This window comes from Serinus canaria, chromosome 2 (assembly GCF_022539315.1).
Source record: "Serinus canaria isolate serCan28SL12 chromosome 2, serCan2020, whole genome shotgun sequence".
Taxonomy (NCBI): Eukaryota; Metazoa; Chordata; class Aves; order Passeriformes; family Fringillidae; genus Serinus; species Serinus canaria.
Window position 1 is genome coordinate 39,410,599 of NC_066315.1, and position 71,857 is coordinate 39,482,455.

The following is a 71,857-nucleotide window of genomic DNA, read 5'->3' on the forward strand; positions in this document are numbered from 1 at the left end:
CGCAATAGGTGACCTGTTAATTCCATGTAATGCAAGACTTGAAATCAAAATGTCATGTGGTATTAACTGCCTTGCAGAAATTCAAGTACCTCTATCAATACAGCTGCTTTTCTCCTGCAGACCTATAATCTTTTATATAAATCTTCAAAATAACCAAAAATTCCACAAGTGTATGTGTTGAGAACTAACTGCCACTAACCTGTTTTGACCAGGATTAAATAGATTTATTCTTTTTCTAGTATTTAAGTATCCCAGAAACACATGTTATTTTGTGAGAAGACCATCAGTTTCAGCTAATGGATGGCAGGCACATAGCAGAAAAATATACTTCCCTACTTATATTGTTCTCTAAATCAGAGCTAGGTAGAGTATGAGCTGAAATAGTTGAGCTTATTTACAACCACTGTTTCTCTCTCAGAGTTAATGAATTACTGACAGTCTAAGGATCTTCTGTTATTTAAAACAGAAACTGTCTCCTAAAAGTCACTTCATCTCTTTTCTATGAAGGGACTAAGTAAAAGAACGACACAAGCTTTCAAATGATGGAATCTCCTAAACAGAGGAACAACAGAAACTACTGGTGCTTCTTGAAGGGAGTGTTTAATGCCCAGTCCTCAAAGCCTTGTGAGAGTAGCTCTGCTTAGATGGTCTGCACATTGCCAGCACAGAGCTTAAAAAGATTAAGAGACACAATGGATTTGTACTGGCCCTCTGTAAAGAGGCCTTTGATTCATTACTAATCTTCTCAGGGTAAAAGCTCATCACCTCTACAAGCAGTAGCAGCACCCATGGGCTGAGAGGAGAATGAGAACTGCTGGTACCATCAAGCCTAGAGGGAGAGCAGAAACAGGTATACAATTTAGGAATGCAGCTATAGTGTAAACATTGTGGTTTGTGGGTTTTTTCGTATTTCCAGGTTGCAAAATTTCATGCTTTTTGCTGTTCTCCTGGCTCAACATAGACTACTGCTCTAGGCCCTGCCTATGTCTTCCCTTGGAGCATGGAGTAGTCCCACAGGGAGAATGTGCCCCTGACATGTCTTTGCACTGCTCTCTACAAAAAAATCACCCCTGGACCATGAACAGAATATTCCCTCTAAACTCCTAAGCATGTGCTACTAGAGTTAAAAACATTGTGAGATTTAGCTCTTTAATGTACTGACATCCAGAATATTAATTTCATACTACTGTTGGCTATGAAAAGAATTGATCCTGTAATGAAAGGAATATTAGTCAAGGGATAAAGAGAAGGTCATTCAATTTATCTCAGCACTGGAAGCAGCGGTATTCTTCGCTGATTTTGTAAAAAGCTGTTAATATCTCAGAAAATAAAGGGAATAGATGGTACCAGATGATTCTTTAATTTAGCCATTGAAATATTTTGTTAATATTTATACATTTTTAAGGATCTAATCCTGTAAAGTCTTGTTTATATGAATAATCCCTACTCACAAACGGGCTTGCTGAATTATGCAGGGTTTTTTGCATTAGAAAAAAATAACTTGTGTAAAGATCAGTACTACCAGGCCCTTAAATATTTACAAACACTCATCAAAATTATTTTTTGAGGGAAACTGAAGAACCATCTGCTATCCCCTGTTATTTAATGCTCCCTGATTCTCCTAACTATGTGTAGAAGTCAGCAAATATTAACATTTTCTTTCTTATCTGAGGGCAGCCAAATTATCTTCTCCCTATCCTTTAAACCTACACGCCTTCCTAACAGAGGACTAATCCTTTCACTTCTACTTATGTAAAATGGACAGGCGATGCCTGTGAGCCAGTCAGCAAATCTGCTGTTGGGTTTGTTCAAGGAGCAAAGTTTCTTTCACTTAGAATGATAATACAGTCTTTCTTCTGCACACAACCACCATGACATCAGCAGTATTTCAGTCCTTAAAAATCTATGACATTTTTAACAGCAAGTAGCTGTGCATCCCTTTACAGTAATTTTCCCCAGAAAAAGTACTGTGTTCTTCTTTTCAGAGATTACTAAGCAGACACTTTTCAATTGAAGTTGTAGATGCTTAGCTGCTCTTAGGAGTGAGTCTTTGAATACAAACCTGCAAACCAGCTACACATGTGCAGTTGGTCAAAAAGCTTTATATTAGGTGCAATGTCAACAACAACAAAAGATTATTTCTATCTTTTTTTGTGAAGTTCTGTTTTCCTTGGCAATTGCACTTAAATCATTAGGATGAATGACATCATGGCTAATGCATTAAGTTATGCGTGCTAAGATCAGTCTTCTGTTATACTGTTGTGATATTTAACAATGCAAACAGTTCATTCCATAAAGTGCCACTAGAGGTTAAATTTTAATGGGAAATGACTGCATTTTTCTCTCTTTTTTTTTTTTTTTTTTTTTTGGGGGGGGGGGAATGTCCAGCCAAATGAAAAGATTTGCTAACTCTTTTTTTTTCATTACAAAATATTCAACAACAGCAAATCACTACAAGGAAGTTTGCAATGCTGGTAATGTGGTGTATTGCAACCAAGTGCATCCATTCTGGGTACTACACCCAGCTGCCATATATCTATATACCAAACAGTAAAAATATGAACAGAAGCTGTATTTGAAGGAAGGGATGCTGCATATTAGATTTTGGGTTTGGATTATCAACAATGATTAATATTTTTCTTCCTTAAAATGAATCTGAGTTGGTTTCAGCTAAAGGAATAAAACTCACAAAGCCTGAAAATTGTTTCCTATTGCAAACAATACAGGGCTGCTAATGCAGTCAGGGCTTCAGTCAGTTTCATCAGCTTTGTGACACAAACACACTACAAAAAGAAATGCATGCTCATGTACTAGGTTTTTATTTTTAACTGACTGTGTCTTCAAACCTGGGTTGTGTTGATCAGAGTGAGAGTTGTGCGAGGGACTAATGAAAGTGATTTTTATCAAGCTGCTTTTCGTATTTGTTATTTTCTCCTATACTAAGAATATAATAAGAATTTAAAATGATAGGCATACATATAAGTGTTCATGAACAAATTGGCAAATATTCCTAGGAGAAAAACCAGTGGGTTTTGCTATAGTACCAAGGCCTGGTCCTGCATTATCTTGCTAATATGATTCAGATAGATTACTCAGAGAGGTAAATATTTACTTGGATAAAAACTCACAGGACTGAGGTTTAATTATGAAAATTGACATTTGGCAATGCATTTCTTTTGTCCCCCCCTTCCCTCAAAAGACCACCTCTCTGTGGCCATAGTACTGGTCCTTCTGACCTAGAAGTTTCTTTGTAACAATGGCCGATATGGAGATAAAAGAGTTTTGTATAGTTAGAGGCAAAAAAAACCAGCCCAGAGGAAATCAATGCCAATTCATTTTCTGTTCCATGCAGCATAGGCAGCTTTCACCTTAAAGCAAACCAGCTAAGGTGGATCTTTCTAAAACCCAGCTGCTCAGGTGCTCTCAACTAGAGACAAGCAACAAAATTTTTGCTGCACAAAATGAATAGAAAGTTTACTTTGCAGAGCCAGAGTAGAAAAGTGCACAGCAGAGAAAGTATGTTCCAATGAGAGAGGCAACCAATTGGTGATGTTTCCTAAAGTCTGGGTTATGACAGGCGATGCAACTGCTGCAACACAGCATATTTCACAAAAGCACCTCTTGGAGAATAAAGTCTCCCTCGCAAGAACCGTGGTAAACCCGAAGCAGGATGTGAATAACTGGATCAGCACAAAAGGTTGGTGAGGCTGAGCATAGCATAAGTTCACCTATCGTAGCAAGTATTATACATTATACATTGGCAATGATAGCTACTCACTCAGATGAGCAAAACAATTAACCTTATTCGTATTTTGCTGGGGAACCTGGTGGGCACTGGGGGGAGCAGAAGCACCCTCTGAAAGCACCCCCCGGTGCTCCCGCCAGGCCAGGCTGTCTCTGTCTGCCCGGCGCAGGCGGCCCCGGCCCTGCCCCTAAAGCTGGAGAGTGAGAGGCACAGCCAGCCCCGGGCGGCAGACGGGCAGCATCACCCCTCGCGGGCAGCACCTCCCCGCTGTGCGGTGGGAGCGAGAGGGAGGTCTCCTCCTTCTCTCCCTCCCCGCCCCGCTCTCTCCTCCCTCCCTGCCCGCCTGCCTCCGTGCCTGCAGCCGCAGCGCAGGGCAGGGGAGCGGCGGCGCGGCAGGCACAGCCTCCCGGCGGGCGCCCGGCGGAGGCAGCAGGGCGGGCGGGCGTTGGCTGCGCCCGGCCCCGCCGCGCCGCCCGCAGGCTCCGCCCGGCGCTCCCATGGCGCGGCGGCCCCGCGCCAGGTGAGCAGCGCTGCCTGTTGCGCCGAGCGGAGCGAAACGGAGCCGCCGGGGCCACACGGCGAGAAGTTTTGCGGGAAGGCGCCGCGATGTGAGTTGCGGCGCCCCGCGGATGCGCTGGGTGGGGGGCGGCAGCTCCGGGAGCAAACTCGACGGGGAGGGAATGGGGGGAAGGCGGTCAGCGCTGCTGCCTGCAAGGGGCTACCGCCGTGCCGTGCCACCTTGCCCGGCAGCGATCGGCGAGGGCCACCGGCGATGCCCCCTCCCCCAGTCCGTGCTGGCGAACCTCCGGGGTCCGTGAGTCCTGGGGGCTGGCGGGGTCGGGATTCCACCGAGGCAGCGGGAGATGAGTAGGGAATCCAGAGGCGGAGGCTCTGGGAAGGGGGTTGACACCTTCTCGTTAGGGAGCAAACGAGGGATTTGAGACCCGCGGCCCCCGATCCCGTACCGGAGCAACATCAGAAAAAGGGGTGGAAAATAAAGCGCCCCTCCCATGCGTGTGTGCTCCCGGCGCGCCCGGCCGCTGTCCCTGCCCGGCCGGGTGCGGGCGGGCTACCGGAGGTCGGTCGCGCTGCTCAGCGTGCGGGCGGCGGCCGGGGCGCCGAGCGGGGCTGCCGGGGAAAGGGGGCGGCGGAGGCGGGGACGGGAGGGAAGACGCCGTGTGTGTTGCCGTAGGATTTTTCCACTTTGAGACCTATCAGGACCAGTTGCTACGGTTCGGGCGGCGGTGGCCGCGATGCGGCGGGAGGGGGGAAGAGGGCATCTCCCTCCAAAGCGAGCAACAAATGGCAGCGGTGGCGGCAGCCGGGCTGCAGGACAGTCGCGGTGCCCGCTGCGCTCAGGTGAGCTGCGACGCCCCCGCTGCCCGGGGACCGTAGCGGGTGGCGCTGGAGCTGCCCCGGGGGGGCTGTGACGGGGTGCGGGGTGCCCCCGGCCCGGGACAGCAACGGGGGTTCAGGGGTCCCGCGGACGTGGGGAGATCCGTGCGACCCAGCGCTCCGAGATAGGAACGGTCGCGACCTCTGAGCCCGCACAGAAATGTGGTGATCTCTCGCAGCAAGCGGGTACTGGGTACTGTGTGTCTGTGGGAACCGCGGGCTCTTCTCTCGCCTTTCTGGCAGGCTACATGTCCTGAATTTCCCTCGCCAAAAATTTGGAAAATGCCTCAGATGTGCCAGCGAGAATTCTTCTTTCCGTCTTAGCTTCTGCCTTCAAAAATTAGGAGATTTTACAGTATCGGTTAGGAAATGTGAAAGTGATTAAGGCTGCAGGTTATCATCCCGTCTTTCTGATTGTCCCTAGACAGCAGAAATAGTGAAATTACAGAATGAAAACAGCCAAACAACTTGAAAAGCATAAATAGACCAACGACCTAAAGAGTCAGAATGAGAACCAGGCAAACAACATTTAGTGCTCTCCTCAAAGAAGTAATTCTAGAGTCATTTACATAGATATGAAAATGACAGAATAAGCTAAAGCTTTTGAGATTATTGGAATGAATTAAAATATAGTAGTCATGAGAAAATGTTACTGATTTGGTTGGGAAAGGAGAACAAGCTTTCCTCAAGCTGAAAACTCTGTCTGGGGTAGCCTTTTCTGAATGTTGAAAAGACCTGTCAAAAATTTCTTCTTACGGTAACCTGTCTAATAATTTGTAGGTTTAAACTGGAAGGTGTGCGTCACACCCTACTGAAAGTGGTAGTTTGAAGGCTTTGATATAGAGCACCACAGTGTTCATATGGCTTACCTACTGATATTATTCTTAGTAATTTAATTTAAAAGTATAAGCTCCTAGTTTGGTTTAAAGGGAAGGAAAATAAGCTGTAGAATGAACTTAATTTGCAAAACCTTTGCTACGTTCAGAGTCTAATTTTCTAGTTTAGTTTCTAAATAGTAAAATTGCTCAGAATAATTATAACTGTGATTGCAGCAGCCCTTACTTGTGCAAGTTGCCTGGATTTCTGTGGGATCATTTCTACAGGTAATCTGATTGCTCAAGATAGCAGGATCAGGCCTGTGGTCAGAGAGTTCCAGCATGCAGCACCATGTAGGGTTGTGCCTATTGGCGCTAATGAGATGATTTGGACTTTGGCAAGAGGAATGTGAGGTTAAATCCAGATCTCTTGCATTTATTCAGCTATTGCTGGCTGGGTCAGTGAACCCTGATCTTGCCATTCCCTGAGGTTTGCTGTAAAATTTGCGCTGACTTCAGTCCAGCCGAAAGGAGCTCCTGTGTGATTGTAGTTTCCAGTTGCCTTAGGGCACGTCGAAGCTGCTGAGTGTCTTGGAGATCAGGGCCTGAGTGAATAAGGATTGTACCTGCAACTATCAAGAATCAATGTGCTTTGCCTCAAATGTGAGATTAATTGAAAGAGAAGTATCATTTAATAGGCATATATGTCTGTGCTCTGGATCCAGTCCTGAGCTAATAAAGTCCATGAGAGCTTTGCCATGTATAAATGGAATAGCAAGACTTAAGGGTATAGGTGTGATTTGTCTTTTCCATGTGCTTTATGGACCTGTATTTCAAATCTTTTGGGAGGTAGGAAATTCTTTCTGCTCACGCTGAAACAGCATTAGAGTAACTAGAGTAACAGAGCGAGTGCATGATATGTCAGCTCAAGAAATATCCTCCCAGCAGGAGAACTGGAATTTATAAAATTCAGCTGTATTCAGAAGTGCTAACTCAAGTGTCTAAAGCCAGAGAAAAAATGTATTGCTTCATTTCAAAAGCACCTTTAGATGTTCAGTTAAATAATAAGGTGCTTCTGAGTCTTGTTTTTAAGGATATTTCCTGTCACTTCACTAGGAATATTTATGTGAGTAGCACAAGGGATACATGGCTCACTGGCAGAAAGATTTTAAACTTTTTAATGAAGTGGATGATTTAAACAAGAAGGAATATGGGTAGAAATATTTCTTGTTGCCACTTCAGTTATTCAGAAGATGAACTAAGGAAGGTAGTTCCTCTCAAAGTGGAATACTGCATTTGTAATGACTTTCAGGATTTGCATGTAGCTACTGTCCTTGTTGTCATCTGCATGCCTGGTCCTTGGATCAGCGCTCATTAGAGAATACAAATTAAATTAGTGTTCTGTGGCTAGCAAAATAATGCCCCTGATTTTGCCTCATTCAGTAAGCTTTGTTCATAAGCTTAGAGAAAACTCTTGTGAAACAATTTAGAAACTTATAATAATAATGTTAAACAGAATCTTATTTCAAAATGATGGTATTTTGAGCCAAGAATAAATTATTTGAGTTCACAGAATATGTAGCATTTACCTTGGCTTGTTTGGCCACGCATTTTTAAGTTGATATTTTATTTACTAAAAGTAACCTCTAGAAAGTGCAATTTTGATAGGCACTTCAGTACTGGTATGGATCAAATGCCAGTATGTCTACTGAAAGTACAAGCAGAAAGGATTTAGGAATTTCTCAGCACCTTCAATAAGTATTTTTAAAGGGATTACAGCCTGTGAATACATGGATGAACAAGGTATATCTTTTGCTCTTAAATCCAATGTGCTGTGGGTGAAGTAGCATCAAATTTAGAGATGTTTTGGTGAATTTAATCCCTGCTTCTAGTTTCAGTCCAGCTCTTTTCATAAGTAGTTTCTGTGCTTCCGTCATTCTGGTGTGGTTTGTTAGTCTGGATGCACAGCAGACTTGTGGGTGCATCCCAGGGGGAAAAGGAGTGTGGTGTGGTATTGGTTTTACTCACCGCTTCATCAGAGCATCAGATAAACAGTTGCTGTAGAATTTGCTGTGGAGGAGGATGTCATTAGTTCCCAGTGCTTAAAGATGCATGATCCTGCTTCATGGAGATGTCTGTGGGTGACTGGTGCCTGTGTCTGTGCTTGCCTCTGATGACCTGAACTGCTTATCCCAACCAGCACCTGTATCCAGCGCTGGCTTTGCTTTACACACTTACTTTGAGCTTGGAAATGCAAACACAACGCTTACTGTTACCAAACAACAAAGCACCTTTTATTTCTCTCTCTGGGCTCCACTGAGTTCCTTCACCAAGCAGATCTTTTTTAAAAAGAGACATATTTCTGGCTGACTTCTGCAGTGGATGTGGGGAAGTCCTTTTCATAAGGATCATCCCTGCTCCCGAGTTCTGTTTTCCGTCAGCGAGGAAAAGGCAATGGTTGCTGAATTTAAATGGTGTTTCTTTCTCTGGAGAGTATGAAATTTTGTAATGATGAAAAAAAGAGAGGTAGACAAATGGGAATAGATGAAGAAGGCCTGATGCCCACAAAACAGGGGAGAAGTAGATGACAGAAGGGAGAAAGTAGTGGCTGATCTGAGTAGTTTGACTCTTGAAGTTGAGGTGATCTGGGCTGTTCCATGGCCCTCTGGCTCGGCTCCGTGCTGTGCCATGGATTTGTCATGGCCCTGCCATGGGCCTTCAGAAAAGATGTGTAGGTTGATTTCAGTGGGACTAGAAGCCTTGCTGAGGAATTGAATTTGGCTTTTTGTATCTCAGTTCCACTGACAGAAAGGAGATAAAGAATGCCTCTTGAGGAAATAGGACTGGTAAAAAGCCTTTTCAGAGATACATTGATCTGGATAATTGGACTTTTTACTTAAACAGAAATGAAAATTACCACTACAGATCTTGATGTACTTGATTAAGGTTTACCTCTGCTTTTCAGCTAGCAAGTGTGTGTTTTAAATTAATTTGGCACTTCATTAATAGCAGTTTCATAAAGCTGCTAACTTATCCTTTGAGAAGGAGGAAAAAAGTTAACCTCTGCTTGCCAAATAGTACTATAAAGATACACTAATAAGGAAAAATGAAAAGGGATAGACGTGAGTGACAATACATAAATGGGATGCTACTCTGGCCTGGAAGCAGGAAAGCAAATGGACACTATTTAATTATTTAAGGAACAATAAATGAGAAGTCGAGTTCTCAAGTGACAGTAAAAGGAGAGATGAACAGAATTTTAAAAGGTTAGGAATGGGAAACAATGCATAAAGAAAATAGAAGGTGGACAGGAAGAGACCAAAGGGTCAGGGGATGGACTTAAGATTTCTATGGAGTTTTCAGCTGGAAAATATTACCTCTATATTGTGGTGCTTGCATAACAGCCAGTATTTCACTCAAATTATGGAAGTTTAGTACACAGTGTCCTCCTGGGGGGGGGTCACTTCATGTTCCCACTTCATCCTCTGGATGCACAGCCTCAGTTAATAGGGCATGTGCTTTTAAAGATGGCATGTCTTAGGTGCCGGGCTCTCTTAAGAGGCTTACTTTGTGGATGTTGTTAGTTGTAATGGTGCTGTCATTTACTTCTGTCAAAGTTGCTTCCTCCACCAAACAATAGCATTGGTTTTAAGCAGAGTATTTTTTGCAGTTTACCAAAATTGGGTTACACGCTTTCGCAACTGTACTCACTGAAGATACATTGTATGTAGAGATCATAAGTATTCAGCATTTCCTTACAAATGTTTGCATTGGGAGTTAGTGGGACACATGAAAAGTATGTGAAGGCTTTATGCCTCATGTGGATTTCAAATGTGTATTGTTTTGGTGTGATTTGCTTCATGCAAAATATTCTTGTAATGCTTACAAAGTATACATTTTTGTGTGCTTGTGAATAATTTGCAGCAAAAGTGTGAAGCCTTTGGACGTGGAAATAAATCCATGGTGCTTGCCATTGTAAAGGCATTGCAGTTAAAAGAAAAGAAAAAGCACTGGGTCAACAGTGTTGAGTTCCTGCCAATATTCCCTCACCTTTAAAAGCAGAGACAAAGGCTTCTTCCTCTTTAAAAAAGGAGCTGCAAGAAAAATTTTGTATGAAGTTGCTTGTTAGGTCATATATGGTTAAGCAAGCGATGGTGGTTATGTATCTTAGAGATGAAACTTCATCTTATCAGCATTAAAACCAAAATAAATTTATGTTACTGGTGTTTTAATTCTTGACTTTTTAACCAGTTTCTGGTCTGTGTTTGGAAAAGAAAATGGGCACAATCTCTTTAGAGTTCCATTTCAATTATTTTTATTTTTAATTCTTCACATAGTAGTTTTTGTATATTGCTTTCCATACAATCTTTTATTTAAAAAAAGACAAAGAAAAGGCAAAAAAACCCAGAAAGCCTTTTCTTACACTTGTAAAAATACTTCTGTAAAGCTTTTTTTCATGCCAAAGATTTATTTGGAAATATTGATAGTCTGTTATAATTACCACCATCTATGAAAAAAAAAAAAAAGGCATTTTCCAGGAGCAAAAATTGTGGAATCAATAGGAGTTGCAGAAGAGGAAAGCAGGAGACTGTTTACAAAACTAGAAGTTGGTGAATCCAGGGGTCAGTCTTTATAGTAAATCTTGCTAGAGCTGGGTTTGGTTTTGTTGGTTTTTTCTCCTAGATATGCTGCAGATGGTCTTTAAAATTTATCTTGATTCTTACATTTTATTAAATGTAATTTTTGTTATAAATGTCAAAAGAGTGACCCTTAGTTCTTTTCTCCTAAAATGAAATTAACAGGCTAATTCTGCCATTGCAACCTTCAAATAGTATGATTGTGTTTCTGAACGTCCTTTTTGCCCTTGTTTTCAGCTTTGTTGACACCAAGTCATTGAGATGAGAATTGGTGACTTTTAAACAGTCTATTTTTAACAAAGTTTGTAATAGAGTATTACTGTTTATGAATGTGTGTCAGTCCCAGTTTGCACAAGCACTAAAAGGGAAGGCTGATATCAGAGCAGATCTGCTTCTAAGTACTCACTTTCAGCTTTGTTGTTCTCTGGCTGTTCCTGGTCCTGTTCTTCAGGTGGGAGTACCAATTTTTACTCTGCTGCTGCAAGGACATCTCCTCTTTTTCAAAGCTGAGATATTTCAAACTGAAACCTTTTGCAAAGGAATGGTCTATATCATGTTATAAATGAGATACAAGTGGGAAATTTTGGTTTCTAGGCTCTTCTAACTTAGAGTGAAATAACTCCTCAAAGTTCAGATTTCTTAGACCTTTAGTTGTCACTTCTAACACACTGCATATAACCAAAGCACACAATTCAAAAAAATAAGAACATCTCAGCTTTGACTGAGAAGCAGCACATGGATGACAGCATGCAATCCAGGTAGTCCTTTCTTTTCCTGTGTGTTTTGAGGCTGCAGAGCTGACATGTCATGTCCCTCTACACCAGATTTGTGATCCCTTCTTAGTTATGAGCAAGACTGTTGTCATTGAAAGGTTAACAATTTCTGTTCAGAAAAATATATTGGTCATTTTCTCTTTCCAGAGTCTTGCACAGGTTTTGCCCTTTGACAGAAAACATTTAATCTGTATTCTGCTCATCACTTTCATCAATTACTTGGTATACTTATTGGCATCTCTGATGCATAGTGGGTGTTAGGAATAATTTCTTGACAGAAAGGGTTATCAAGCATTGGAACAGGTGTTTGAGTCACCATCCTTGTAGGTGTTTGGAAGATGTATAGATAAGGCACTTAGGGACATGGTTTAGTGGTGGACTTGGCAGCGCTGAGTTAACAGTTGGACTCAAAGATCTTTTCTAACCTAAATGATTCCGTGATTCTATAAATACTTATTTTGCTAGAGTAGGACTTGACAGGATTTAGACATGCAAGAAACCTAAATCTTTGGCTCAGGAAACAATCGTGATGGATACAAATGGTATTTCAATAACTTTCGATCCAAAAATGTTTCTTGCAAAGCGACAGGACTGTTCTTCTTGCCAGTCATGGCAGGTGCTCCATCTGTACAAATACCACCTAATTTGAACAAGTCAAGCTTAACAGGTTTTTTTTTCCACTATCTGCCACATTTTCAACAATTTTTTCTCTATTCTTTAAACAAGTGTGAGGCGAGGCAGCAGTGTTGGAATGAAATGAACAGAGGCCAACCAATTACTTAATTGTAGTAGATTTTTTTCAACACATTGAAAAGCAACAGTCAGTGCAGTGTCAGTAGCATTGCAGCTTCCCTTGGTTATGGGCAAAAAAAGAAAAAAAAAAATTGCATGAATCTGTTAAAAATGGAAATGCATGCTGTTGTGTGGTGCCATCTCAGCCCTTCCCATTGTTATGCTATGTGAACAACTATGGACATATCAGCTGTGTGCTGTTTTTTTTCAGTCTGGTTTGTGCAGCAATAATTGATGTACCCTCTTGTATTCAGGCTTTGTTTTCTGAGAACAGCCCTTTCTCACAAGCTTGCCCTAAGGGATATTTGCTATTACACCTTTGTCAATGATTTCAGCTCATGGATGTGTATTTATTTTTGTAGAAAGCTGTCATGCTAGGGATCTTCCTTGAGGTAAAATCTGACCACAGGTCAGATGCAATAAAATATGTTTTACATTCCTTTCAGGATTAGTTTGTATAAAAGTACCATTCCAATCTGGACTTTCTGTGACTGTATCACCACAAACATACTTTTACAGACCCTGACTGTTCTCCCAAGAACTTCCCTTAGAGAAACAATCTCTATGCAGTGTCAGCTCCATGCACTGTCATCTTAGTGGTTTTTTTTTTTTCACTGTGCATGCATGACTTGGCAGGCAGTGCTTTGATGATAAGTAAATTGATTTTAAAAGTTTATGGACATTTGAATTAACTGGGAAATCATTAGAATAATGTAAAGCGAGTGAGGTTGCACAGGTCCTTTATTTTCCCCTTGCTGTGGGCTTGCAGAGCAGGTGTTCTGTGGGGTCCCAAAAGCAGTCTTGTTGACTGGAGTTAGTGTGTTGTTTCATTGCAGCAATATTCTATCAGTGAGCTGAGACTGCTAGTTTTAAATTCTGATTCTTGAAGCTGTGGAGTGCAGCTTTGAATACCGAGCAAGTGCTTGGGCATTTGCAAAGGGAGATTAAAAATATTATCAGGCTTGCAGAGCAGTTCTTCATTAATGGAAAGCATTGGTGGGCTAGGAGCTGATTCAGTGACCTCACGTGGTTTTCCATACACTTGGCTGCTCCAAGTAGCCTCCTCCATTTCCTATGCTTCCACAGTTTCCCCAAATTATTTTTAAAGGTTTTTTGTTGCCTTTCTTCTAAAAATATGTAAGGCTAGGGGTTTGACTGTTGAATTTATTGAATATCAGTATTGAAGTAAAATTGACATTTTTGTAAATGTAGATGTGATGTATGTATGAGGAGCTCATGTGACTTTAAAAGCATTTGGTCTCGGCCCTTGCCATCTTGTTTCTGCTTTTTGGACCAGCCACTTGCAGGTAAAGGACACTGACAGGGTAACATTTTAGTGACTTTTAAATACCACAGCTGACAGAGAAAGATTGAATTTTTAAGGATCAGCTATCGGGGAAGTGCACATCAGTATTCCCATCTAGGAAAAAAAAACAACCATGTTTGTTTTTAATTACAGATACTGAGCTTGTTGTGGTCAGTTGATGCAGAGGTAGCCTGACTGCAGAGGTGGAAAGTTTGTGGTCGTGAAGATTGGAGATTGGTGAGAGGTGAGCTTCTTGCTAACATTGATATTCCTCAGATTCACTGTTTTCACTCATACACCTGACTGTTCTTGGAATTACCTAGCAGCATTTGGCATGGAAGTGTTGCTCTTGGAAACAGTTTCAATCTGAGAAATTAGCCATAAACTTTGACCCTTTTCCGGTATAACTTAGACTAGATGGTTTTATTTGACAACTTAATAGTTGTACCTAAGCTGCCTCTAAAAATATTTTGCACTTGAACTTTATTAGTCTTGAATATATTACTTTTTCAAATGAATTTTTATAGTTCCCACTAAATAAAGGATGAACCTGGAAAAAGGAAATTAAAAGCAAGTGATCTGTGTCTTCACTTACAAAACAAATGCAATATAAATAATTACATTCTTCTCAACATTTTCACACCAGCATGGGAAAAAAGCAAAAGCCCATCTGTGTAAACCTTCTGAAACCTGCTTCCTGTGCCATTGCCTGTACTCCTTCAGGTTAGAGAAACTCCTTCAAGTTAGAGAATTCCTCAGATGCCATAAGGAGAACATCACTGTTCACAACAAGCAAAGAAAACACTGGGCTGTGCTGTAGCTCCCCATAATGCTGAAAACCTTTAATTTTTCATTAGGGGTTTGACCCTTGGTTCATTTGAAAGGTGAACTTGATTTCTTTGACCCTACAGAAAAAAAAAAAAAACCCAAACAGACTAAGCAAAAGAACTGGCTGCTGTCATTACTAATTCGTCAGGTGTGACGGGGTTGGTGTTCTTCAGCTTGGGTTTGCGTGTCAGGATTTAGGGAAAATGGAATGAGAGGGAAGTGATGTCTGTAAAGAGCTGGCAGGGATGTACCAGATAAAATACCCCTGTAAGAAGGCTCATCTGAAGAGATGAAAGGCAGAGTAATCAGCACCTGCAGAAACATTTCCTTTAAGGTTTGTACTTCAGGTGAGAGGTAAAAGATAAAACACGCCACTAATACTACAGCATGTCCTTGCTAAGCCTACAGCTGCTTTCTTGGCAGCCCCAATGGAGGCATCTTGCTGGGCCCTGAGAAGATGAGTGTTTTGGACAGGTCATGAGGATTTTTCAAGGCTAAGACATGAGCCCTGGTGCAAAGGCCAAGTCACGGAGCTCCTAAGGCATCCAGGGAGGAGGCATCCCAGACAGGAGCTCAGTCTCTGGCCTCACAGCTGTCAGCAGTAATGGGCATCCCTTAAAAGTTTGTTCAAGAGCTGAGCTTTTCTAGAAAAGTGGAGTTTCTGTATAGGATGGGTGGCTGGTCCAGGGTGAAAAAGGAATGATGGCAAGTTTTTCAGTTACGCTTACTGCACTCTAAAACACCAGTTTGACTGTTAACATGAGTATTATCAGTGTAAGCAGTGTTTTTAGTTGCTGTTGTTTACATGAGGCCTTCAAGGCTGTCATTGAGGGCTACAGGAAGGCTGTTCCAAAACCTTGCTGAGCAAAAGGGCTCATTTCATTTTCCCTAATGAGTGGCATGGTGTAGGGTGAAATGGATCGATGAGTTTTCAGTGTTCTCAGCACTGGGTGGAAGGGAGTCCCCGCGTGACTTTTGCAATATGGGTTTGTAATATTTTCTAACTTGCCAGGCATTTCTCCTTTGTTTTGTTTTGCTTCCCCAGTACTTTTAAAACTTTGTTCTACTTTTCCTCTGGACCAAAGTGATGTTTAAAGAACAAAGTCCAGGAAAGATGGTGGTACAACAAAGAAAAAAACTCCTAGAAGAGGCTTAGGAGGTCTGAAATGGGAGGTGAATAGTTCTTTTTCTTTCTCAGGGGAAATTGGTCCTTCTAAATAAGAAGGTAAAGTGTTCTGAGGTGGCAGAAGAGTCTTCAAAATGCTTAAACAAGTAAAAAAATCTCTGTGTTTCCCAATGAAGGGGGTGGGGGGGGGGAGATGTTTTTTTATAACATAGACCTGTAGTAAGTTAATAAAAAGTAAATTTTGTGTAATTTTCCTTGAAAGTATTTTGATACTAATGAGAATCTTTACAGTCCCTAAACCTTCTAGAGCTTTCTTTTTTATCCTGGTGTCTTCCCCTTTCACTGCTGCTGTTCTCAGAAAAAGCTGTTTACCCTCTCTTCAAGGTGTCAGCTACAGAGGACTCTTCCAAGGCACCAACTTGACCCTTTATGTGGGCTAAGGGTTGCATGAAACAGGGCAGCAAAAGTCTTTCAGTGCAGGTGCCTGGAGCTACCCTTCCTGTACCCTTGCTGGAGCTGGTGTCTGGACCTGCTGGGGAAGAAGCTGGATTTTTTGAGAAGAAGAAAGTACAGGAATGTGCCTAGGTTCAGACCTGAGACTGGGGTTGTACAGAGGTTGTGATTAAATTGGTATTTAGTTTGGAAGCATCAGTATTGTGGATTTATTTTTCTTTTTTTGCTTGAAAATCACTCATATTTAAAGATTTCAGGTAAAGCTGTGTCTGAGCTTGGTGGAATTGCTTTGATTTATGTGGGTGTAAGGCATAATAGATTTCTGTCCATAATGTGCATGCTGTCTCAATTTTTTACAGGCTTATGCAAAATCATAATGAAAACACCTTGAGGATGGATGTTATTTGTACTGATTTGAACAGAGGATATTTCCAGATGGGAAGTGAGGTATTGTTCCTAACTTGCAATATAAAAATACTTGAAATAACTGTTTCTGGGACTTTAGGATCATCTATTGAATTCATATCTACCCTTGTCATCTGACAGACTACTAAAACAAGATTCTGCTCAAAATGATAGAAGTGACAGTCCTACAATTCATTCCTGCTGAGCCCTGTAAGGTAGTTAGTCTGAGGAGATTTGGATCTCACTTCAGTCATTCAAGGGCAGTCCTTTGGAAGCAATTTGCAGAATATGTAATTGTGCCCATAAATCCCTTGCTCCCCCCTGCAAAAAGGGTAGATTTCTGTTGCCACCCTACTGTGTTGAGGAAACAGCATTTTTCGCCCCCCCTCCCCTCTCCTTTTTCAAAGCCCATTAGTTGTGGTCAATTCCCTCTGCCGCTGGCCATGCTTTCATTCCTCTGCAGTGTGGTTACACAGAACTGCTTCTGTGTTGTGTCAGTGTTTGATCCCTTCCAGCTGGCAGAGAATCGAAGAAGTCATATGTATGGACACCCAAAGTCTGCCCTTAGCTACACTTGTGAAAACCTGTGGCATTACACAGTTGGCTTGGAAAGGCTTAAGAAATCCCACGGGATCCGCTGCGCTGAAAGTCGCTCTGTAAATGTTAGACAGGGCTGTTGTTTTTGTTCTAGTACATTTTACTTTAAAGCTGCACCTGAGCTGCAATCGACGATGCTGTTTCATAACATTGAAAAAGAGGGACAGATTTGGAGTATGAGACGTGCGGTGCTGTCAGTGGGGTTTGTCACTGAAACTGTCATAGCTGGGTGCCTCGGCAGTGTCTGTGCTGTGAGAAAAACGTGCTCAGTGGGGTTCTGGTTTCTGGCAGCTTTCAAGCCACTGGTCACCATGCAACCATCCTCCTCAACAGCCTGATCTCCTTTGGGAAAGAGCCAGGGCCATCTGCTAGCAGGGGCGGCAGCAGTGGTGTCCAGCACCCTGGGGTATCTTGGTGGACCCTGATCTTGCACAAGAGCGAGTCCCAGGCAGCAGAGGATGTTTCTTCTGGGCCAGGAAAACTGTGTTCAGGTCTGACACGTTCCTGGCATCATCCAGTATGGAGGAAGCACAGGTCTGAGGAGCCCCTTTGGTCTTCTGGCTCTGGGGAAGCTCTGGCCTATGGTGGTGTAGCTGAGTGCCCTGTGACTGTGAAACACAGTGTAAAGGAGAAGTACCTTGGTGTATGGTGTATGGGTGGGCCCATATGATCCTTTTGCTTCATGTTTAGTGCAGAACTGCAGGAAATAATGTTCAGGCAGATACTGTACTGACCCAGCATCTTTGACTCATGCTGATCTTTGCCAGTGTGGAGGATACTTATGCAGCTGGTCCACAAATAACCAAAGAGCTTGAATAGTTATATAATACTTCTTTTTAAAAGTGTTGTAGTGACCTGAGCAGATTGAAGTTGCAGTCAAAAAAGTCCTGCCCTGAGTAATTTTCTTTAATTCTTGGTTTCTGTTTCTTGGGATCCTTGGGAGACAAGGAAACAAATTATGAGATGTGAGGAAGGTAAGCAGAAGATAGGATGAAAGGTATTATACACACCTCCAGGACTGTCATTGGGTATTTTTATCTACTTCTAAATTGTGGAAAAATTTCAGAAGAAGAGTTCTGCGTATTTTTTTTCCAGACTGAATGGAAATTTTGCCATTGGTTAATATAGAAAGGAAGTCGGAAATATCAGAATTACATGTGAATTATTTATGTATCCAATTTGCTGCTGTGAATGGAGGAACAAGGATCTTAAATGCTGTTAATTACTGTGGATTTTATTTCACTGCCTATGGTCGTAGCTGCAGGCCATGTAGCCTCTGGAGGTGACCTGGGTGCCAGGCAGTTTAAGGGCACTTCTGGAAGGGAGGAGGGAATGTACAAAGCATTCATTGCTGGAAGTCAGCTGACATCTGGAGGTTTTATCATGTTAGCAGAGAAAAGTGATGTTTTTCCTTCAAGTCCTGAAGGATTAACAGCATTATTTATGTTTCTTCTGGTATGTCCAGAACAGAAAAAATAATAGAAAAAAAGTTACATTTCTGTAGTACAGCATCTTCACATTTTTATTCTGTGCTTCCTATATTCAAGGGATTTCCTAGCAAGAATAGAAACATCTGCAATAGCAGCTTCTATTTATGTTAATCTTTTCCAATCAGCATGCAGCCTGAAATAATTACAATAAATGCACTGTCTGCTCCAAACACTCACAACTTCCATTTATTTCAGGCTTCTTTGCTTTGCAAGTCTGAGAACATAATCCTTCATTCTGCTCTGCTTCATCTCCTTTGCATGAATTTATCCAACAGTATCTTTTGTGAGCTTCATTAACAATGGTCATGCCATGATAAATTACATAAATTGAGAAGTTTTTAATTAACTAAGTTAACAAAACAGCCCCACAAAGCATAATAAATTTAATTAGGTAACGTTTTCCTGTAATAAGTTTGCACACGAGGTGTGTGATGAAGTAGGGCAGAGTAAAATCTGTAATCTGAAGGTTTTTAGATTTCATAGCTGCAGAAATAGTTTCTTTTTAAAAAAGGTATTTTTATAAGATCGTGTGCTAAACATACCTTGTTGTGCAAAGGATTATGCAAACTTGGCAGAAAAACAATAGTTACTGACAAAGACATGACTAAGGGTATGTTTAAACAGAAGAAGACAGATCTTCCAGTCTTTCCCCCTCTGCTTCTGCCAGAGCTGCTCCCCAAGCCAGGGTCATTTTCTCCAGCTTGGCAGTGGTGCTTTGGCTCTGGTTGGGTGGGTTTTTTTTGGTTCTGGGCAGAATTCTTGGGTGTTTTTGGTCCAATTGGCTAATAGATGTGTTATAAAGAGCACATTCAGAGCATAGTCTCCTTGCTGGTGCTGTGTGCTTTTAGCTGGGCTGCTTGCCCGGGTATGTGGGAAGGAAAAGTAAGATCAGCCTTGGCTCATGTGTGGAGTGCTGTGGAGTGACTTCTCAGGTGTCCTCTGCAGCTAACAGCATCTGTCTTTGCTTTTTCTTTCCTAAACTTGCATCCAAAAATATTAAGATTGTTATCCCCTGCCTCCTACCTTCTTACACAGCCCAGCCAGGCTGCTTTTGCTTGGGCAATGTTCCCACCTAAGGAATTTAGTTCAAAAATAAGAACTTTGCCTTTATGTGCAGAACAGCTTCGTGACAGTAAATGGTACTCTGATTTTGATGGTGATACAAAGAAGCAATTAAACAAAAAACAGTGGGATAGGACACAGAAAGGAACTCTTTAATTTATCAATATTGGTTTGCATTTCTCCCAGACTCTCTGTAGTCACAGAGTGCAGAGGGAGTATGTGGTACATCACATTTACTGTTTTGGTTTGGTGATGCATAAAGTCAGAGTAATTGTCTTTCACAAGTGCAAATGAGTGTGCATTGAAGGCTGTGAAAAATAGTTATCAGTATTTATTATCTCTGTGAAGTATCCTTTTTATATTTTAATTTAGGGCTGATTTGGAGAGACAAGTTTGATGTCAGCAACATCAGTTTACAGTTTGGGGTGGATCTCTGGTTTTTGCAGCCCACTCACATTGTTTGTCATCAAACTCTGAAACCAGGCAATGGGACTTTTGGACATTCTGTGAAAAAACACATAGCACTGCGACATCTGATTTGTGTGTGCATGTAATTATTCTGCTATCTGCAAGAGATATGTAGTATTTAACCAGGTGAGGTCTGTTGTGAAGATGGAATGGCAACTTACCTGAGCTGGTGAATAACTCCTAACCAGAAAGGTCACAAAATTGTGAGAGGTGGATCTCTTACAGTTTTCTGACTCACAGGCTACAGTTAATTGTCCATCAGAAGACATTATAAAGCATTTCAGCATGTGTATATATCCTGTCTCTCTCTGTTCCTGCCTTTCTACAATAAAGAGTAAAGCAGCTGTAATTCTAGAGATGGTAGGAGGGCATAAAGTTTATGTAGCAGAAGCACATCTATTTTACAGAAAATGTCCCACTTAAATTTTAGGGTTCTACCTGAACAGTTTGAACAGTTGCCAGACACACTCCCAAGCTTGTAGGGTATTGCACAGAAATCATGACTGTACTCCTTTGAAGAATTCGAGATAACCTGTAGCATGCATGGTAAGTCTGGTGGTAAGGAGGGGCACACAGATCTGGAGAGCAAAACAAAGTGAAACAGTTGGTAGGAACAAAGAGGAGGGGGAAAAATTAGTGCACAGAAGCAGAGGGGGGAAATTAGTGAAGGAAATACAGGAATTAAAATACAAAGTGTTGGGTGAGAAAAGCAGCTCACCAGCAGTCGCTTGCTAGGGTGAGAACATTTTATGTTCAAGAAGAGATTCAAGCAGACCTTCTCTGGAGATTTGTGAATTTTCCAGGTGAAGGACCTCGGGATGAACAAGAAGAGCCTTTGCCTCCTAAAGTGTTACATGTTAGGTAGCTGAGGCAGAGGAATTTTCTAATATTATCTGGGAAAGAAGATATTGGAAATTAAGGTCTTGATGACAGGAGTATGTCAAATTAATGCATGATGTATTTTTGGAATTATACAATGTGTCATAAGCCAATTTTGTTCCAGGGGAAATGTGACATCTTCTCCCTTGTGAGTGAGGTTTCCAAAGGGCTGAAAAGCAAGGAAAATGGAAAGCAAAAAGTGAAGTTGTCAGGTGGAGAAGAAAAGCATCGTCCATGGTATTTAAATTGTATAAATTTGTGTTGATGTATCCTTCTCCTCAACCCCTTCTGATAGCTCTGTGTGTTTCGACTGCTACACCTGTTTTCCATTTTCAGACTGTTCCAGGACAGTAAATTTTACCTTGACCTGTGAAGCCAGTCATATCCTTTTACATAGCAGTGACTTCCCAGGAAGCAGTAACATGAGTCTGTACTGTTGCCATGAAATTCATGCTGTGCCTCACAGCAGATCTGTTTCTTAACTCACAAAAATGTGTGCAGTAGGATTTTGCTGGGCTGCTGAAAACATTTGAGCTGCAGTTTTACATACTGTATTCTTGTTTCTTCTGCTTTCAGGATCTGGACTGTTTAGAAAAGAAATGTAGAGTTAACATCTGAAATCTGATGTGGTCTTCCTTTCCAGAAAAAAATACTGTTTCTGGCATTCATGTTGGGAGAGAGGAGCCATCCTTTCCAAGACTTTCAGTATAGGTATGAAAATGTTCAAAGAGCTGACAGTTAGTAATTATTATTCATTGGTGCTACTTTGCTTCTAGTACAGTGAACATATTTTTGAACTAGAATTAAATCCAAGTCTCTCCAGGGGCTGTTGGTATTTTGCTAATGCTAAATTAAAGCGTGCCATGTGCTGTGCACTAGAGGTGGTCAGTGGTGCCTTGACAGAACCTAATTGTGTGTGTGGCAGGGGTGCTCTGAGTCACTGCGTGGTAGGTGTGATGCAGCTGCAGTCTGGTGGGAAGTCACAGCCCCTTGTTTTCATGAACAGGAAGGAGACATTCCCAAGCTGCTTTCCATCCTGCCTGCAGGTTAGGCAGTCCAGCTCCTGGAGTGGTTATCCTGCACAGCCAATTTTTGTTCCTTCTGCTTGTCACATATCCCATTGCTTTTTCAACTCCCAAGCTGTAAATGCTTAAAATGAGAAATGAGCTAATTAGAAGCCATGGAATAGAGATGGAAGCTGAGCTTCCTTAAAATGTCAGTAAGTGAAGAAGCAGGTCAGGATTGGAGAAGAAGGGATGTAGTCTTTATAATCTTCAAAATTATCATCCTATTAAGCTGTTGAATCAATCATCATGTGTTTGGATTTATCAATATAAAAATTTAGTACAATTCCATCCTTGGGACGTTCTGGTACATGTCTGAAGTTTTTTAATGGCACTGCCCCGTTTTGAGCACTCATCCTCTTAATACAATTTTGGTACTGCTTTCCTTGATGAAGTCCTCACCCTTCTCAGCTGGACACTTGGAGCGTGTTCACTGTGCCCAGATGATACAGTCAGTGTGCAGGATGTTGCAGCATGGCTGGGCTGGAATGTTAGTGGGAAGAGAAGCACCACAGTTTATACTTGTGAATGGTACTTGAGCCAGCAGAGTCACTGTGTGGGGAAGTTTCCTGAAGAGCTGAGCTGAAGGCCTTATTCCCAGGCTCTTCTTCCCACTGTCTTTTCCTTCTCTCAGTGAGGGCTAAACTAGCTCAGGCAGTCATGTACTGGATGTGGATAAGGTTCCCTGGAGATGGTAGATATGATCTCTGTAGTATGCAGTAACTAAAGGGAAATTAATGGGATGCAAAGCTCATGTACAGGTGCAGGTGAAGGACTGGGGGGGAGAATCCCCCTGATGTGTATTGCACCCTCAGTGATCCTTGGAGCAGAAAAGGAGAAGGAGCTGTGGCTGCAGCTCACTGCTGTGGCTGGTTAAGTGGAGACACAACAGAAGACTTCAGGAGAGCAAAACATCTGAAGATTCACAGGGCTAGCGTGATATTTGGGAATTGCTGTGTGGAATCATGGCATTTTGTCAATTTATTTTGTAATCTGTGATGACAGTAAACTGAATATTGAACAGCTTAAATCTAAGCAACTGTCATTTCATGCTTTGGTGAAGAGGGAGTGGGTGAGTGAGATAGTAGGGGTAAATTGTTAATAGGACTGAAACCAATATGTGCAGCTTTCTCTGAACCTGCCCACCTCTTATTTTTTTTGTGTAATATTGAGCAGCTGGGGCTGTGCTATCTCAGCTTACCATCACTAATCAGACTATGGATCTCTGGGGATGTGCTTTGCTCTCAGTTGCTGTGGTAGAAGTCTAAGCTTATTACCTAGATTACTTGCATATAGACCAGCAAAATCACATAAACAGATTTTGAGCCTGTTTTGTCAGTGTGGTTCATGAGACATACTCTCATTTTTTGAGTGCTTTTTGTTTAGTCAAAGAAGAAGCCACTTGTACTCAAAATGAGAGAGCATTTGCAGTGTTGCCTTTTTTTTCTTCTTTGTGAAAAATTGTACTGCTTTTAGTATAACTAAAATTAATAGGGTTCACTGGAAATTAAATTATTTACTTTGTTTAAAAATGACATTTTCATAGTCCACAGTCTTCATGTCTGCCTGTAAAAACACAGGACACAAACTTAACCGACTTAGTTACAGAAGTGTTTGCCGCTGTAAGTGAATTTCTTCAGCTGTTTCAAGCATTTTTCAGGGTGATTCTCCCCCTTCCTTGAATTCCATGGAGTCTTTATCTGAAGTATCCCACTGGTGACCCTATATATACTTTTTAATGCTGTGTTAGGTAGGTCTATTTATGAGTTGCTGTTCTAGACTGCTCTCTCCAGAGATGTAATTTAGAACTGGTGTTCCATTCATTACTATGCTTACCTTGGTCTGAATCTACAATTTTGTCTGTTCCTTAACTTTCAGACCGATGACTCATTCCTTTGCTTCATGGGATTGCTGCATGTGATCTTATCCCACTCTGAGATGAGCTTTGGAAGTGAGCTAAAAAGAAATGTTTACAGCATTCAGCATAAATCACAATTCCAATGAGAAACTTAAGGGAAAAATAACGGAAAAAAAAGTTATAGGAAACTCAGAGATGAATCTATACCTAAGAGATTCCTTGTTTTCTCCCAGGTAGCAAGTGACAGGACCAGAGAAGATGGCCTTATTGCACCAGGGGAGGTTTAGACTGGATATTAGGAAAATGTTCTTCACTGAAGTGAAGGCATTGGAATGGGCTGCCCAGGAGGTGGTGGAATCACCATCTCTGGAAGCATTCAAAAGGTGTGTGCATGTGGCACTTGTGGACATGCTTTAGTGATGGATGTGGATGTGGCCAGGTTAATGGTTGGACTCAATGGTTTTAGAGGTCTTTTCCAATTTCAATGAGTCTGTGATTTTAAACCATTTTAATTATTTATCTGTTTTATTTAACTCCCTTGAGTCTTGGTGTATGCAGGAAGATGCTCTCCACCCCTTTCTAACCTTCATAAGAAGGTGTGCACAAGCAGAGTAGTGCTTCCATTCAGGAACAGAGTGTAGCAAAACCACCTGTGGGAATCCATGTGAAAGAAGAAATCTTAGTGGGATGTCCATTGTATTTGCAGGCATTTTCTTTAGAAGAGCAGTTCCCTGCATGCTGTGTCCCTGCATGACTTAGCAGCATCCTGTAGGTGTGAATGCCTGTCTCTGCAGAGCAGGATATGCAAAAGATGAGGGCATGGGTGGTGGAGGTAGACATAGTGACTAACTCTTTATTCCTGGAAGTGCACCCTCCGTGTGGAGGACGGCATTAAGTATGTCCCAGATAGGCTTCTCACACTGCGTCATTGCTGGGGATTAAACCATTTTCCCCAAGGATTCTGTGCTTGGCAGAAAGCTCTGCAGGAAGTGCTAGTGTTCCTCCAGATTTGAACGTATCAGCACTTGCATAATAGGTTTATTCTTTATTATCCACCTTTTTTTTTTGCTGTTCTGTGGCACGGGCTTCAGATACTGCACATGATGATTTTGCTCCTGCTGCCATGTGGTCCTACCACATGGTGAAGGAAGGATGTTTGGACATGAATTATTTCATCTCCCAGAATCTTGACAGTTTTACACTACTACTTCACTTTGTTTTCTTTCTAGTATCTCTTCTGGTATTTTTATTTTTATTTTTAAAAAATCAAACATTACGGACAGTGATTGTTACCACAAAACTGGTTGTTCTTGTTTCCAACTAAAAGATAATTAGTGAACTCCAACTGAAAGAATTATCAGGGTGTAATTTTGCCTTTTTTGAGGAGGTGGAAGGAATTCCCTTACATCAATCTTTCTGTTTTGCTAGGTTTGTGAAGACCACAACGCTTCAGTTCTCTAGGTGATTCTAACTTGCTCATGCTGATTTTAAATGATAAGGGGAAATTTGCAATAAAGACTTGTCATGAAATTTGAGGAGTGAGTGCTTTTATGGTCAAGGTAAATGAATAATCTCTTTCTGTTTTTAGGTACAAGACCCAGCCAGCCCTCTTGCTGATGGTATCCTTTAGAACTGATCTGGGTTATTGTATGTGCAGAGTGCAGACTGTGAAATGATACCAGGCAATGTTTTTGGGGTTATCTGTTTCTAAGGGGTGTCGTGGTAGCTAAAGGCAGTGTAGCATGTTCAGCATGTTCAACTTGTCTTCCAAATGCTGTGTCCATACCCCTTTGCTGCCAGCCACCTGGGACCTGTTTTCACCTGGTAAATGTTTCTTGTGGCCATTTGTAGGGTCTGCGTGACTACAGTCCACAAGATCTTTCTTCAGCCTGGCAAACCATGTTTGCACAAGTTAGTGGCTAGTGGTAAGGGTCAAAGCTGGGATTTCTCGAAAGTCTGTGAATTAGGTTCCTTCAGAGCACAGGAAAAATGTGACAGAGGAGCATGGACTAATTCTGTTTAACAGCTTGTGCAAAATATATGTAGGAGTGTAAAGAAGAAACTGTCACTACTGAATCTCAGAAGAAGTAAATGTAAGAAAAATGTTTAGAATTCAGGGAAGAAGGAAAAAATAATGTGCACAGATATTATGTGAACCATCAAGTTCTTGTTCAAAAAAGAAAAATATTCAAAAGCCATTTGGGAAATTTGGGTAGTTTTCAGTGGGCATATTCTAATGTATCTTGCTACCAGTTAACAAGTCTCTAAGTTTTGGTGTGTGTCATAGTTTTGGTGCATACCACTGCAGCTTGCTGACTAAGGCTAGTGAAATTTGTTTTTACTGAGGATGGGTGTCCTCATAGGACATGCATAAAGAGTTTGGCTGATTTATTCTTCACCTTTTGAGAGAGCTAAAATGTTCATTACAAACAGCTTGTAAAATAGCAAAGAGCATTTTGTTGTTAATGTTATGTGAACACAAATTTTCTGTGTGATTTTATATGAAGCAAACAGAAAAAAAGTACAGCAGTTTACCCCACATATTTGGCTTCTATCAATATAGAAAAATATTTGCTTAAATGAATGTGACTTCCGTTTGGTGTTATAAGGGAAAATATGTTTGTACTTCTCTTCTTCTCTTTGCCATACTGTTTAATCTTGCTTACTTTATGTAGGCATGCTCAAATATACCATATTATATAGTATTTTTATGAATTACATGGGCATTTGAATTTCCTCTGCATGGCTCTTTTCCGCCATGAGAAAAGCAGTGAGCAGGGGTTTTCAGTGCTCAAAATTAATGACTGTGGGCAAGTATGTGGTGGGCTCCCTTTTATTTGGCTTAGTACCTAAGGGAGCTTCTCTTCAGTGTAAAACTTGTTGTTTTGAAGTGTAAAACCAAATTGTTCAGGTTTAAGAGGAATTTGTCTGCTATCAGTGCTATTACTGCACGAATTTCAAAGGTATTTCTGTTACTGTGAATGCGAAAATTCAGGTGGTAGTTGGTGTTTTTTCCCAAGGCAGGAACTACATGATCCTGTAGGTCCTTTGCTTATGTGTGGAGGTTATCCTCATGGATGGCTCCCTCGGTGGCTTTGGAAAAAGTCTGGTCAAGCAGAGGTGCCCCCCTTCTCACCTCCAGATTACCTGGACCTGTAGAAGCGTTGGGCAGAGGTGGTATGCCTTGCTTCTGCAGTGTCTTCTGGTGCTTGAACTTTCCTCCAGAGCTTGGACTGCTGTGGGGGCTCTGGGATTTCTGGGTTAAGCAAATAGCCTGATAGAGTGTTTGAATGATGCCAGGAGATGAAAACAGCCATGCTGGATCTGCTGGAAGATAGCAAGAGAAAGCCACACAGAATCCCTGAGCGAATGCAGTGACAGATACCAAGCACACCCGAGGGCTCTTTGTTTGGCAAGCTGAGGACCAACATAAAAAAAGCCTTTTTTCCTTTTAAGGTTACAGATCCCAACAGGAAGCTTCAGGGAAAACCTTGGTGGCTTGCTCCTGCAGAGTTGGGTTTTTTTCTCTAGGCAAATGTCATCTCCCTGTAGAGGGTTGTGAATTGGCCTCAGATGTTCTAAGAGAGTATTGTAAATGAAGGATGGAAAAATGTATTTCCTATTACAATCCACTTGACTGACATCTTAAAATTAATAACAAAAGTTGGAATTTTAGAAAGCTTGTTCAGTGGGCTTGTTTAATTTTGAAGCTTTCTAGCTACACTTTGAGGATTATCTTCTGTAATTTTTGTACAGAAAACAGAATGAAAGTTTCCCCTTGTTTTCTTGCCAGCTTGAGTGTTATTTTGGTGGTCAAAAGCATTTTAAAAAAAGGCTCAAACTTCTTTTTTCTCTCTGTTTGGTTTCTTTAAGAGCAGTGTTTTTAAAACAGCTTGTATGAGAGGAGGCACCCAAGTTGATGTTTGATGCATTGAATTCAGTTAATCACTTAATTGGTCCATTAGGTTCTTAGGAATTTATTTACCTAAATAAATTGACTGCATGTAACTTGTTGTCATTTAAAAAACTTCTCCTTTCAAGAGTTTATAGATAAGTTTATGCATATTTACTGGGGATATTGTCATGCTATCAATTCAGTAATTCAATTTGTTGACTTCAGTTATAAAAATGAATAAACATTTGCAGTTTTGGTCCTTTGCTTTTGCATGCTGGCGTGAGTTAAAAAAGAAGAATACTATTTTGATTTAGAGTCACAGAGCAACCCAGTAATTGTGTCTCTTCAATGTTAGTTGGCTAATATAACCGTTTCTCAGGAAGCACTGTTCTTGAGGAAATGAACATCATTTCAATTAATGCTTTACACCATGTTCCTTTCAAATAGTATTTTTAAAAGAGAACATCTGTAATTGGATCTGCTTACTTACTGTAGTCATAGTGGAAACTATACTCAATGGTAAGATAGTTCATAAAATCTGAGTGATAGAAAACATCTACAGCCAAGTTCTGCTTTGGAGTATGTGTTTATAACTAACTCCGTGTTGCAGGTGAAGAACCCCATGAATTGTATCTCTTCTTTACAGACCACACAGGTTGTACAGTCATATGTAACATAAAGAGGAAATAAAAATGTGCATCTGTAGGATTTAAGCATTATGCTGCAAAGCCTAGAATTACCTCTGTCTTAAGTTCTGCTGCCTTTGAGTATTTTCTTCTTGAGCTGTAGTTCTTTCAGCTGTTCTGTTTAACTTGATTGGAAGTAATCATGGAATGGCTGAGGCTGGAAGGAATCTCTGGAGATTGCTTAGTCCACTGCCATGCTCAAGCATGTTGCTCAGAGCTATGTCCACCAGGCTTGGATGGAGATGCCACAACCTCTGTCAGTAATCTGTTCCAGGTGTGACCACCCTCACAGTAAGAAGAGGGAAAAAAAGAAAAATAAATTATTTTCTTACTTTCAGATGGAGTTCCCTGTACTTCAGTTTGTGCCCACTGACTCCTGTCTCTTTGCTGGACACAATTGGGAAGAGTCTGTCTTCATTATTGTCTCCCATCAGTTGTTTATACATACTGGTGAGACCTGCCCTGAGCCTTCTCCAAACTGAGCAGTCCTTGGAATCTCAGCCTCTCATACATCAGATCTTCCAGTTCTCTTATCACCTTTGTGGCCTTTGCTGACTTGTTTCAGTCCATGTTTTGCACATACCAGGAAGCCCAGGACTAACTCAGCTCTGTGCATTTGTCTCACTGGGGATGAGTGGAGGGGGAGGAGCATCCTTAACCTCTTGGTGCTGGCCTTTCTAAAGCAGCCCATGATGCTGTTACCCACCTTGCTGTGAGGGCACACACTTTGTGTCTGTCAGGGCCCTGATGTTGCTCTCTGCAAGCCTGCTTTCCAGCTGATCAGGCCCCGGCTCGTAGTGATGCATGGAGTTAACCATACCCAGGTGCAGAACTTGGAATTCACCTTTGTTGAGCTTCATGAGGTTCCTGCCAGCATGTTCTCCAGCCAGTCCAGGTCCTTCTGGATGGCAGCACACCCACCTGGTGCATCAACTGCTCCTCCCTGGTTTCTGTTATCAGCCAACTTGCTGGAGATTCTCTCCCACCCTCTGGGCTGGTTGTGAAAATGTTAAATGATGCTGGTCCCAGTACTGACCCCTGTAGTACTCCACTTGTGATGGGCCTCTTGCTGGATTTCTTGCTGCTGTGCACAGCCTTTTGAGCCAAGCAGTTCAGCCAGTGTTCTCTCCACCTCACCATTTCCTTATTTAGTCTGTACTTCATCAGTATGTCAATGAGGATGTTACTGGAGACAGCATCAAAAGCTCTGCTGAAGTCAAGATAAATAACATCCACTTCTCTCTCATCTCAGCAGGCATCTCATAGCAGAAAACTATTAGGTTGGTCAGATGTGATTTCTGACTTCATAAATCTATGCTGACTGTTCCCAGTCATTTAATTTTACTCCACATGTTAAGGTAATTGTTCCCAGATTTATTTGCTGATCGCCTCCCCAGGGCTGGAGGTGAAACTGACCTGCCTGTAGTTTATGGGATCCTCTTTCTTGAAAATAGGACTGGCTTTCATGCAGTCCTCAAGAAATTCCTCTGATCCCTATGATCTTTGAAGGATAGTTTAGAGTAGCCTCCTGTTAACTTCAGCACTCATGGATGCATCCCCGCTAGATCCTTGGCCTTGTGTGTGTCCAGTGTGGTTAAATGTCCCTTCACTGGATCCTCCTCTGCTGACAACAAGCCTTTATGGCCCCAGATTTTCTCACTGGTTGCAGAGCCCTTGGTTTTCTAAGCATAGAATATTGAAGGAAGAAGTACCCTTTAAATTGATGGCCTTTTTCCTAGTAGTCTGTCTTTCCAGAGACAGAGATTCACTTAATGTGCTTTAGACACAAACCAGTCCTGTGCAGAGTGCATGTATTAAAAAAAATAAGAGTCTGTTGATAGACCTGTATTTAAATTAAGCTGTTAATGTCTTTCCATGATTACACTAAAAAAGAATTCTGCCCAAAGCAGTATGAATCTACCAAAAAGGTGTGAGTTTTTACTGTGTGCTTCTTTCCTGTGTTGGCTTGGCTGAGTGCTGACTGTGCAGAGATGTGTAACAGGAGTGACTACAGACAGTGCAGTGATTTCAGAGATGGTTTTCATGTGTCAGAACAAGGGGAATTAGTCTGCAGTCACATTCGTGTTGCCATTGAGAGCTGTCGTCCGTGCCTGAGCACGGTTGTTTTAAGCTTGCAGGGGTGTAACAGTCCCAATCTACAAGTGTTTATGTGCAGTTGTCAAATGGGGAGAAAGAAGGAGGAAAAAAAAAAGCAAAGCTTTTATTTCCAGCTCAGCAGGAACCTGACAGCTCCTGAGCTCAGCAGGACCAGAAACTGCTGCTTCTTGGGTGAAGCCATCAGCCCGAGGCAGGATTTTGGCTCCAAGTCTGGCAGCAGTCTGGGTGCAAAGCACAGATCATCCCTTTGCTGCTGAGTATGTGCCACTGATGGGGAGCAGAGACTGGTCAGCCCTGCCCTCCAAAGAAACATGGGGCATCCACACTGAATGGAGTGAGAGCTGAGCAGCCACTCGTCCTCAGCAGTGTTCGTTTTCCTTTCCAGCATGGCTCCACCAGATTTAAGTTCATCATAACTTTTTAAAAGCCTTTCCCTTTCTTAAATTCCAGAAACAGCCAGTGACTCTTAGAGGATTGCATAGCACTTAGGACTCAGCCTAGCAGCACGTGGAGATCAGCCAGGCTTGCTCCTCCTCCTGCATGGAAGCAAGAATGGCTGTGCATGGGAACTGTGGCACTGCCTCAAAATTAGTGGGAGGCTGCAAATGTTGCAGTAATTATTCCCAAGAGTAGCTGTACCAACTTCTGGGCTGCTTTCTGCTGGCACTACTACACAAAAAAGGTTGTTTATTTTCCTCAGCATATCTGGTGCTGTCATCACATCTTGTGAAGAATTGCAGTGTGTGTGTCTGTTCGTGGTGGACCCTTCGTAACACAGCCCACATCAGGTGTCTCCTGTGAAAACACATGGCAGGACCTCACCACAACCATCTGAGCTTCTGCTTCAGATCATTGCTCAGCTCCTGAGTGTGAGCCCAGCCAAGCAGCATTCAGTGGGGCCGCCTTGTTCACCTGTTCCTAAAGAGCTGCAACCTTTAGTGTACCAAGGAAGCAGCGTCTCTTGTTTTGAAGAGAGCTGACTGAAAGCTCCAGAAGGAGGAACTGATAAAGAAAAAGTACCATATTTTTAGAAAGACAGAAAAAATGCCAGTGTGGCTAAAATTTTGTATTTTGGTTGAAGTTTTTCATGTTGTATAATGTTTTTAATTTTTCCAAAAATTTTAAAATTCATATTTAATAAAACACGTATGTTCCAGTAGCACTAAATATCCATAAAAATTTTAGTAGCTGTATTGATTGATATTGGTGCTATGAAAAATGCAGCAAAATTAACAAAACTATTTAACTGAAAGAATGCCACTGTATAGGAAACGATACTAAATTTTTTTTTTCCTCTTCATTAAACTTCAGGCCATGTCCTGTTTTAATGAGTAAAGGCAGGGTGTAGCATTTTGCCTGGGAAATACTTGGGTAACTTTAAATAAAATATGTACTCCCATGTTATAAATAGAGTCTTTTTTCCTCTCATTTTACTACTAAAATTTATTCTAAGAGAAGCCTAGGTATTTATTTTGTTATTAATAAATAATTGCCTTACTAAGGCAGATGTTAAAGTCATTGATGGAGAACTAATAATTCATTCTTAATGGAGCTTTTTGTACAGCCATGAAAATAACTTTATAATATGAAATGATGATGTGGTGGGTTAGTATTGTAGATGAACTTGTAAGACACTTCCTGGATTGATGGTTGACTTGCCCACTCCACCCTGTTTGCAGAGGTCTTTGCCAAAGTGCATTTTTGTGTGCAACTTTGAAGAATTCTAGAGGGGTTATTTGCAAAATGACAGCTTTTTGGTGAAAGGAAAGAGGTTGAATATCTTAATCAAAAGGAAAGCAGACCCATCATAGTAGCTTTTCAAGGCTGTTGAGACTTGTACCCCACGGAGCCAGGGGCTTGCCAGCCTGCTGTGTCCTTGCTTGCCATGGTGCAGCCGTGTGGTGGCTGGTAGCACACTCTGATGCTGTAGCTGTGGGTGTCTCCCTTTCATGTTCTGGGGATACTTTTGAGTGCAGAGCACTGTGAGAGCCCTGGTGGTGCAATAATATGTGGCTGTTGCCACTTTGGACACCCTACTGTTGCTCACATACCATGGATCGGTGTGAAGATGGGTCAACAGCACTATGTTGACTGAGGTTTAACACTGCTCCTCAGGTTAGCAACAGTTTTAAATGTAGGATTGTAAGCATGGGCTCTCCTTGCAGCTGAAGAGATGGAAGATTTGTCATTTTCAGAAAGCGTCCTTTTGGGGTGCATGCAAACTGTCCTTGAACCAGAACAAGTCTGAAAACACTTCATTACAGAAGCTTAATCTGTTCTGTTGTGCTTGAGCTAGTCTGTTATCCTCACTGTCCAGTGAGGAAGGGCAGGATGGAACTGGAGGATACCTTTGCCAGACTGAAAGCAGGAGGGGAAGCAGTCAGGAGTGCAGGAGTGCTCAGCTCTGAACCAGCTTTTGAAGATGGCTGCGTGTTGCTGCAGCACTGTGGCACTGCATCTATGGCAACTAAGGAAAGAAGAATGAGTAAGATAATGTTTCCCGTGATGGGAAGCACAGGAAAAAAGATTTGAAAATGCTGCTCTCAAGTGATACAGTTTGGTTTACTTGTTATTGTGGTGTTCTTCATGGTACGTAACCTGGGACTCGATATCAATGTTGTTTAGGCCATTTGAACTTTTTGTATGTCCTGGACTCCTGACTTGTATTCAGATGGGGAAATTGAATGCATAAGAGGTAAAAGTGCCTTCAAAAAAAGAAGGACAGTTAATAGGGTGCTTTTCATTATTGACTCTCAGTGTGAAGATGTGTAAATATGGGGAAAACTATGGTTTTTTCACCATACCAGTGCATATCTCCCTATTATGTTAGTCAGTAGAATGCTGCTGCTGCTGAGCTGTTTCATGGTTTGTCATGTAGCTCCCAGAAACATGGTATATTTTATAGAACTTGTTAAGGCTTGGCAGTTTTGCTGGGCTCCAGGCTGTAAGGAGTTCACCCATGGGCTTGTGAGCCAATGTGGTCTCTCATGTGAAACTCCCACATCTGGCTTCCTCCCTTCATGGTGGCTGCACAGGCCTGAGATTAACTTCTGGTTCTCTTTATTCTTTGCTATTCCTACAATTCCACAGGGTTGTCTGACAGCCTTAAACTTTCCTGTAGGTACCACTATTCTTCTAGCCTCTATCTTTTTTGTCCTTGAATTAGTAGTCCTCTCAGTGAGACAAAGACTTTTCTTTGTAGCTGGGCCATCTCTGTAAGAATCCCTGAATTGTAATATTTGCTTCTCACAGAGGAAAAAAAGTGGGTGAGTTGCTTTGAACTCACATGCTTTTATTTGGGCCAAACAAAAGAGCAAACCAAAGAAACAAACAAAAAAGAGGCAGCTGACAAATAAACAGATAAAAATGTCTTAATTTCAAAAGAATATCCATCATTTATTTGCTTTGCCATTACATTTCATTATTTCTCCATTACTTTTTTTTTTTTTTAAGAAATTGTTTCAGGAGAGGAAATAGAAGTCTCATTTCACCAACCAGTGCCCAGACTGTTTTGGGAAAGTGTGACACAAGGAGCGCTTACTGGCAGATAATGCCACCATCATAGTTGTGCTGAGCACACCTCACTGAGAGTAGCTGTTGCTTCAGGAACTCAAGGACAAGCAGGCAAGAAGGAGGGTGTGCCATGTGCCAGGCACAGATTCCCCTTGCTTTGATTTGACTTTTATACATCTTACTAGAAATGAGTGGGTTAGTGACTGGGCAGGGATCGCAGGTGACACACTGGGGCTTGGCATACCAAGGAAAACCTGAGGCCACTTGGACTCCTGTACTGAGTGAAGAAATTCAGCTTTATGGCTCTCCTGGAGTTCTGACTGAAATAAGACTGGTAGTAAACAACTTATGTGCTAATAGCAGGGTGCCTTATCGTGCAGGTGGTTTGGAACAGAAGTGAGTGCCTTTAAGCATTGTTTTATGGTGTTGTGCGTTTCAGGCTGAAAAATGGCCACAAGCTCTATTACTTCAATGTTAACACTTTTTCATTACTCTGTCCCTCCCCCCTCCTGCAAACTGCTGCATTCATCCATTATAGTGACTTGTTTCCCCTTCACCTGGCGTTTTTCACAGCGTGGGGGACGTGGGTGGCAGGAGGGACAGCTGAGGACATAATGGACCTCATCTGTTGCCTAGTGAAGCCAAAGCCCAGGCAGCCACCGGATTACCTGTTGAGGTACCTTGTAGAGCCTTCAATGATGATAGCATCCCTCCTGCCATTTCTGCTGGTTTCCAGTGACCTACAAGGGGACTGCACCTCTTATGAGACCTTTTCCCATTAGGTTTTTCCATCCTCCCTCCTGCTCCTTGATGGCCGGGGCTTTGCAGTGCAAATGTTGTTATCCATCCTTTCCCAACCCTTGCAATCAGCTGTTTTCAATGCACTTGCCACTGAGGGCTGTGTGCCAGGAGGTTTTAAAATTGGGAAATAAGCAGTCATGATTCACAGGATTGAATTTGCCCTGCTTTCTCCTGCAATGTGGAGAAATGGTGTTAAAAAGTTTTTTTTAAAAGTCCTATTCTTATATTCTCTTTCCTATTCCAAGTGTGTCAAGTCAAGTTTATCTCAGTGCCAGTACCAACAGTAACCAGAGTTAAATTAGCCTTCCTGTTTGCTCTGCTTGGGTTTCACTTTTCAACAAGCCTTAGTAAAATAAATGGTGCCCCACATGTCTTTAAATTTCATTATCATGACCTAACTTAATTTGCTATAAATTATTTCTACCTGAGCTTCTTCAGCTGTGAACTTGCAGCCTCGAGTGTCTTGCTTATTGGATCATTGCCCAGCTAATCAAGATTTTTTTTTTCCTTCACAACTCCTGCTTTTTGTATCACTTAGGTCTGCCAAAGTCAACTTGGCTGTATAACCTCAGAGGGGACACACACACAGCTGATACATTCTTGTCTTTAAAATAAGGGTTTTATTGAACCAAGTTCCAGTCTGTTCCTGTTGTGCTCTAGTGCTACTGATAAAGACCTCTTTTCCTTTAGTGAAAATGTGACCTCAAGGGTTTGTTCTCTTCTTGGAGATAGCCATTGCAACACTTCATTTTGGCTCTTCCTTCCTTTTGTTTTCTCCTTGGGAAAAGTGACTGACAGGAAGATCTGTGCACACTCAATGTCGAGCAGCTGTGCCTTGCTTTTGTTTTTTGCACAGCTAGGTTCCATGTCTGATAAAGGCTGGTGCTTATTTCCACTGAGAAAAGCAGTTTTATTTTTTTTAGAGCTGTTCCTTTCATTTAGCAGTTGGTGATAACTTTTATTTCAGTGCTGTGAATGCGCAAGGCTCGCTTGCCTCTCACCAAGGTGATGAGCTGCAAACAGGCTAAAGGTTTTTGCTGAGTAAGGGTCAGAGAACCCTTTAAGGATTTCAGCCTGCAACCTCAAGTTGTAATAACTACTTGCTATCATCATATGTCCTCAGAAAAGAAACTTAATACAGCAAGTTTATTATGACTTTGGAAAAGTACTACTACATGGTTAAAAAAAAAAAAAAATTACCTGACTTCCTGGGAAGCCTTGGGGATGCTCCAGAGCACTTACTTCAAAATGAAAACATGCTGATTGTTCCTTAGATGTAACACATGTAATTTGAACAGTTCTTTAATGGCAGCTGAGGGCCTGATGTAACTCACCAGCAGATTAAAAAATAGCCAGTTTGTTTAACTTTCATTTGGAGAAAGTGGTAACATGCAGCTCTTGATGATGATCAGTGGAACATTATCTTTCAGTATAGCCTTTCTTTTGAAAACAGACACTCTTGCTTGGTGTCTGGATCCTGGTGGAGCAGATATGTCTGCTAGGGTAGTTTAGCTCCTATGGTGATTGTTCATACAGGGTGCTGCAAGCGCAGTGGGCACAAAAGGTATCGCCCTGGGCACACAGAAGTCTTCTCAGTTCAGACATAAGCTTCAGTCTGACCTAAATTTTTGGGCTCAATATGAGGTTTACTGGTAAAATGACACGTCATGTGGTAGGCAGGGGGTCAGATTAGATGATCTAATGGCTCCATCTGGCCTTAAATTCTTAATTAGGGAAGTGCTGCCAGCACAAGATGGCATTGAATCTTTACACTGCTAGATTTTGCTGTCTTGGGAGATCCTCACCTGAAGCAGGGCTGCAGAAGTTGTACTTGGACTAGATTTTTCCACAGACTCTAATGGCAGTAGCAGCCAGCAGAGCTGAAAGTGTGTCCTGATGGGAACCTGGTAATCATGTTTCCATGAAAGTTCAAAATCCCTGTGTTTGACTATTCCAGATTACCACATGTTGAGCTTTTAGAGTTATAATGATACCTAAATATAGAAGGAAAATATATTATTAGAACTGAAAAAAAAAAGAGGTAAGTTTCTCTGGCAAGCTAATGAAAGAGAAATTACAGTTATTTAAAGCTGTTCATGTATTAAAATATCAGAGGTGGGGATGCGGTTTTTTGGGTGGTTTGATACAGTTGGTTATGATACCTTTGCTTGACACCTTTGGTGCAGAAATGGAAGTGTGGTGTTGTAGATGTGCTCTTGGCGCTCTCAGCTATGCAAATGGCAGTGTGCAGATGTAATACAGCAAAACCAGCATCACTGATCAGCCAATTTCTTTGGCAAGGTCAAAAGGCTTGCAGCTAACTCAGTGTGTCACTTGATTGTAGAAGGTCACTTGAGTGTCTTTTAAAGTTGCTTAATTGCTTATTGATCTCATAATTATTCCATACTTGCTGTCTCTTTTGCTATTTTCTGAATTATATTATAAGTCACAATTTTAATTTCATTAGGAGAAGCTTGTGGTTTTGTGGTGTTAAGCATTCACTTTTAGGTTTAGAGCTTTTAATTGGAACTTTCAAACTTGATTGGTTTCTTTTATATGCTGGTACACATTTTATTTTTCTTGCATTTTTCTAAATGAGTTACTCTACTTCTGCAAGCTTCTTTAAGGTCCTGTTAATATACAGGTAGCATATTTCAAAGCACAAGGAGCTGAATTAATAACTGCTGAGGTACTATATTTTAACTGCTGTCCCTTTTTGCTAATTTGTCTTGTGGGGTTTTTCTCCCCTTTAAGATTTTTTCAAAGTAATTGCTCTGGAAGTATGTTCTTTTTCTTGCTAGTCTCATCTTGTGTATTATTATTATTCAGGTTGCTTCATTTTAGTAATAGCTTCTGCTGGCTTCTTTCCTTTCAAATTCTTTGTGCCATGAATTATTGCTCTGTGTTTGTGTCACTGGGAAGTTGTGCAGGAAGAGAAGCAGCCTTGATTTCCTGGGTTTTAATGCTGCAGGATAATCTAGACCCAGTAAAAGCAAGAATTTTTGAAAATGGGTGCTGAACTGTCACTGTGGCACTTCCTCTGCTCACATCTGTATTCCTGTTGGGCTGTCTAACCCAAAAAATGGTTTCAACTGTGGTGACCCATTGTAGTTCCTGGGACAGAGGGTCAGCTGGGAAAAGCAGCGTTCAGCCATTCTCTGCTTTGTTCTCCTTCTCCCTGTCGTGCTTCGGAGCCCGCAGCACCTCTTGCAGCATTCCCTGGTGCCCAGGTGTCTGCTGCCAGCAGCTGTCCTGCTGCTGCCTTGGGCAACTGATGGCAGCTTTGCAGAGCCACCAGCGTGTCCCTTGCTGAACCATACCCTCAGGTCAGCATGCTCATTTCTGCCTTGCTGACTTTATTATCAGCACAGCCTCCCCAGCCTAATTACAAGCCCTGTCTTCTAGTAAGTTGCAGGAGCATTTGGATGAACCTCAAATGAGCCTAAAGTACACAGAACCAAATAAACACCCTTAAAAGTGGAAGAAGGGTCTCTAGGTGGTCTGAATCTTGCTTATCTTTGCAATAGCCTTAGTTCCTTTAAGGCCTGTCACGGTTTTGTTAGCGGGGGTTAGATTTGCGCTTTGCAAAAGTAGAATGAGGTCTTCAACTGGGCAAGGACACCATCTGCAGTCACCAGATGCAGTTATCAAGATTAAATTGCAAGACTTGCCACTGATTATGCTGGTAATCATTGAGGTAATCAGTGTAATTATCTTGAGATCAAGACAAGATTTTCTCTGATCTGATGGATTCTGCCTAATTAAGTTGAAGGAGCATCCATCATTAGCTACTGGTAAGAATATGGCTCCAACTGGGCACTTGTCTCTTTCACTTTGATCATGTTATTTTATAATTTGGGAGAAAATTAAGTCAGCAAATATTGTGAAATTGACATCTTATGATGAAAGCATTTTCCATTGGGTTGTATCAGATTTCTTGAAAACCTACAGCATTCCTTATTCATGAAAGGCTCCTAGGTATTCTCCTCATAACCAGACTTCAGAAAAGACTTTAGTCTGGATCTCTTTACCCAAGGAAGATGAAGCATTTCCACTTCAGGTTATTTTAAGCTTTCAGAGTATTTATTTTTTTTTACTATAGATCATGTGGAGGATTGACTCAGCTGCAACCGGAAAGGATTTTCTTGCCAAATAGAATGGTTGTTGATGTTTTCTCAGAAAATGTGACTGACGCTTGGTAGAATATAATCCCAAACTCTGATGCACACTAATAATCTAGAAAAAAGTGAGGAGGCTTTGGAGAGCTCTTCACAAGTAGTCATTTGTGTGTGTTGGAGCATTTTCCTTTAGCATCTGTAATGTGGTTCTTCATGTTCTTACATAGTGGTAAAAAAATCTTCCAGATGTGTTTGCTGAGCAGTAACTGGCATATCTTGAGCCTTTGTTCATTTCTTCTATAGGTTGTCAAGACAATTTCTTCTGAATATAGTGATAAAAGATGTTAAAGATTATCATGTATCTTACATCTTGTGCCTTTAATTTTTTCTTGCTTTATGTTGCAACTACATATGCGCTGTAAGTGTATGCAGCATTTTGCTTTCTTTTTCAAATGGCATAGGTGTGCACACAAAATGCTGTTTATATTTCCCATCAGGGTATGTTGCTCAGGGAAGGGAAAGGAGCCGTCTGCAGTCTACATCAGATGAAGAAGATGCTGGACATAACAAAGAGAAGTAGGCAGCACTGAATACCTTCTAAAAAGCAGGTGATTCAATCTTTGTTAAGGCTCAAAAGAATGAGGTCTAACAGCATCCCCAGCAGCTGTTTCTTTAATTTCCAGCAAGTTACCAAATTTCATTCCAAGAATTGTGTTGCCACAGAAGACTTCCAAGAGCAAAGCATCATAGGGGATGATTGGTAATATTTTTTCTGTCATCAATCTGTTATTATATCTGCTAAGTTTCACACAATTATTTATCAGCTGAGAGCTGCAAAATAATTCCTGACTTGATGTGAAAAGGGAAAAAAGTCAAATACATTTTTTAACAGGAACCCAACCCATCAGTCTTAAAGTGCTGATTCATTTGCCCACACAGTATAATTAAGATGTTAATCTGTAATAAGGAGTGATACATTCAGTGATTTCACAATCAGAAAGTAATTATAGCTTAAAATGTTCATTTGGCTCTCCTCAACCATCTTATTACTCTGTGACAGGTAAGGGAGGGCACTCATAGCTTAGGATCTATAAACCTTTACCTACACACTTTGCTTCTACAACTGGAAAAGGTTTGCAGTTATATATAGATGCCTATACTGGATAGTTTTTGGGAACAAAATGTCGATTGGCATTCTGAGTCCTGTCCTAGGGGAGAATATTTCAGTTTGAGTACATTTGGTGTTTCATTAGATAATGAATCCATTATGTAGTTTAAGTTCAGGCTCACACTGATTAATCATGACATTTCAATTATTCATAGAATCAGTGATCTTTTGCACCCCTTTTTTCCCACCTCATTTGCCATTGGCTCCTATTAATTTCTCTTTTTACTGCTTCAGGATTTTTCATCTTGCCAAATTCTGAAATCCCGAAACTCTTCCACTGCTGGAGACTTTAATCTGGGAATTTAAATGACCTGGCACCTTGCAAGCAGGTCGTGGCACCTCTCTGGTTTGGTGCTTCATGGCATCTTAACTGCCTACCTTCAGGGTGGCTGAGCTGTGAAGCAGCCAGGCCTCCGTGTTTGAGGGGTGACAGGGAGAGATGTGTGAAAGACACAGGTTGTCCTGGCAATCCAAATCAGGTTCTTGTTTCATCTGCTAAATGGAATTTCCTCATGTTGTCCTGGAGCCATGGAGAGGGTTGAGTTGCCTGACTCGCAGTCCGTCTGTGCCCTTGGCCGTAGTGTGCTAACTGCACATAGGTGGCATTGTTTTAAAGAACTGTACTGTTTGTTTGGAGGAATTCTCTTGGTACCCATGCAGTTTGATGTTCTATGGTGCACAGACAGTGCAGGGGTCAGAAGTGGCTGCTGCATTCCCCTTTGGGTCCTACTGCTCCTGTCCAGCTCCAGCTCTCAAGTATGCTCACTTTTCAGCTCAGTGCCCACTCAGTCAGTCACATTGCCATGGTGTAGTTTTATCATATATCCATAGGTGTGCAAAAAAAAAAAAAAACCCTCAAGTTCTTATTTTTACATCAGTATTGTTTTTTTTAAATGTGTGGGCTGATTCAGCCTGCAGATGTTGGTGGAGCCAGGCAGGATTTGATGGAGGTTTTTCCCCAATGTGCACAGTCTGCTGGCCTCCAGAGGCTCAGATCTCTCAAACCTGTGCACAGGACAGCCCAGTGTGCAGCTTACTGGGAGGTCTGTATTTACCATTAGTGTAAGATTGATTAAGGGTAGGAGGTATATAAATAGTTCTTTCTCCAAATATCTTCTCTGTTTTAAATCTTCCTAAATATGCCATTAGGTGTTAGTGGTTTGGGAGTAGTGGTGGCAAATCTCTTTCTTTGGGTTCAGATAAAATTGTCCTGTCCTCTAACAAACTGAACTTTTCAGACTGGATAATCACTTTTCAGGCTGTTAATTTTAGCCTGTAATCTCCATCTTACGTCTGTCTTGTCAGTACTTATTGTGAGGTAATATTTTTAGAGATAAAGTAGTATATGGCTTTTTATGACAGTGGGGAAAAAAAAAAGTGTACAAAGTCATCAACCACAGCTCTATGGATGGGGGATAGCAGGGTGGGGGGGTGTGTGTTTTATAAGCAACAGACTGGCATTACAGGAAGTAGAACTCATGGGAAACAATGTTTTGTTGAAAGGGACATATTTTCTATTTCAATAGTTAATTTGCTAAACCCAATGTAACCCAAAAATATTCAATATGGCAGAGTTAAGACCTGTTTTAATAGGAAATAGAAAACTAGATTTATCAATGAGGATCGTTTCTATAAACCAACGTAGTCAATGTCTTAAAGGAGGGAAAAAAGTTATAATAATGTCAGATCTTTCAAAACTATAAAGCATCTCATTAATTTTTTGGAAGTTAAAATAATGATCTTTTTCAGTGCTCCGTTTATTGGATTTTTAGTTATAAAATTTTAATATTTATTCAAAGTGCAAGTTTGCTTTAAAGATGTCTAAAAAAGGAGCCCTGTAGGAGTCTAATTTCCTGGACTTTTCTAATTCTGTATCAAAATTCCGATGCTGGCACAGAAGAAAGTTGTTCGTTTGCAGGGTAGGACTTCACTTAGACCAGGCTTGAAAAGTTGAGCTCTTTTTCAGAGATCTCCTGAGGGCTTATTGGGAGATGAGAGCTTCCTTTGAAGGAAGTAGAGCTGCCCACAGAAATAGAAGCTGTCTCTAGATTCATATATGAGTTGTATGGGCTGTATGAGAGGACGATGGGAGGCACCCTGATAGGTGCAGTGCACCTCTGATGTGGGGGGCCTGCAGTTGTTTGTGGGGATACCTTCAGTATTAACTGAGAACTCAGTTATGTTTGTTGTGAGCTCTGAGATCCCAGGGATTGTGGAGCTCTGCAGTGCCATTTGGGATCCATTTTCAAATGAGGGCTTCTCTGGGTACTGTGCCTAAAGTTAGTAGCAAAGTCACTTAAGCTTTACAGCTGTATGTCCTTGGAAGCATGGTAAGCCTAGGCAGGTGAATTGTGCATCAGTCCCTATGATCCACATTCTTAGGAATCTGGATTGTACATAATTTTTTCCATTTTTTCTGGTGGTTGAAAAGTGACAGACCAGACAGTTTGAGTTGCAGTCATGATGCAGCCAACAGCTCACCCTCTGTGGTTGAGCCATTGGCTTCTTCCTTTTCCCTGTTCTGATCCTGCCTGCTCATTTGAGCACATCAGCTACAGTAAAAAGAAATTCCTTTCTAATCATGGAGCCTTCAGTAACCTTAAGTACAAACTGTGTGTGCAGTTGCTGAGCATTAGTATTTGGCTGTGACCCCTTTGACATTGCTGGAGTAGTAGATGCAATCTTTTTCATCAGTGGGTCCAGCTTTGAAAAGAGAGCAGGGAGCTGCTGCTCATTCTTCCCATCAGTGTTTGACAAGCAGGCAAAACAAGTGAGGATGCTGTGTGTGAGTCTGGAGGCTCTTATATTGGCATGTACCTGTGTGATCCTGTCCTACAGACTTAATTTGTGGCCCTCATTCTGTGATTTACAACAGGAATCTTCCCATAAAAACATTTATGTTACATACATTAGGTCATGGTTTTGTCTTTATGTGTGACATTTTGCTTGGTGAAGAGCTGTCAGGAAAAGGGTAATGGTCTTGATTTTTCTCAAAAAAATGTTTGGGAGTTCACCTGACACAGTGAGAATTCAGGTGAAATTCCAAGTAGAAGTGTTGTCCTACTAGAACAACTTGAACAAAGATATTTTACTGTCACAGGTTATTTTTGTAGTGCTAGGAAGTAATCTTTGAAGGATCCTACTAAAATATAGATACACAATGCATGGAGAGGCCATCTGCTGAACAAGGAGGAGTAAATCCCTCTCTTGCATCTGAAAGATACAAATTTGCAGGAAGAGTGTCATCAACAAGTGTCTCCACTGATTTCACCTGAGGGTTTAGGGGGTTGTGTGTGTGGGTGTGTTCAACCTACTGTAGGCAGAATACCTCTCAAGGTTGGTTGTAGTCTATGCTTTAGAGTCCTCTGAGAGCAGTGGCTGGCTTTCAAGTGCAAGGATTTGGTGTCTGTTCCATTCTCTTTTATGGAGGCAGTGGATGTGTGAGTACTTGGGTGATGACCAAAGCTGCCGTGTAGACTCTGAAAGTCCCAACACTGCAGTAGAAACCCCTTCCCCTTGTCAGACAGTTTTAACTAAACATATATGTCTTTTTATGCATCTTTTGTTGTCTTAGTATTGCCCTAAACATCAAAACATCTCAGCCTGTGTCACTTTTTGGCTGTTCTGTGTGATGGTTGTAGGATTTCCTATCCTTCTATACCTTTCTTTGAAGACAAAACAGGATAAATTAATATTGCAGGCCATCTTGTCCTGGACTTTCTGTGTGACTTGCTTGAGTCTGTGGACCCTTTTTCCATGTTGGTAGTTGGAGGCATCAATGCTTCCTCACATCACTAGTTTCTTGTGGGGAGAAATTATTATTCAATTGGATAATTTAGTAGTGTTGCATTCAGGAGCTAAGATACATCCTCTGCACCTTGTTTGCAGTAAAGACAAACACTTGCAAGTGCCTGACACCTGAAACTCAGTAGAAATCTTACTATGTATTGAAAGCAGTGTGCTTTCCCTGAGGATTTCAGGATTTGTACATTTTCCTACATTGTTGGAAGTAGGCGCTGAGTGAATGGTCTTGGGGGAACTTGAGAAGAGGAAGCCTTGGAAACCTGTTTAAATTGCAAGACTGTAAAGAGCTCTTCTGTGCAATCTTTTGTTTGTAGTATTATTCCCCTGCAATATTGACTTGGTGTTAGGTATTCTATGTTTGTACTGGTATTTTAGAAATGTGCACAAAAAGCCTTTTTATACCACGGTGCTGCAAGTGCTCCTGGTATTGCTGTAATTTCCCTGTGCCTTCGTTCACTTCAATTTCTTTTTTTTCTTTTTGCTTTATTTGCAGATTTATAATTAATTCACATATTTATTTTAATTCTTTGTCTTTCATCCCTTTGTCTGTAGTCATTACTGTTTCTTCTGGTATATCTCTACTGTGTTTGTTCCAGCTTTGACACCTTCTTTATTTATTGTGTTCCAAGCAAGAGGAAATTAGATATAGCTCAAGAAGCCACAGATCTTCCTACTGGCATTAGAAATGTGTGAATCCTAGTTTTCTTTTATTTTCTTGCAGTCACTAGAAGTAAAGTTCTTGCTCTAAGTTTATTGTTGAAACCTAAACCTCAGAAATCCCTTCAATCATATATTCTGAAGCAAACAAAGCTCTGTTTACCCTGACTGATGCTCAGTCCCATTGTGTTTCTGTGGTTAATTTACTGGGAATTTGCTGAGCTTTGTTCTTATTCAGACAAGTTTTGTTGAGTGGGTTGTTAATTGCAGGTTTAAACTTGTATTTGCTCTATCTAGCAACTTAAAACATTGCGAGTTCTTTCCTCTCTATATTAATTTACTTAGTTAGGCCTTTAGAAGAGGCACTGCTTCATTAAACACTATCCTGTTTAGTCTGTAATGACTCTACTTCTTCCACTCCAAACACATTAATGCATTAAATAGTTTCATTTGTCTTCAGTGGGATGAGGATGTTCTGCAAAGGGGCTTGGGGCCTCTTTGATACGTGCTTTTTGGTGGTGTAACAGTGCTGTGGAGGACTTAGCAGAGTCTACTCTGTATTTCCAGGTTGACTGGGATTTTTAACCAGTGAAGCAAATTTGTTATTCATTTGTCACACAGTGATGAGAACAGGATCATTTTTTGTGCTTCTATAAAATGAAGCACCTGAGACTACTTCAGGTCTTTGCTCTTTCCCCCCAGTCCCTTCCTGCAGCAGAGCTCCAGTGCCAGTGGTGGGAAGCCACTGTGTACAAGTAGTAGGTGATGAGATGATGCCACTGTGTACAAGTAGTAGGTGATGAGATGATGCTCCTTCTGTGGTGATGAGCTGCACCACTCATCTACTCTTCTGGTGCAGCAGCACAGTAGTGAGACACATGAACATGAAGGGAAAAGGAAATAGGTGGCTGTTTTTCCAGGGGACAGGCTGTCCTGCCACAGCACCCAGGGCTGCTGGGGGGAGCAGCAGATTGCCAGCTCCGAGTGCCAGGGGGAGCAGCTGCCAGCTCCAGCTTGGCCTCCGAATGGGCCGCACATTTTAGCAAGTACTTAACGCTTTTGGGCAGGCTGGGAAAAAACAACTTCTGGAGCTTATCCCCTCCTGTGGCAGATTTCTGTCTGGTCTGAAGAGCAGGCACTCCAGTGACCAAAGAGCCAAAGGGAGAAGTGGGAAGGATGCACCCACCACAACAGGGATCTTTCATGTAAACCCTGTTTTTTCCACAGAGGTGATGAAGGATTTAATTGACTCGGGAGCTGCTACCTCACCTCTCTTTCCTCAAAGGGAGCTTTTCATGCTCTGCTTAGTTTCCTTCTAAGCAGTTCCACATTTCCAGGGTTAACTTCACAATTTCTCATTTCCAGCAATTACATTTCCTTTTAATTTTAGAGTAGGAGTTTTATGGAATCCAAGTGTAAGCTTTCTGTTTAGGTTCTTGGGCAATCACTGATTTGAACAGTAGATAAGTTGAAGATTAGAGGTGACACACTACTCTCTCCAGTAGTTGCAGTGAGTATGCTGAGCTTGTGTGAGCATTCCCAAGCCATGGAGTAGTCACAAGTAATGTACATGCTGTTAAGATTGGTTTGGGTTGTTTTATTTTTCTTTTCCTGTGGGGTTACTGACATACTGAGCCTCAGCAGAAAGGGTTAAATAGAACTTGAGCTATGAGTTTGAAATTATGCTTGACACATGCAATCCATATTACTGCAGTGTGTCAACAACTGCAGTTGGTATGTCAGTTGTGCAAGTAAAAAAGTGACTGCAGTGCAATTTCTCCTTTTTCATGTAAAATCACACATATCCTCCGTGCAAGGATTTTCTTGCTCAGTGGGCTACTGTGTGGATTTAGAAAAAAACATAATTCATTTATATGTAAATACAACCTGAAGGCTACACATATCTGAGCTTCTACAAAGACAGAGAGCATGAGCATGAAAACAAATGGACCTGTTGTTGTTTTAAATTCATAGTTTACCATAATAGGGGTGGTGGTAGTGGGGAGGAAGGGTTGTCATTGAAACCATATAGGTCAGCACTTCAGACTTCTGTATTTGTATTCCAGTTAAAGGAGAAAATGGAAAAGCTTCTGGATGTTTGCTATTTTAAAGCCAGCTTGAGGGGGAAGAAGGAGAAACAGTGTTTTTCATATGTCCTATTAGCAAATTGCATGCCATGAACAAGATATTGTAGTGTTTGGCTCGTATATAGGTTTTGGGAGTTTTATTTGTTTTGGAGGGTGGGGTATGTGAGTTTTTGGCAATTGTTCAATTTCTTTTTGTTACATGAAAAGAAAATTTTCAAAAAAACTGAAGGTAGAAATTATGTCTGTGGCTCTCACCAAATGCTGGGAGGTACAAGAAATCCAGCATTCTAAAGCAAAGGAGAAGGAGGGGGAGACAAACAAGGAGGTGGTGTGTGATTGTGGTGTCTTGTAGCAGCATTTGCTTTACCTGATTTTTGTTCCTTGATATGGTAAAAATATTTCTTTGCTGAAGTAGTTTAACTTATCTCAAAATAATGTATGCTATTTTAAGCATACATTATTTTGAGATAAGTTCACATTAAACACCACAGATTCCTCCCTTAACCTATCACTGTTGCTGGAGATGTGAGCCTTAGCTTCTATCGATGCATCTTCTACTTCAGCAAGGTAAAATGCAATTTAGTTTTATAGCTGTTTTAGAAGAGTCTGTGATAAAAGCAAACCAGTGCCTTCTCTAATAAGTATTAAAGACCAAACCTGTGCAATTTGTAGTAAGTGTACTCTATCCTCTTAAAAATGTTCTGGGGATTTATGCACTAAACTCAGATTAATGCTAATAGGAGTTACTTAAGATAATAAATCATTCCTTTATTGTGGCATTTCCCTTTAATATCTTTTTATTTCCATTTTTTTTTAATGAAAACAAAGGTAGAATTTGAGTTTGTGGTATAAAGAACCTTTTTTCCTTCTTCTCTGTAGGCATGCTTCTAAGAAGCGTATTGACCATAAGGAGGCCCACGTGCTAGTAACCAGTTTTTACTAATCCCGCCAAAGAAGATGAAGCCACGTTTCAGCCTTGCCCATCCTTTTCCCACCCTGTCGGCTGAATGAGAAATGGTCGTGTGATTATGCTGACAGCCCAGCATGCATTTGGTAGACCTGTGGTTAACTCGTTCCCTCTCCATGTGTCTGCTCTTACAAAGTTTTGTCCTCATGATACTGTGCTTTCATTCTGCCAGTATGTGCCCAAAAGGCTGCCTCTGTTCCCACTCTGGAGGTCTGAACGTCAGCTGTAGCAATGCAAACCTCAAGGAGATACCCAGAGATCTTCCTCCAGAAACAGTCTTACTTTATTTGGACTCCAATCAGATAACATCTATCCCCAACGAAATTTTTAAGGACTTACACCAACTGAGAGTCCTCAATTTATCAAAAAATGGGATTGAGTTTATCGACGAACATGCCTTTAAAGGGGTGGCAGAAACCTTGCAGACTCTGGATTTGTCCGACAACCGGATTAAAAGCGTGCACAAAAACGCTTTCAACAACCTGAAGGCCAGGGCCAGAATTGCCAACAACCCCTGGCACTGTGACTGCACGCTGCAGCAGGTGCTGCGGAGCATGGCCTCCAACCACGAGACGGCCAACAACGTCATCTGCAAGACCTCCGTGCTGGACGAGCACGCGGGGAGACCCTTCCTCAACGCTGCCAACGACGCCGACCTCTGCAACCTCCCTAAAAAGACTACTGACTACGCCATGCTGGTCACCATGTTTGGCTGGTTCACCATGGTGATCTCCTACGTGGTTTATTACGTCCGACAGAACCAGGAGGATGCAAGGAGGCACCTTGAGTACTTGAAATCCCTGCCAAGCAGGCAAAAGAAACCAGATGAAGCTGATGACATTAGCACTGTGGTATAGTATTCTGAATACAATGACTGCCTTTGTGATGGAAGCTGGAGTTGGATGACGCTAAAACCAGAGGTTTACTTCTAACGTTCATTGTAAACATTAAGACTTTTGGGGCTTTTTTTTCCTGTTTAACTGAATTACGCCACTGTTGAGCTTTCTAACAGAAAGTTTTGTCCGGGTGGTAAACTTCAATTATTTCTCTGGTGGTATCCTAAAGCAAGTGAATTAATATGTAAACATTAGTTTAGACCCATTCCACTATTTAATAACGAAATTTATTTTTTTAATTTAAAAACCAAATAAAAGCTTAAATTTGAACCATGTAAAGCAGAGTAATTTATTGAGCAGAAACCTGTCCAGTGCCAGAGCACTCTTGGCTTGTTCAGTGCCCTTGAGGTAGAAGAGAGGAGCGATGATGAAGTGGGCTGTGAGAGGTCCAGGACTGGAGAGTGCCCAAAGGGCACATCTCACCCATGGGTGCAAGGTGAGCAGCTGGTCAATGGTGCCCCATTTTGTGGGCTGCCTGCCACGGTGGGAAAGGGGGACAGTGTGGGCAGAGCAGAGTGCCCTGACTCTGAGTGTAAGGGACTGATGCTTGCTTAACCTCTCAGAGGGCATTTTGGCAGTGCTGGGAGGAGGCAACCTGGAGGAGCTGCACCTCAGGACGTCGAAGAGAGGTAAGCCAGGGGCATGTGGTGGTTTTCATCTTACACCCACTCACTGCCTTGCATGAGCTTCAGGTAGGTGACCTCAGCACTGGGGGGTACAGCAAGAAGACAGCAGCAAGCTTAATATGCTGGTCAAACTAGAGTAAATAGAGTATCACTAGTGATAATTTTGAAAAAAAGTCTGGTGGGTTTAAGCTGTATATTATTTCATAAGTAAATATGACTTCTATTTTTTAGGGAGCAGCCTTTTAAAAAATTTTAAGGTAATAAATTAATATATAGGCTAGGCATATTCTATTGTGTGTTAGGATATATGTACTTTTTTTATGATTTTGTGGCTAAATGTTTGGGAAAATAGAAGGTCCACATGAAGTTACACTCAGCCTTGCATATGACACGGATATTTTATATTTCTGCTGTCTTTAAAAACACGGTGGTTTTCTCTTTTTATAGATAAAATTTTCAAAGGGAACAAATCCACAAAAACGCATTCCTCTTGTCCTTTTTTTACCATAATAAAATGATGCTTGTCTCTGGGTCCCTATAGATCCAGTCAAACTGACATTGGAATATGTATGACAGAAGGGTGCATTAAAAAATGTATAAAACACTGCTTTGCAAGAGAAAGTGTTAAAGGTCAGCCTTAAAAAAATTTTAAAACCCTCCAGAGTAATCTCTCTGATTAGTTTATCTATTATTTCTGTCACGGTTCTGTTACAAGGGCAGAAGCTTGTTTATCTTTTTTTTTTTTTCCAAAACACTGTTAAAATAATATCTAAAACTTGTTCCAAACCAAGTAACAGAAGAGGAAAAAAAAATTAATTACCATAGTGTGAATGTAATGTCATTTTTTATGTCATCTTTGCAATTTTTGTCATCTTCATAGGGTGAGTCCTTGTGGCTGACTTAGCTGTTTGCATACCTCCATGATCAGTTTTTGGCAAATTAAGACAATGTTAATGTTTGTAAAGGGCACAGTCTGTCCATAAAATATCCACTGTCTGATATTTCTGTCCCTGCCACCAACTCTCTTAATTAAAAATGTTACTTTCTAAGGAGAGGCTCTTGTTGATGACACATCCTCCCTAGTTAGCATTTTATGTTTTCCTGGCTCCAAGCTCTATCTGACTGTCTACCCAAGCCCCCCAAACTCTGTGTGGCCTCCTGCAGGACCCAAAAGCAGTAGGGTTAAATACACATGTGAGTCTGAAGAGAACAGATAAAATGTTACACTGTAGTGGCAATATAACAATCTCTACTGAACAGGACATGGAGAGTCTCTGTGTAGGCTGAGCAAAATTACTTCCTGATGTAATTCCCCTAATTTCTCTAAAATTTCCTTCAGAGTAAAATTGTTCTCATTTCTGTCACTGTGTTCCCCAAGCAATATTTAAGATCCCAGATAATACGCTACTGTGGGAAAAAGCAGGGGGGGAGATTAGCTAAAAGATGACTCTGAGCTGGAGGTACTAACAATCAAGAATTTGGTGTTCTTTATTCACAGCTGAATGAAGGAATTTCTCCACAAAATTTGGACAGAATTATTTAAACAACATTTAAGAAATCCTGGTCAGTCTTAAAACACTTTAAAAACACTTGGAAGGTTTTAAACATTTAATTTCAAGCAACATATTCAAAAAGAACCTCTCTTCCCAAAACTGACTAAGAAAAATATAAACAAGTTATCTTTAGGTTTTCTGATTTTTTTCTTTATTGCTTGGTCCATGAGATAGGATCTGGTATAGTTTTACCCCAGCTGAACTTCTGGCTTTCCAGCTTTAAATTCTGACCCAAACAAATGTAAACAAAGTTAAGCATTACTCTGTAGAACTGCTTTGGAGGGATGGTTCCAAGAAGATAAGAAGATGCTTCTTTTTACTGTGTTTACTTCACACCTTTTTTTGCAAAACTACTGTGTCTAGAAAAGCCTAGGTGTTGCCCTTAGAAGTCAATGGCACAAACTTTCAGACTTTTATCAAAGTTAAACCTTTCAAGGAGTTATTTCATTTACAAAACAAATTTTGCTGAGAAATTAGTAATTTTATATATTTTTATCTATAATACCTTAGCATGTAAATACAGATGAGAGGAAATGGATGTTTCCTTATTCACAGGAGATAGCATATGATAAAAAATAAGAAGGGATATACATAACACAGTGATTTTATTTTTCTATTAAGATGCTTCAGGAAAAGTAGAGCTGGGACTTAATAGCTTAAATGTGATAAATTTCTCTACCCTGATTTTCTTACAGAAAACATCCATATTTTTGTTTCTAAATTGTAAAAGATAACTGTCAACATTAGTTTTTTCTTAAAACTAATGGTGATTTTTCTCTGCTAATTTTCTAGAGTTATGCTCTATGGGTGAGATCTGTGGTAGTGCATTTGGTCTGTGTAGTAAGGCTCAGGCTTTATGTGTTTATTTTGTTCTTAATTTGGCACGCTGTTAGATGCAGATCTCTTCACTGTTAATGTACATTATATTCTTAAGTCTTTGGTGGCGAGATTTTGCACTGCAATTGCCATGAATTTCCAGGGTTGAGTATGAACAGAAAATGTGGTGATCCACGTTCTGGTCTTGCCAGGAAAAAAAAAAGAGAAAATAATTTTTTTTAACCAAATAGATGCCATGCAGAAAATCTACCACAATTGCTTTTCAGCTTAAAAGGGGAAAATCAGAAGCATTAGAAAGCAAAAAAAAAAAAGGGAACTAAAAGGAGCAGCTGTAGGCTTAAACACTTGAAGGTGTCATGGAGTCTTGCAACGTGTTTAAATATGCAGTGGGGTCTCGGAGTGAATCTAAATCAATTTTAAAAAGGATGTCGCTCTACTTCCACACCTGGAAAAAGCGCTAAACAAGAGTAAATGAGATCTCTTTTAAAAAAAAAATTTAAACTTTAGGAGGGAAATCTAAAGAAGGAAAATATAGGAGAATATAAATTCTGAGGTTGCATGTAAAGCCATAGTATGGGCAAAATAAATGGGAACATTTTTTCCTAAGCAAGTGAGAAACAGGAGTCCAACTAAAGCAAGAGCAAGAGTTCATCAGGTATCAAGGGAGCACTGTGAATAGGTAGGGCAAATGTTTTGAAAGAAACTATGCTAACATTTAGTGAAGGGGAAAAAGTCACCTATCAATTAGTTACTGCTTAAAAGATAAGAAAGAAAAGTAAGATGTAATCATCTGTTGACTTGAAGGAGAATGGTTACTGAAATTTCTGAGGTGTCCCATGGAAATCAGAATGGGTGCAATGTTGTACAGTGTATTCCTGGAGAAGGAAGTTGATAATGAGCTGATAACATTTGTGGGTTATAAACAGTTACGGAGGGCAGTCCAGCCTACAGCCAACTGTGAAGAAATACAGAAGGTTCTCACATTTCTAAGTTGGCAGATGATGATGTAAAGAAGATTGGATTTTGTGTGAATAATTACAAAGTACTGCAGATGGCACATCTGAACATGAGGATATTCTCTAAATTCGCTGTAATCAAATGGAAAAAACATCTTGGAGGCACAGTGGGAAGCTCTTCAATGACAAACACCAGAAATTATTAGAAGGGAAATAATCAAACAGCATGGTGGAACGGCGTGATAAAGCACTGAATAAAATCTGTGATGAATACACATCTGGAGCATTGCATTTCAGTTTTCCTTGTCTTCAAGGAAAATGAACTTTCTTCTGAAGTACTGGATATGTAGAGAGAGATAATTGGATAATCAAGGGTATGAAGTTGTTTCCATAGGAGAAGACATCTAACATCCCCAGTCATGGAGGTGAGATGAAATTAGAACTCACTGTAATAAGTGGAGTAGTAAACAAAAGGGAAATTAAGAAGCTCTGATCTCTTGTTTCTTGCAACAAAAACCAGCAATTTGGTTAGACCATATCAAGCAATGGATGCTAGGGGGTTTTTGAACATTTTTGTAGAAAGCATGCATTTAAATGAAGTGCAGGTTACTGTAGAGAAGAAAACATTCAAAGGCAGGACTCCACAAATTCCTGGAAGTCAAGGTAGTTAGCAGTTAACAATGCTACCATTATATAGGTACAGTTCTCAACAAGGAAAGTCTCTGTTCATTCTAGGAAGCAGGGATGGTTTCCTTAGGAAATGGCTTGTGCTTCTCTTACTCTCTGAGACGCTGTTGTGGGTGTTTGTTGAGGAGAAAGGAAGATGGGCTTGATTTGTATGGCACCGATGCTCTCAAATGTCCAGCGGGACACAAATCAAGCTGCCTTCTTGAGAGGCTGGTATTTGTAGCACAGACAAGGAGATTTTCTGTGCATGGGCTGGGAATGAAGTCTAAGAAAAGAAAAATCCCATGTAAGTGTTAGTGTCTTCTCACTGTGAATTGCAGCGCTAACTGCTGGACAAGGATTGAGCACTCCGTGCCCAGTTGTGCCAAGACTGTGTTAACTGAAGGAGTGACAGCTTTCCACTGGGGATCTGTGGAAAAATTAATTCAAACCTTGCTTGACATATCAAGGCAAATTGTTACTATTCTTACAGCTCACCTGGTGGTCCATGTAGAAACGATGGGAATTTCTCTGCAGGTTCTTCATTAAAACAAGGTTGAGGACTTGATTTTCACAAAGAAATCCCTTCATTGTTGTTTCTTCAAGTGAAAACTGGTGTGATGAATTCTTGAATGTAGAAGTACTTCACCAGTGCCACTTATGACAGGGAAATGCCTGGAAGCTTTGGTTTTGTTTTGCTGCAGTCAACCTGAGGAGCAAAAGTCACCAACAAGCATCAGACAGAGGTGTATACATGCCATGCATTAGCAATATGTGAAGGAGGTGTTTTTTGCATGCCAGTGCATCCATGAATATGTACATGTGCAGATGTATGGATATACATCTCTCAAGTTCAGTCATATTTCCCTGTGGTTAGTCATGTTCAGGTAGCTGTACATACACACACATGCAGATAAAGCAGTGTCTCCTTTGGATGCTTTCATTTGCCCTATTTAATCATGAAAAAATTTGCTTTGTTGCTTCAAAGCCATGATTCATACTGCATTTAAGCCAAGTACACCTCTATCCTCAGCCTTTCACAAAGCTCCCTGATCCCAGTTCCAGCCACACAGAATGTGGAAGAAAATGAGGCAACACTGGTACAGCTCATCCTCTTTCTGAGATCCTTAGGTGCATCCATTGGCTACCATATCGAGCTGTTTGAGACCTTTGTGAACAACCTTTTGTTTTCCAGCTGGCTCAGAGAACAATACAACTTCCAAGAAACCAAGATATTTAGGTGGACGATGTAATGCCTTCAAGCTCATAAGGAACTGCCCCATTTGTGAAAACCGAGAAGTGCAACTACAGCTCATGTTCAAGAATCACTTCTCCTCTTCTGCACTTGTAAATGAGTAGGTTCTTGGCATTACAAGTGTGTTTGGCTGTGTTTTTCTCCTAGGAGATAGTTATAACCCTTGGAGGAAATTCCTTGAGATGGCTGTGGGTCTGAATACAGCTGCTAATTCCAAAAGAATTGCCAGAATGAAAAATGAGATGGTTTTAAGATTTCCCTACTGCAAGGAAACTTGAGAAGCTGTTAAGTTTATGGGAAATCAAACATCTGTATTATTCTTAATGCTGTTTTGAGGTTTTAAAAGCACATTGTGGGCATCCTGCTGCTTTGGTGGGGCAGTCTGCAAGCAGATTTCATAACAAAGCAGCAATCTCCGTAGCCTGTTAGGGGCAGATTAAACTGGACATTGAGGAGAAAAAATGCCAAAACCAAACCAACATGACAAAACCACTAACAATAACAACCAAACCCAGATAAGCAAAAAAACCAACCAAACAAAAACCCATGTTAAGCTGTCTGTTTAGTTACCTTCATCCTTCACAATCAGTAGTCACTGCCTTATAATGAAAGAGTTTGTGATCTCTTGAATTCTTCATAGCTCCATTTTAATTTGGAAAAAAATAGGTCTGTTTAATACATCTGCCCTAACACTGGTAGTGTGTGAGCTGACACTACTCTTATTTAAATGGAGATTGAAGTTGAACATGTTAGCTAAACCTTGTCTGCACTGAGGTCTGCTTCTATGCCTGTCTGCACATCTGTAAAAAACCCTTTAGGTATATGTTAGAAAAATACACATTTTCTGTATATAGGTGTAGTTATAAAATCACGCTCTTTCAAATATGCTTTGAAAGTTTTAATATATAAAAACAAGGGAAAAATTGGGAAGGAAGAACAGACCCCAGAACTTTCAGGTTGCCTTCAGACATCAAAGCGGGACAAAAAGGAGGGGGAAAAAAGCCCTATCAAAACCTATTCTCTTTTTCTTCCTTTGAGGATTAGCTTTGTGCTCAATGCTGCATTTCATGGTTTACCAATTTTTTATTTCTGTACCTAAGCCAGATTAGCATTCACTTTCAGCAAAGTCTCTTATAAATGGGGTTCTTAGCCACAGAGAATACTGAAACATATCATGTTGTCTGAAAAAAAAAACCTGTGACTGCAACAAATAAGCCCTCTAGATAGTATCTCTATACACTGTTAATTAAATTTAGTGGCAAAGTTGTTGAATTAAGGTAATACTAGAGAGATTTCAGGTGCTTGAGTAGATGCTGGCTTTTATGTTCTTAATGTGACTGTGTGGGCAACCAACACACATTTTCACTATTCTATTTCAGGAGCTCTGGGTCTGGTGGATGTTACAGGACACAAAATCCACTGTCCCTTTCTTCGTGTAGTCCTTAAGGACAAAGGCTTTGGGGAATGCCATGTCTGGGAAATGTCACCCTCACTGAGAGCAGATTGTTCAGAGTCTTACCCCAGCACTGCCCGCTGTGTTGGCTTAGGCCACTTGTAAAAGGAGGGAAATTGCTGTTTGGATGAGATCTGTGAAGCCTCTCACTCTTGAAGGGACTTGCTTACCACTAGTAGCAGATACATCACAGGTCAGGATCCCAGAGACTTCATCCTTTAAAACCATAGGGAGCTTGCTTTCCTTCAGAATGATTCAAGTTATTTTTGGTACATCAAACTTTCCAGTGAAAAACACCAGCACAGCATGTTTGATTTTCAAGACAAGGGTGTCTAACCACACTGCAGCTGTACTCAAACTAGAATATTTTCCCTTGTCTTTAGTAATTTGTTGTTTAGTTTTACATTTGTGGTTGAAAAAACTTCATGGCTCTTCAAATTAAATCTTCAAGCAAGCTTATTTTCACTTATCAGAAAAGATTTCCAATTGCTATTAATGGTAAACCTCGCTGGGAAATATATTCATGGGTCAGCAGAGATTTGTTATTTTCTCTTGTTTGTTTGTAAAATTCATGAACTGATTAATTTATTAGGGATTTTTACAGAGCAAATGATGTATGTTCGCACATGCTTTTTTTAAAAACAGGGCTAATCAAGAAATAAACGAAGTGAAATTTGATGATTCTATTCTGAAGTTCTGAAGTAAAAAAGGATGATCTGTCTAGGAGAGCTGGGTGAGGTATAAAGGTATTCCTTCAAACCACAAGCTCTGAAGTACATGGAAACATCTTTTTGTTTTCAAAATGAGTTTCAGGGTTGTGGCAACCCTGTAACTATAGTTGCAGGATAGTAGATGTAAATTGCAATGCTGAAAATAATAGTAATAATTAATTGATCTTTAATTGATAATTAAAGAAAATCCATCTCTCCATTTGGTTCTCACCCTGTGTAACGTACCAAAATTCCTGACTGAACTTGAAATTGTGCTTTCTTAGTTAGCAAGCTTTCTTCCCAAGTTCAAGAATGCACTTTGGACTGTATGTGAGACAGAATTTTGAGATTGCCTTCAGTGAGATCAGCATTTCTTTAATAAATGTATGATTATTCAGGGTGAACTGAGCCACCATACTGGCAATTGCTTTTGTACTTTTGAAAGGGTTGATTTGGGTTTAACATCTAAATAATGACATCACACAGCTCTGCAGTGTTGCACCCTCAGACTTCTAGTGTGGCAATGAGGAACTATCCTCTCCTTATCCTGGTGGCAGATAGCCATGACAATTACCTTAATTTTTTATTGTTTATATGACAAAAGACATGTAGTGTCTTTTTTTGTATTTGGCTCTACATAGACCTCTGGAATCTCTTAAGTATGTGTGTATGAGGACAAGCTTTTAGAGTGAAGAAAAAGAGGAATTTAAGAGGGTTGACTGCATGTAATTAGCTCCCAGTAATGGATCACAGTTCAGGCAGCCAACACCCACAAAGTTACTGTATAGCAAAATCGCTGGAGTCAGCAGGCTTCTGGAAAATACCCACCACTATTGTTTAAATGCTTGTGTTCCAGTATTTTTCCACAATTATTTTTGCTTCTGCAGCCTTGTGTTCGCTCTGTGAGCACCACTGTGGAGGTGATTGTTTTGGGAGGAACGAGCTCTGAACATCCAAGCTGTCCTGAGGGTGTGGAAAAAAGGTCTTTCATGGAAACTACCCCAATTAAAAATATGACAGTACATAATCATGGACCTGAGGAGACCTGACACACATTTCACGCCTGGCCCCTGACTGCCTGAGTAAATAGATGCCATACTTAGCACAGAGAACAAATGGTTTGGGCTGAGAAGGGTGAGTCATTCAAAGCCAAGTTGCTTTTCCTGAAAGCACACAGAAACGCAATGATTAAATAGGCTTTGCATTTGGAAAATCCTGCAGGCAAGTCTTTAATCAGTCTTGAAAAGCTTTCCCATGTGCTGCCAGTGGATTTGTTTTGACACAGCGTGGTGATGGCTCTGGGTACGGCAGTCAGTTTTAGCTGTAGAGGCGGCTGGGTGACGACTGCTCACGTTACGTGAGCTCCGTGTTGGGTGTCTGACGAGCCTGCTCCTTCTGCTGCAGGTGCTGCATTGAGCTCAAGGGAGAACCAGCTTTTCCACACAAACCGAGGAGATGCCTGAGCTGCGTGGGCCGCCTGAATTCAGGGAGAGGGAGCAGATGGCACCCCTCGCTGCAGGCCTGATGCTGCTGCTCCTGATGAACTTGGTTTGAAACACTAGTTCTCATCCCTTGTGGAAAACCACAGTGGTTCGTGACACAGGGACCTCAGCTGTTCCAGCTTCCACACACGTGTGTGTGTGTATGTGTGTGTGTAGTGTGTGTGCAGCAACATTGGACTCAGCTAGGTCTTGCTGGTGGGAGAGCAGAATTTCCGTGCTGGACGTTGTGAGTTACTGTGTGTACAGATGATAATGTTGGATGGCAACAATATCCCTGGGAAGCTCTCTGTGCCCTTGTTGGAGAGTGGGTGGGAGAAGGTCAGAGGGTGCTTGCCATAATCATGTGCTATTGAAGGATTCATATAAGTGGTTCGTGTTTATTCTGTTTTCTGTTTTCTTACTGGTTTAATACTGGAGCCTCTTCTGTAAAAATGAAAGAGTAATTAAATCATTACTTATCAGTAATGCCATAATGTTTCTGCTGTAATGAAGAAGTGCTTAATTACTGTATGTTACATGTCACATCAGAGCCTATCACGTCGCTTTTCTCTGGGAGATTCCCCAGGGAAGGAGTCAGCAAAGTTCTTGGTACATTCCTGCCTGACTGTAGGGCACACAGCTGAGAAAAACACACCTTGTTCACCTGGCAGCTGCACTCAGGGGGGTTCTCTGTGTCTGTCAGAATCAGACTATCCACTCATCTCTCAAACATTGTGCATTTCCACATGTAAGCTTCTTGTTGGAGGAAAGATATTATTCAGGGGGGATGGGTGGAAGATGATGAGAATCTGCGAGTTATGCTCCCAGGGAGAAAAGAGGGGTTGGGGTGGATGAAGCAGAACTTCATTTGAGACAAGGGGTTACAGGAGTAGCTAGAAAAGTCAATAAAGCCCAGAAATTTGGTGATCTGTATATGGGAGAAGCCCTGAACTCTCTGCAGAGAGTGGAGGAATAGGAGGCAGAAGCTGAGGTAAGATGCCTGCCTGGAGAGGATGCTCTGCATGGAGATATGCATTCATTCAGGCAGGTGCTGGGGAGGGAGGGGGAGATGCAGGGAATTCCCCTGTTCAGTTGCCCCAACCCTTGCTGACACCATGCCTTGTTTTCCACCTCCCAAAACACCATTGATCCTTTCTCTGCTCCAGAAAGGCTGTCTGAACTAGGAGATGGATTAGGAGGTTTATGCTTCGGATGGTCAGTTAGCCAGTCCCACCTGGCCTGGCCAGAGTGTTTCTACCTGGACAGCTGGAGCTCCGGAATCCTGGGCTGGTGGAAGGCATCCCAGCACTGGCACTGCTCCTGCTGCGAGGCTGTTTCCCACTGAGTGGAGTGGGGGAGAAAAGGTTCCAGCCTCTCTGGTGGCTGCTGGCTTGGTCTGCCTCTGCCATATTGCTACACCCCACAGCTTTGCTCTTCAGGCTGATACTTGGCTCGTCCCTTCATCAAGGGTTGTTGAGGAGGAAAGATATTTTTCTTTCTAGGAGGTGAATCATAAATAATGTCCATGCTCTGCTTTCCCACTGAAAGGTTTTTAAACCAGCTGCAAGAGCCCTTTGAAACACAAGGAAAATATAGTGTTTGTAATTAAGTCATCCCTTGTACGCTTCTATCTGCTTTGTATGTATTTTTAAAAATTTCTAAGCTGGGACACCACCTACCCTGCTGTAATGTCTGCCTGGGTGAATCCAAAAGTGTAGAGGGTCAGATCCTTACCTGCAGTAGTTTAATGTAATCCCATTAAAATCAAAGGAGCAGTTCTCATTTATCACAGTAAAGGTCCTCTTGCAGAAAGTATTTTTAACTGCCAGCATCCTCCCTGAGCATGAGGGAAAAAAATCCATGGTAATTTGGGGGGACTATTTAGCCAGTCTGCTTAAAAGGTTCTCCTGTTTCAGTTGTGCCTAGGGATTCCTATCAGAGAAAAAGATGCTGATAAAGGAGATGGTTTAGCACAAGTTTAATTCAACATTGACTTAAGCTGTCAGGGCTAAGTAGATCAAGAAGAATAGCACTCAAATTATGACAGCTTCAAGGCTTTGTAGATAAGAGAATCTAATTTTAATTAGGATCTTCACTGGATTTTGGAAAGTTTACATTGTTTCATCAGTGCATAGAAGGACAAGAAGCAACATCATCTCCTCCATCTTAATAGTAAGAGCAAACCTGTCTTTTGTTTTAGCCCAAAGCCCGGGAAGGCCAATATAACTCCTGTTCTTTTTCCTGGAATTATGTGGTTCAATATTATTGTTTCAAAGCTATACTGAAAATGATGCTGCTATACTGCAAGTACAGTAAAACAGACTTTACTAAAAGCAAAATTTTTCTTCAGCTGACTGAAGACATACCTCCCTCCCAGTTTAGAGGTGTCTCCCTCACCCAAGAAGATTTTTAAAAAATTAAGTTAGTTTTAAAATATCAGTCTCAGGCTTTAAGTTAAAAACTTTTAAACCAGAGTTTTATTAAGGTTAGTGTTTATAATGCTAAGATTATGTCACTTGCTCCTATGAGGAATTTATAGGTAATTAGTTTATAAGCAGGCATACTGCACTTAAAAACCCTTGTTTTGCAGGTTTATGTAACTAATTTTCAATACAGTGGCTGTCTCTACCTAAGATCCTTTTCATTGTCAAGGAAATGAGAATTTCTCAGGTCTACTATCACTCTTAATGCTATTAAATGTACTCAAGCACCATGAATGTAAACCTTTGTTGTCTGTTGCCAGCCTCTTCTAGGACCTCATCACTCTTAGATGGGAACAGATAGGAGGCTGGCCTGCTGGGATGCTTGATATCAAAAAAGACTGAGAAACTGCTGTTGAAGTAGAGGAAAATTGTTCAATTTTTAAACAAATATACCTGGGCGAAGCTCACTTTTGAAGGAGAGAATCTGTGGAGCATGATTTGAAAGGTGTTCAGAAAATAGATGGTTCAATTTTATTGTTTCTCTCTTTCTTCTTTTTCACTTTTGCAAATGAAGTCCTGCAAAATTTTACAGCGATTGGAGAAATAGAAAGGTAGTGAATTGCCACAGCCAAATGAGAGGATGCTTAATAAGAGAAAGGAAAGGGGATTTTTTAAGTCAGATTGCTTTAGACTCTGCTAATTTATTTTTGGTGTCTAATTAACTTCAGATAAAAGAGATTGTAAAGTCTTTAATATCAATTTCAGTTCTTCATGAAGATGCAAGGACTTGAACATCCTTGATGCACCCTTTATTAAGCCATGGAAAGTGTGAAAGTCTAAACTCTTGATCTTTCAAATTGATCTAAAGGAGACGAAAACCAAGAAGGTTTTAGCTTTATCCTCTTCATCTGTCCTTGACCCAGCAGCTGTAATTTAGCCACCAAATTGATGGGGAAGAGAAGCTTCATACAAAATATATATCTTCTCTCATGTCAGCTACAATGGAAGGAATATTTGTTGTAGTGGTTTTAATTTCTTTTTATTTCCCAAAGTTTCAAACTGACCTGTGCAGCTCTAAGTATACAGAAACTTAAAAGCAAAATTGCAAAACCTCAAGCAAAAGTCTGATTGAGTTTATAAATCTGGCCTTGATGAGGAGAATTAAGGCTGGATTATTCAGATTGTTTTGGAAGTCAAGGTGATTAAAAATTTCTCTTAAATAAGGAGGCATCCTTTAGCATGTTCTTGAGGAAGATGGAGACTGGAAATGCCTGTTTAGGACGATAGTAAAAGCCAGAAATCAAAGCATCTTTCTTTCATAAAAATAATTTTTCATTTCAGAAGTGCAGAGCAGCCTGGGAGAATGAAGACAAGACCAGGAGCCCTTCTTTTTCTTTTTGTGCTGAGCTTTGGTGCTCACAGATGCTGAGTTGGGGTCTGTGGGGATATTGCTATGGGTGGGGTGAGGATCAAGCAGGTGGGAGCTGCTGTTTCTGGCTCTGTCTGGGGAGAGGGCAAGGTGTGGCTTCGCCAGTTTGGTGGGTTGTCAGCCTGGTCATCAGCAAGAATTTGCACTGCTCCTGCCTGCATGCCTGGAACCTTCCCCACCATGCATGGGTCTGCTGTGGTGCTCACCCAGATCATCTCCCATATGGCCTCCCAGGTGTGGGAGTGTTTGTGGCAAGTGTTTCTTGCCTTTCCACTTTGATTTTTTCCTTCCTGTCAGTCACTGAAGGGAAGATTCAGTCCTCTGTGTCAATGCAGAGCAATGACAGACCCCAGCAGGGCCTAAGGGCTGGGGAGTAATCTGCAGGTATCTCCAGCTCCAAACTCTGCAGAAGAGTTTGTCTTCCCCACTCGTGATTCCCGTAGTGGGAGGAAGTGTGTTTAGATAAGGAGTCTCATGTTTTGAGAGTGCTGTTTTCTACAGGCAATGTGCTGTCTGTATCTTTTGCACGCTGGGCAAGAGGGGCTCTGGCATTGTAAGAGCAAAGCCTAAAGAACTCCTCTAAAACACACATGCAGCTTGCTAGTAACCACTTTCAAAGAGAGGACATCCTGTTTTCTAAGACTATTGCCAGAGGAAAACTGCATTTACTTCAGCATCTTGAGTGAGGATGAAGGGCTCAGAGTATCCAAATTCTTGGTTGCCAATTAGAACTAAAGTTCTTGGTATCAGATATCATATTCTAAGGGAGTATTAATTAATCATCTGGCTGGGAAAGTCTGGCTTTAGAAATATGTGACATACTGAAGTGCTTCCACTTTTGCTCATCAAATTCAGCATGAAGATCAATTTGTGCATCTGCAGCCTCTTCAAAAGTAGCTGACAACAGAATGGCTTGTTTGCTCAGAGACAGACTTCTGTGGCTTGTTACATGATATGGAGTATCTGAGTTCACCTCCTGTCTTGTATTTGCAGTTATCCTAGGAAAAGGAGTTGGGGAAACAACAGGAAACCTTGAGACAGAGTAGGATAAAAAAATATACTCAATTGACAGAATTTTATGATGGAATAAACTGTGTTTTATTTTATCCCCTTATAAGCCCAGCTGTCTAAACTATCTTCACTCACCTGAGACCTGTCAGTGTTGGGAACATCTGCTAAGATGTTCCACTGCTGATGATGGGTATGACATTCAGCAAAACACTTGCAAAATTTGATATATAGGGAGATGCAATATGTTTTTCCTGATCATCCCTATATGCCATTAAAGAACACTAAAGTTCACTCAGGGTTTTCCAGTTGGCTGGTTTGGAATTTAATTATCAAAGACCTTAAATTACTCTTAAGCCCTCAAGCACATTTGCACTTGCTCCCCCTTGCTTAATGTACTTGTTATAGAAGTAAAAGGTACTGTCTTTTCTTAGACTTGTGAATATAGCTGAGAAAAAGGGGGGGGACACCCAATAGAAAAGATCTTTCAAACTGCAGAAGAAACTGAAAAAATTCTTGCTTGTTTTTTTTTCTCCCAATTGTGTCAGTTGGCTACAAGAACATGTCAACTTCTCCCATGTATCTTGCCAGAGGCCTTATGACAGTAAAAACAATGCTCTTGCTGTTTAAATGGATACAGTATTTTCAGCTTTGAGAGCAAATAGTATTCATCATCCCACTAATATTGATATTCATAGAAGAGACCAGTGGTTCACCAATCAGCTGCTTATTTTACAAGTCTGTCTCCAAACAGCCCCAACACCACTGTCCACTTTTCAATACAATCTTGTTCCAGCCCACTGACAACATTTAAGACAGAGTTTTCTGGCAAACTGGAGAAAACATGAACTGGTAAATATGGAGTAAATGGGATTTCAAACAATCCAAATGTAATGATTTTCACTAGATGATCAGAAAGAGCTTGCCTATTATTAAACAAAGTTTGGACAGGTGTGCAAATCACATCTGTCGTTGTTGCAGACTTGGTCTGCAGTTTGTGCTACTGCACAGCCCCCAACACCCTTGTCTCTGCTGGGAGAGTATAATCACCCAGTGGGGTTTCCTTAGCATTTCAGTGCCACATGGTCACTCAGTGCCACTGCACCTGAGTGACCATGTGCAAGGCTACTGTCAGAATTTCCAGTGAGGAACAAGAAGCCTCTTGTGCACAGAAGGCAGAGTATACTCAGTATACTCATGCACATAAAGCACAGGTTCACTCTAGAATAAAGACCTGAACTAAATCTACATTAACAGAATGTAATAGAAGTGGTGACACAGCGTGTGACCAGTTGCACGGTTTCTGATATTTCTAAAGTGATTAAGTATAAATAATCAAACCATGAAAACATTTTTGCTGCTCTGCAGGCATCTTGGCACCGTCGTGTCAGCCTTGCAGGGACAGCCAGTGACACATTAGTCAGAGGATAAAGTAATGGGTTCACAGAGCACATCAGCAACAGATCAGTATTTCAAGCAAAACAGAACTAATGGAAAAAGAATCTTCAGGACACTTATGCACAAAAGAAGCCAAGGGGAAAATATTAAGAGAACAAGAAGAGCGATATTACCCTACTAAACTGTGTTTTGTGATGTTGCAGCATGGAATTGAAGTTGGTGCAAATTCTTGTTTCTTAGAAGAGATTTCTAAGCATTTGAGAAGAGTTGGTTCAAACTGATGAGGAAAAGTTGCCTTCTTTTCTTTTTGAGAAGTTGTTGATGTTTTACAAACAGGTCCAAGTAGTGTTTAAATTTTCCTGGGTTTTTTGATGTTATTTTTCAGTTTGAAATAAATTGTCTTACTTTACTACTCCATAGCAAAATTATATTTTAACCTTGAGGCATATATACTAGTTTTATTTCATTTTAGCCTATTCAGCTGCAAAGAAAGTAGTGTGAATCAAAGCTGTTGGTTTAGATGTTTTATAAATTGTTGGCTTCCATTTAAAGCCAATAACCCTAACACTTCGTGACTGTGCTAGTTCTCAAAGAAGTAACACACACATGCAGCTTTCATTGATCTTTGGGAAGGCTGGGAAGCTATTCTGTTAACATTTTTAAAGCTATGAAAACTTTCAATTAAACAGTGTGATTTTTGTGCTATCGAATTATTCCTTGACCTTATTGAAAGAGAAAATAGAGCTCTTTCTGGCACTTGTCATTCCTTGTTCACTTGTTATGCTGAGGTGCACCATCCTGAAATGGTTCATAGGAGGCTGCTCAGCTACAAATGTGTGAAATGGATGCAATGACCCAGCAGTGCATCTGGGGAGCTGGCTCTGCTACAGGGCTTTGCATTTAGCCACTGTGGGTGAAAACTGCTTCTGGATGCAATTATCCTGGCGCTGTGTGAAGGCTCAGCAGTCAGGCAGTGCTGCTTCTGCAGGAGTCACAGTCTCTGGGGGCTTAAATCAGTGTAGTGAGTACCGTGCTACTGATTTACAACAGCGAGGGTATCGCTCCTCACAAGCCTGGCCAGGGGAACGCTCGGCTTCCTGGAGCACAGCAGCCTTGGGAGGAGGCTGGTCTCAGCTCTCCAGGAATGAAGTTGCTCCTTCAGTGCATGGGAACAGTTAAATTCACTTGCACAAAACATATGTTGCTTGCATAAGATACATTTTGGGTGAAAACTCTGCTTTTAATTATAGACGGTTGCATAAAATGTCAGTGATTAAAGCACAGATTTAGCAGTATTGTTGGTCTGAAGGATGCCAGCCAGAAAGCATGTTTCTCCTCCTGTTTACTCCTCTTGGAGCAGAATTTTTCCAACTCTATGAAAGTTTTCTATGCAAGTGGAAAAAAAAAAAATCGACCAAAGAGGAAAGTAGCATTTCCTCATCTATTCTGCCTCTCAAGTTTTCTCAACACTAAGATTTCTCAGGAGCTGAGCAGGGTGGTTTTGAAACAGGGAAGATTGGAGAGCTGATATCTTGTTTCAAAGCAAGAAATCTAAAAATCAGGTTTATGTTTTCTGAGACAATCTCAGCCTTTGGTTTCCTTTTGCCCACAGGCTGATGGGGAATGCCCCTCCTTTAAAATTGCCAGTTGCCTCTGATAAGTAAAATTCCTTCAGTAATTCTCCAGAGCCTGAGATAATTATATCCAAGGCAAAACTGCTAAGGTTTGAAATGTGATCAGATATATACCCAGCTGAGCAGGATCCACTTAAGTATTTGTTCTGACTTAGCCATTGTCACTCCAAAAATACTGCCATGGAGGAAAATATAAACATGATCCCTTCCTTTTTGGGATTGTTACCATCTGTATCATAGTAACCAAGCATTTCTTGCTTAACTTGCATTTAAAATTAACTGAGTCTATGCATTGCCTGCCTTTAGTGTAATCATAATATAGCAATCACAGCTCTGTTCACAGAATGTGGTCTACTTCGATAAGCATTTTGCTTCAGCTTTGAGTAATGTTTTTTGACAAGTGCTATTTTTGCCACTTCTTCTATAAATATATAAGTTATTATTATTCTGCTGTAGTGATTCACTTCTGTACTCATTCCTCTGGAAGTACATTGAATTACACCAGCTGAGATTATGGCCTCTACTGTGCTTTTCAGAATGTTTTCTTTTAGTCTCCTCTATTTTTAGGTCAATTACTGAGTCCAAATCACATTACAGGACTGAAGATAGCACCTGTCCTTTTATTTATATCCTCATATTTTCTGAGTTCCTGTTGCTGCTTTTTTTGACCTCCCTTCTCCATGTAACTGCTTCTCATTATGCTATTTCCTGACTTAACCTAGATTACACAATATCTGTGTAGATTCAATAAACCCTTTGGAAGAATTAACTGAGCTGAAAATGCTAACAGGAGACCTGTGGGTTAACCCCAACAAAGGCAAAATCTTCAAGCACATAAGGAGGATACTTTCCTTTTTAAATGAGGTGATTAATGGTAAGATCCTATTTTACTGTGAATGCTGTGCGTGAATTACTTTGGCAAGGTTTGTTGAGAGGAAAATCATGTTTTAAGGAGTACTTCCTGGAAAGCCAGGTTCTGGCTGCTTCTAAGAAGGATCCTTACCACCAGGAGGGAGCACAAAAGGCTGCCTTCCTTTTCTGATCTCCAGTTTCTGCATTTCTTGAAAAGCCTGACAGAAGTCATTTGATTCACAAGGTGGTTGCCAGCTACGCGTTGCCAAATGTTGGGGAAGTGGAGAGGAGCCACGCATGTGGCTCTGGTCTCTGTCTGCAGTCAGACTGGCTGCTTCTGACAAATGTGGAAAGCCAACCAAAGCAGCAACCATCTGACCCTCAAAGAGCACTCTCTTGGAGTTACCAAGTTTGTACTGTCAAATGTAATGGCCAAGAGCCAAGGCTCTTCTGTGTGAAGTGCCCAGTTAATAGCTGAATGAGTATTTGGAAATCTTGGCATATAGTTAGGCTTTGTTTTCATCTGACCTTTTCTAATCTAATTTATTATATGTAGCACATAACTTTCTTTGTGTAGAGTATTTTTTGTCTTTAATAATTATACTTTATCCTTAAAAATAAGCAGTACTGATATGTCTATGGCAGCGTAAAACTAGAATTACTCACAAGTGTGGCAGATTTTAAGCATATTTCTTGCATGATTTCTAGAGATAACTTCATATGCTCAAAGAAACTTAAATTTCAGGAAAGGGCAGCTCTTCCCAAAATTCTGCACTTGCAGTAGGATGGGCTGCTGTAATTTCAGGCTATTCAATCATCAGAGTTCCCATGTCAGTGTTTGGTCTATATTTCACCATGAGCAGTTAAAGATCAAAATAAAGCTTTCAGTTTCTTGTGCTCTATCTTTGATTCTGCATCACTTTACCTATAAAGTGCCATTCCTATGGGTTTCTAGCTGAAATTTGAGCTGTGCCAAATGTAGAATGACTTCTTGGATCTCACAATGAAATGGCCCTGAGAGGAAAATAGGAAAAAAACAGTAAGTAGTGGGTGAAAATTCTACTAGTAATATATTAATCCTTTTTTCTTCCAAATATGGCACTGAATTTAACATATTGGAAATGTTGTCTCCAATTGCCTATTTCTCAACAATGTAAAACAATTACAATTTTGATTGTTAAGGCTTGTGTCTAAGATTATGCCTTGAGAATAAGGTTGGAGTGAGTTATGTGGCCAGGGTTAAGAATTCAGTGTTCGAAGTCAGTTTCTGAAGAAGAAGAAGACTGCTCTCATTTTCCAGTCAGTTTGAACTAAAACAGCACCTGAAGAACATTTATGTTTAAGGTGTTTTGAGCTCCTGTCTCTGGTATTGCTGTCACTGCTGTTAATTGCTTACTTGGGTTTCTTTCCACTTAGTGCTGATTCTTGGCCCTGGCAGACTGACTGTAAATTTACTGAGAAAGAATTCTTTCTTTGTCCTCAGCAAATCTCAATATTTAATTTTTATTTTAATCATTATTCTCCTTAGCTGATAGTATCTTCGTGAAAGAAAGAAAGAAAAGGACATGTTTAATTAAAACAAGAAAGTGCTGCAGTTAAACAACGTGTCAGTCACTCTGATAGTTGAATAGTTGGTTTTTCAGGGTTGCACGCTTGCCTTCTCAACACTATTTACTCTACCACTAATGCTTCCAAAGCTTCTTTTTGCAGCAACAATCTGCCAAAAGCTAAATCGTTTTCAATAAGCAGGGAGGAAGCTTTGTGTTTGCACCTGGAAAATATTGGTAATAATTCCTTGGCCAGGGTTGTGTGGGTGTTATGACCAGTGCCAAGCACGAGGTAGTTTGTAGTTGCTTTGGGCTGAATGAACAGGGTCTGTGCAGGGAAATTCACTGTGCTGTTTGTATTTTTGCTTCCTTCTGGGCATTTCCTTGGTCACAGTTTGGCCTTCAGGACTAAGACACTCCAGAACATTGTTGCTTTTATTGAAGATCTAACAAGAACCAATTTAATCTGTACTGGCTCTTCATGCTCAATCTCAGATTTATCTAAATCTCTTCAGAAAACACAAGGGAAGATGTTTTGCATCCCAAGATGTCTGCTTCAAGAGTGAAACCCAAAGTGAATGAAGAAAGCATTAAAGTGGTTGTTAAGCATTGAGTGGTTTAAAAGTTTTAATGTAAATTTGAATATTTATGCACTTTAAAAAACAAAAAACAACTAACCCCCCCCCCCGCAAAAAGAGAAAAGAAAAAAGAAAAGAAAATAAAGAAAAAATAAAAGAACAGAAGAGAAAGAGAGGAGAGGAGAGGAGAGGAGAGGAGAGGAGAGGAGAGGAGAGGAGAGGAGAGGAGAGGAGAGGAGAGGAGAGGAGAGGATGAGGAGAGGATGAGGAGAGGACGAGAGAATGAGAGGAGAGGAGAGTGAGAGAGAGGAGAGGAGATGGAGAGGAAGGAGGAGAGGAGAGGAGAGGAGAGGAGAGGAGAGGAGAGGAGAGGAGAGGAGAGGAGAGGAGAGGAGAGGAGCGGAGAGGAGAGGAGAGGAGAGGAGAGCGAGGAGAGGGAGAGGAGAGGAGAGGAGAGGAGAGGAGAGGAGAGGAGAGGAGAGGAGAGGAGAGGAGAGGAGAGGAGAGGAGAGGAAAACCAACACATGCTATGTGCACAGAAATTATATTTAAAATGTCTGTCCTGAATAAACATGTTTCCAGGCCTGGCTTCATGTGAATAAAGCATTCTGGCTTTCTTTTAGATAAGTTGCTTATGTGTTGAAAAATAATCTTTTCAGTGCTTTGTATATACATGTTTATGTTTCCAGCATGGATAACTGTATGGAGCTCATCACTCTGATCACAAAAATTACCCAAACTGGAAGCTATTCACTTTGGGTTGTTCCCACTGCTTATGCAGAGCAATGTGCACAGAGCATCCTGTTTTCAGGATGTCATCCTCCCAACCAGCAAGGGTAGTTCAGTGTGCTTTCTCCAGTTTGGGGACAAAAAGTGGCATGTACAAAATTCTCATTAGTGCCAACATTAGATCTTTTCTTCTAACTAACTGGGAATTAGAATAGCTGCAGAATCCATCTGTGCCAGGATAACTGAATTGGGATAGAAGGGGACTTGCCTAGGGCTGAAGTGCAGGGTACATAATGATCTGTGCCAGTGGCTGGAGAAGATGTCTTTGATATGGACATTAACATGATGGATAGGTTGAAAGAATATTGAGAATCTTCAGGATTCCAAATCGGGAAACCCAATTACTGCATTATGTGGGCGAACTTAATAAAAAAATAATGATGCCAGTGAAACTGTAGCCCTTCTTCATAGCACTCCATCAGAACTGCAGAAACACATCTTAAAAGGAACAGATGGAAGGATCAGTTTAATAAACCTTAGTGCACATTTCATTAGGCTTGAGCCAGAAGAAAGAGCAGTAAAGATGCTCTAGTACTGATTCCCTTTCAGAATGGCAGCAAGGGTGCTAGGAGCTGTACCTCACCTCATATCAGTAGAAACTCTCCTATTCCACACGTAAGGCAATAAAACCCATAACCGTTAGTGTCTTGTCCAAATCTTTCTTCTGACCCTAAGCAGACGTCTGAAACAGTCATGGAGAAACCCATCTCTATATGACCAGGCCAGATTTGTCATCAAACCCGAGGGAATACAGAGGAAGAAAACTCTGAAGGGATCCTTTGGCCAAAGGGGAGTTATCTCCCAAGTGGGAGAAAAAGACACACTTTAGAGTACAATTCTTTCTCTTCTGAAGGTGATACCTAAGTGACAGATAGGCCATGCCTTGTTTTTTCCATTGACTGGAAAGAGACTACAGGCAATAACTTATTATTATAAATGTCTTTGCTTTAGATGTCTAAGATTGGGTGAGACCAGCCTTCTTGAGGAGCACCCAGTAAATATTCTCAGTGAAGCCTCCTCTCTAATACCAGGATGAAGAGCTCACTATATGTGCCACAGTATATTGGATGGATACATCTGTCCACCAAAGTCTGTAGGAAGAATTATAATGAGTTTCTAAAAACTGGACCTGATGCTTTTAATATTATGTCATGTACCTTTTGCTGTTCAGTTTTATTACCTTCAATTTTTTTGTTATTTTACACTCCTAAAAAATCAGTGAAAAAAATGGTGCAGTCGTATGGTTTTTACCTACAATCAAGGGTACATGAAGGAAATTAATCTGTGTTTGTTATAATGCTCTGAATCTTTCCTAAAAAGACAAAATTCACAATAAATTTCCTGACATTCTATACATCAGCATTAATTTTACAGTCGCTTTTCAGTCCTGGTCATTCCTCTGTCTTAATTTGTAATGATTTCCAAGGCACCATAATCGGAATAAATTGATGAAATGTCCCTGTGTACATAAAAAGCAAATAATTTTGTCATTTCATTGCAATATAGGTGCTCTAGAGCATCTATCCACACCAAATTGAGGTCCTGGGTTGTACAACTGACTTTGCCATCTGCTTTGGGCATGGAATTCAACCAAAAGCCTTCAGAGGCTACCCCCATCAAAGAGTAAAATCTGTCTTCTGATACAGAAACTTGGCCCCCAGACTGGCACATCAGACGAAAGCACAGGAATCAAAGCCAATTTGGAATCTAAACATATTAACCAGGAGTAGATTGAAGCATACAGCACATTTCTCTAAGGCCAGCAGGAGTTCTGATTTGTATCTTGCACTTATCACTATCTCACTGAGACTTCACAAGCAAGACATGTGCAAGTACAGAATTTGTTGCTTTGCATTTGAAGCTGTACTTTTGATTCAGTTGGTGAGAAAGTGGGAAAACAATTAAGGAAGCAGTTGTTTGGGCTGGTGAAAAAGGACAAAGGAAATGATGGTGACAAACTAAATGCTCACATATGAGCAAGGACAGATAGTCTCACCTGAATGTTCTTAAAGAGCAGGCAGAGATAATTACAGAGGCATTATCAATCATTTTTGACACCTCATTAAGAGCAGATGAATTGCCAGTGGACTGAAGGACAGGAGAGCCAAAGAACAGCCAATAGTTAAGTAGGTAATAAACAGGCCAGACAGATGTGGACCTTTGAGGCAAGCTTCAATATCCAAAGAAACAATGAAAGGGTTTATTCCTATTGCTAGGGTTTCCAAATGTACAGATTTCAGTGCCTGTGGGAGGAAATAC

The 71,857-nt window shown here is 41.0% G+C and overlaps 1 protein-coding gene across 7 annotated transcripts; it reads left to right on the top strand.

Moving 5' to 3' along the window:
* The first annotated feature begins 4,220 nt into the window (after positions 1 to 4,220).
* LRRC3B (leucine rich repeat containing 3B) lies at positions 4,221 to 48,817 on the top strand. Of its 7 annotated transcripts, XM_030236521.2 has the most exons (6): positions 4,221 to 4,353; positions 13,617 to 13,707; positions 16,230 to 16,317; positions 20,896 to 21,008; positions 21,348 to 21,482; positions 47,420 to 48,817. In XM_030236521.2, the coding sequence occupies exon 6, from the start codon at positions 47,585 to 47,587 to the stop codon at positions 48,362 to 48,364; it is 780 nt and encodes a 259-aa protein (XP_030092381.1). In that variant the 5' UTR covers positions 4,221 to 4,353; positions 13,617 to 13,707; positions 16,230 to 16,317; positions 20,896 to 21,008; positions 21,348 to 21,482; positions 47,420 to 47,584; the 3' UTR covers positions 48,365 to 48,817. The 7 variants fall into 7 exon arrangements, with proteins under 7 accessions (XP_030092381.1, XP_050827547.1, XP_018765152.1 ...); XM_050971590.1 differs by lacking the exons at positions 20,896 to 21,008; positions 21,348 to 21,482 and adding an exon at positions 39,322 to 39,432; XM_018909607.3 differs by lacking the exons at positions 20,896 to 21,008; positions 21,348 to 21,482.
* Positions 48,818 to 71,857: the final 23,040 nt, after the last annotated feature.

Excerpts from the sequence above, each read along its gene's own strand:
- LRRC3B (XM_030236521.2), top strand. The coding sequence starts at position 47,585 with ATGCATTTGGTAGACCTGTGGTTAACTCGTTCCCTCTCCATGTGTCTG.